Source organism: Ambystoma mexicanum, chromosome 5p (genome assembly GCF_040938575.1).
Source record: "Ambystoma mexicanum isolate Mex_15411 chromosome 5p, UKY_AmexF1_1, whole genome shotgun sequence".
NCBI classification, from domain to species: Eukaryota; Metazoa; Chordata; class Amphibia; order Caudata; family Ambystomatidae; genus Ambystoma; species Ambystoma mexicanum.
The window spans coordinates 1,122,918,719-1,122,990,807 of record NC_090930.1 but is presented as its reverse complement, the minus strand read 5'-3'; positions in this window follow the sequence as shown (position 1 = coordinate 1,122,990,807).

The window sequence follows — 72,089 nt, the reverse complement described above, 5'->3', positions numbered from 1 at the left end:
GGGAGTGTTGATAAGAAACCATACTGTGTTGAATGAAAAGTAGCCAAAGGCTAAGTGGAACTTTGAAAAGCAGAAGGATAGTATTGACAGAGGAGGGTGGAAACCCGATACAGAGGAGTCCGGCACCATGTGGGTGCTCACCCAGGAAATTCTGGACGATTACCCAATGATAAAGACTACCGTAAACAGAAGGCCTTGGAAAGAGGCAAAGAATGATCAAAGTGGTCATACATGGGTCTTGTAAAATCCTCTGTACCATTGAATGTCTCTGACCGACAGGGAATTGTGAAAGCTAAGGGAAGTGAATCCTGCATAATGAAGATTAGTACATGAACTGTGTTTCGTGAAAAGTCAGCGAGAGTGAACCCAGCAGAGGGAAACCGATACCCAAGAATCGGCGAGAGTGAACCTGGCAGAGGGAAGCCGGCAACCAAGGGAAAGACCAAAAGCCTGTTTAAAAAGACACAAAAATGTGTGAAAGCAAGAAGCATTGCATGACAAGGGGAAGGAAAGTGTCCCCCTTGTCATCTGGGGTCAAGCCCAGCTGAGAGAGATCCAGGGGTGGAAAGGTCCCAACCAAAGTTCACCGAGGAAGGAACTGTCTTGTTAATTCGTTGAATATGACTTCTGAGGGGTCTGTGCCCAGAAGAGGGGAACGCTTGGTTGAAGCCATCACCCAAAGTGTTCGTAGAACCAAAGTCTGTGTTTGTTTGTTGAGAGCATCAGGCCTCAAAGGTAAGAGACTTTTATTAAAAAGAGACTTAACCAGCGAATAATCTGATAGCTGATACGGAACTGTTAGCTTGTGCTTCGAAGGCACACGCGTGTGCTGTGCTCCAAAGTCCCACCTTGTCTCGTGCTAAAAACGTGGGTAAGGGAGACCTCAAGGCAATCACATCCTGACTTATTATTTATGAACACTTTTCCTTTATTTGAAAACCCGATCTTTCTGTAATTAGTTGTAAGGAATTGGCAATCGTTTTATTTAGTATAGGGATTTTACGTTGACGAGATGCCACAAGGACTTCCTTATTTTTCATTTGATGGTCGACGCTTGCTCCCATCTTAGATTTAGGTTTAGGTTAGGCATTTTTCCACCCTGCATTTGCAGTTTAATAAACACTCTCGAACTGTGATCAGTTGTGTCTGTCTTTACTGTTGTCACCATGAGTTCCTTACAGTAGGGGGAGATAGGGTAACTGGAAAGAGGATTACAGTAACAATAATGGATTGACATGGGGAATGTAAGGGAAAAGTCATACATACAACTCTTATTCACATACGTGACATCCTCTTGAATGGGTGTCTGCACTGTCTTGTTCATTCAGTTCTCCTGATTCCCAACTCCTGCCTATAACTAGTTAAACACATGAAAGGAACATAGTGAAACAAATATGCATGAGCACAGCACATTGAAATGAAAATCACAGGATGAAATGAAACATGAAATGAGATGATACACATGAATACTCAAGGTTCAAACACTGGTCTGCCTTTGATCTGCTGTACACACTGCACCCTGAGTTTTTTCGTGCAATGGTTTCACACAGCGTTCGTTCTCATAGCGCAAAAGCTTGTAATATCAGCACATGGTTTGCATAAAGGCAACTCAGAAATCACTGTCCTGTTTCCTCACAGAGCGCACTTTAAACACACAAGGATTTCTCACACTCCATGTCTGTGTTATTTATTTATTTTATTTATTCATTTGTCTCTTATTAGGCACTTATACAATTAGCAAAACTGCTTTAAAGCGCCCACAGGGTGGGGACAGGGATAGACAATGAATTACAGCAAGGATAAATAATTGCAATAATAGTACAAACAATTATGAGAATAAGGGAAGGGGAGACAAACTTACTATGCCTTCTGAGTGTTCGAAACGTGCAAGTGCAGAGGGGGCGAAGGGGAGCAATAAGGTGCTTTGATGCTCATGGAGATGTGCCCAGGGTAAGTGCTAAGAGGGGATGAACATAAGTGCGACCACCGATGAGTGGGTGATTCAAGTAAGTTCAGTAGACAGACAGGGGCTGGGATGAGAGATGTGGGGGGGGTCAAGGCCCGAGGACAAATAAGGACCATGCACATCGGTCACGCTGCTGTAAGATTAGTACGGAAGAGAGGGCGAGAAGGAGGAGGTAAAGAGAAAGGTCTTGATGCTTTTTCGGAACTTAAGAAGGTCTTGCTTAAGACGCAGTGTCGGCCAGCCGAGGAAAGTGATCGCCCACCAGCTGTCTTTTTAGCAAAGCACTTAGCACGCAGGGAGTTGATGCCGGAGGAACAGAGGAGTCTAGAATGAGAGTATTTGGTCAGGAAGGGGGGGGGCATGGAAGAAGGCCAGAGTGCAGGGGACCCAATAGGGAGAATCTCTGTTTTGCTGGAATTGAGGCAGAGGTCATTGGTAGTGCACCAGGCCTGGGTGGCAGAGAGGCAGTAAGGGATGAAGGAGGGTGCCAAACAGAAAACACCCCTGCCTGGGGCGCAAGGTTCACTTACCAATAGCCTTCCACTTTAGACAGATATTTACTTGTGTCAAGATAGGTATTTATCTCAGGCTCGGGGAACCTCCTAGCGTCCCCGAGCATGCAGCTGAAGGTGTAATGCACCCAAGCACAGCTTCACAGCTGGAATTGCTGCGAGTGGGAACCGCTTCACTGTTTTCACCGTAGGACTGATTACTAGAGTCTCACCACCGCCCCATGACCCCACGTTCATCAGCTTCACTGCCGCTACCATTGTTCACCACTGCCTGCCCAGGGTCTGAATAACTCCAGCGTCCAACATGCCGCTCCTCATCCCACCTGTGCATCCTGAGGTCAAAACAATCAGAAAGGTGAACAAGCAGACGCAGTGCTTATCTGGATCCAGTGGCATGTGCACGTGTCACATTGCAGCCCGGAATCATGGGAATGGTAGTTTCTCAATCCGCAGCCTCAATGAAGTACAGCGCCAGGACTCATTAGCCTGAAAATTATGACTGAAGCCACACACGGTCAGAGCCCCAGAACCCTTTACACATATACAACTGTGTGAAAGCCCTTGCTTTTTATAAATATAAAATGATGCGGGTAGTTCTGTTTCTGAAAGGGAGGTGTGCTAATCAGAGCCCCTTTCATAAATATTCCATGTCAAAATTGTAGTGCACATATGTGGCCCCCTGCTCTTTAGTGGCATGGGCTATTCAAAGGTCACATGTGGGGTGGTGGTATTCAATAATGCCCAGTATAACAACATGGTTTTAGAATGACTGGAGAATAACAACAGCTATCAGACTCTGAGGCGTGATCCCTCACCTGACATAAAACAAGAAATCCTAGATTTGGAGCAGAGAGGGGATGGATTACGAAGGAAGAAATCTAATATTCGAACCACTCAGAACAAAGAACCTTGCCTAAAATGCATAAGGATGTATCCAAACCCACCAGGCAGACCTATAGTTTTGGGCATGAAGACGTGCTTTCTGCAGCTCCTGCTGGATCCTACATTGATCCGTAGCAAAAGGCTACTTAAATGAAATACTGAGGGGCCAAGAACAAGCACCATAACAGAGGCAACAACGGAGAGCAACTTGTGAAGCGCTCTAAGATCCAGGCAGTGCAGAGAGAAGATTATTCCCCAGCCGCGTGTGACAGAGAAAGTGAGACAAGATGGCGGCTAGCGGCGCAAGATAGCGCAGCAAGCACCCCTGAGAGGAAGTCACGGGTATGGTGGAAGACCCGTGTGTGACGGGGAGTCCTGCTTGCTGGGACTGCTGGTGACTGTCGGAATCCCTGCTACTGCACGGAGAGTCAAAGGGTTCAAGCATAACTAAGAACAGTAAGAGAGGCTGGAGAGGGTCGTGACTGGAAGATGCAGTGATGCGGACCCCACCGAGGCATCGGATCCAGCACTGCCGACCAGCTGAGACCAGACCAGAAAAGAGCAGACATGTCAGACAAGGTATGCAGGAAGGGGGCGAGCTAACGCTAAGGCAGAGATGGATAGAGAAATATGCAAGGGATCACCCCTCCCGATCTCCATCACTCCTTTCCTGGGAAAACTCTTAGAAAAGCTGTCCATCTCCCAGCTTAATCTACATACTGAATCTGTTGGTTGCCTCCATGACCACAGTCTGGCTTCAGAGCTGCCAGAAGCACGGAAACTGCTCTCCTGAAAATGTGTGAAGACTTGCTCTTCAATCTTGATTTTAATCTCCCTTCTGTCCTCATTCTCCTTGATCTATCCTCTGCTTTTGACATGATCAACCATGCCATCCTGCTCATTCGTCTCTGGGACAACCTTAGTATTACTGATCAGGCCCTGGCCTGGTTGACCTCCTTTCTCACCGACCGACCCTCTCAGGTCCAACTGGGGTCTTTCCTCTCTTCCATCTCTCTCTAGTTGTGGTGTTCTCCAGGGGTCTAACCTCTCTCCCTGCTTCCTGCTTCTTCAACCACTACCTGGCATCTTTTGCCCACTGCATCGATATTTTCTGCTCCAATTTTCAATGTTATACAGAAGACACTCAGCTGTCTTTCAGGCTCTCCTCAGCCACCTCTGCTTCTTCTCACCAGACTGTCTGGTCGCAATTCAGGAATGGTGTGCTGCCAATGATCTCTGCCTTAATGCCAGTAAGACTGAGATCCTCCTCATTGGGACACCCGCTCCCTCCTTTCCTCTCTTTCTCTGTCCACCCACTCTGGCTCTCTTCTTGCTCCTTCCTGTGAGGCTAAGAGCCTTGGTGTCATCTTCGACTCCACCCTTTCCTTCTCTCCTCACATCTCTGACGTCTCTAAGAATCTCAAAATATCTGCTGCACCTCCTCAGAGGTATTCTTCCTTTTCTCACCTTCTCCCAAAAGCTCACTGTCTCCAGAGCTCTGGTCCTCTCTAGGCTGGACTATTGCAACAACATCTTTATAAATCTTCCTGCCCCTACACTTCGACCTTTACAACTTATCCAAAACAGGACTGTGAGACTTGTCCTTGGCCTCAAACCTAGGGATCGTTTCTCTCCAGCTCTGAAATCTCTTCACTGGCTCCCAAAGACAGCAAGGATCACCTTAAGGACCCTCTGCATTGTCCAAAAGGCTTTCTGGGGCCTTGGACTGCGCTACCTCCAACTTTCTCTTCCAAAACATCTTCCTTCTCAAGCTCTCCGCTTATCCACTTCCAACTCTCTGAGGGTCAGAAACTTTCCTCAAGCAGAGAGTTGGGGGCAGATCTATCTCCTTGGTTGAGGCCTCCCTCTTTGAACAGCCTCCCTGCCTCTCAAACTTGACTAGAACCACCTCGGGTTCTGGAAGCAACTCAAGACCTTCCTTTTAGCTTCTGCTTTCTCTCTTCCTCTCCCCTGCTGATGCACCTACTGCTCCGCGCACTGGTCATATGGTCACCCTCTGAACTCAGGCCCAGGCTCCTGCATATCCAGTTGCCTTTGCACTGCCTCCGGGCACCCCAGAACTTTAGGGTCTGTCTCTACAACCCTACAGTCCCTTCTCTCTGCACTTATGAGCCACCTGCTGGTTGAACTTGTAAGTTCATTGCACTTCCCCCTTCCCGTCCCCTCTGGCACTTCTCTCCTTACCTCTTCCCCAAACTTGCACAATCTGAATGACACAAGGCCTACTAAGATCGTTATTTTGTTTCCCCCTCCTTGTCTTGTCATGCCTAGAAACCCTTCTGTACAGACAAGTTATAAATGCCACATCATATCATATCATATCATATCAACTTGTTACCTAAGATACGCACAAATAAGGTGGAGGCCGCAAGAAACCACTTATTGTAGCACATCTGCAAAAACATGCCTAACAGAGCCCGGATACAAACACAGAACAGCCTGGGGTTGTGCTAGGGGGGCCAGGCAAAAAGGAGAAGGCACACAGAGGTGGTAAAGGAAGCCGCCTTTATCAGCAACAGGCCGTACAGTAGCCCGGAGAGAGGAATAACGCAGACAATAAGCAAAAAAGTCCCAGATGATGCCGGCATGGAGGCAAAGCAGACATGTGGGCTCATGCAAGTAGACAATAGTGATTAAGATCAAGGATTGGCCATAACACGGAAAGGCCTGAGGGACGGAATGAGATGGGTCAACTCTATGCGCAGGTGGTGCAAACCAGGAGAGGGATAAGTAGACATAGCATGCAGGGGTTAAAATGTCTTCCCAGCTAAGAAGTTTAAGAACACTTAGGGGCACATCAGGTGGATAGATGTATAAGGCAGTTGTGACTAAGGGAGGGGCCTTCACCTCAGATGGCGACCAATGGCAATAAATCAAAAGGTAAACAGACTACCATGGAATCATATTCCAAGGGATAAGATGGCCCGAAAGGAGGAACGTCGATGGAGCCTACTGAAGGTACGACATATTGTCATCCGCAATCGCTACCGTGGGTGGCGGCTCCTTCCACGTTGGAGGCTAACCGGCAGGTAGAGCGGTGTAGTCCCTTCTTTGTGTCTGGTATCGATTCATGGCCAATCACAGCACTGCCGGAAGTTTATCTGCCCTTCAAGCCCGGCAGTCGCGGCGTTTCAACCTATTGCTGGTTCTCGCTCCAGCGGCTCTGGTTCTTGCGCTCCCCCAGCGTTTTGCCCTCTGCTCGCCTCGGCGTGCGGCAGGTCTTCTCTGCTTGCTCGTCCCTTGCCCTTGGGATAAAGTTTCTTCTACTCACCTGTTTGGCCATTTTGTTTTCAGCAGCGGCCTTTCTTTTTCCAGTCTCTTCCTTGCCGATCCCTCGGCACTTCTACGCTTTCTCCTTCTAGTCTCGCCGGTCCTGCGGCGGGCGTTTTTTTTTCTCCTCTTTGCCGCTCTTTTTACTCGCGGCTCTCCAGTTTTCCCTTTTTCTCTGTCTGTTGTTTTTTCTCTCCTGTAATTTCTCTCTTTCTTACCGTGCCTTTAATGTCCTTGGCCCGGTAGTTGCTTTGGCTTCCTTCACCTCTTATTGGTGTCGCATTGGGCTTCCTTCCTGTGTTCAACCCTGTGGACCTCGCATCTGCTTCCAGTCCTACAGATTACTAACTTGGATCTTCACCTACCTCATTGCCAGAAGTATCCTAAGGGTTTTTTGCCACGTGTGGGTTTTTTTCCCTTTTTGTCCGGCCTGTTCCCGGAAAAGGGGCACCAGGACGGCTGTATATTCAGCAGTCACTGTGGCTTCCCACCGAGACAGGCAAGTGCTACCTAAAAAAGAACGGGACTACCTGAGCCGGCAGAATCTACGGAACTCAGGCTACTCTGAAGACTCAGGTGAGGAGAGTGTGGAGGGACGGGAAGACGAAGGGGTTCGACAGCTTATGCAGTCACAGATTGAAACGCCAAGAAAGACCAAGATGTCAGCCGAAGAACAAGTTCAGGAGTTATGGAAGGCTTTTCAGGCCATGTCACTGGAATTACAGGGGGTCAAGACTGAGAATGCCCTTCTAAAACAGATGGTAGCGGTCCGGGAACCCTCACATCCCCCGGAATTGCCTCCTATGGCTCTTTCTTCAGGAAGATTTGATGGCTCACCTAAGAGGGTAAAGGAATTCCTGGAGGCCTGCAATGTGTACTTCACCTTCAGACCGCACACCTTCTCCACGGACCAAGCCAGAGTAGGGTTTATGATTTCAAATATGACGGGGAATGCTTTAGCCTGGGCTACTCCGCTAGTTACAAACAGTAATGCCATCTTACAGGATTTCTCGGGGTTCCAGAACCTACTGAAGCAGACTTTTGAGCGACCTGAACTATCTTTTACTGCAGGAGAGGACCTGCTGGATGCACGACAGGGTGCTCTAGACGTGCTGTCATACATCTCCTCCTTTAAGACATTGGCAGCAGGAGCGGGATGATCCAAACAAGCACAATATGCTGTATTCCGGAGAGGGTTGAGAGATGAGATCAAGGATGAGCTAGCCAGATCTCCACGCTCCCCCACATTTCCAGACTTACTTGCTGCCGCTCTCCACATCGAGTACCGCATCCAAGAGAGAAGGGCAGAACGCCGGAAGCAAAGAGGATCAGGAAATCCCATGAACCCTCCTTCACACTCTCCCTCTGGACGTTTCTCCTCTACTCAGAGCGAAGAACCGATGCAAATCGGAGCTACCAGGGCACCTCTGTCATCAGCGGAGAGACGGCGAAGAAGAGAAAAAGGGTTGTGTGCCTATTGTGGTTCCGATCAACATGTACTGAAGGACTGCTCTGAGGTACCGGAGAGGAAGGCGGGAAACGACTACCCTCGGCGTCAATAGGGACGGGCAGCCGGGGGTACTCAGATCTTTTTCAGCGTCCCTATGTCACACTTTCGGTGTCGGCTTCAGAATCCCAAGAGGATTCCAGACTGATGGTACTATCCGTTACCTTGAATCTAAATGGAAGACTGGTGGAAACATTAGCCTTATTGGATTGTGGAGCGGCAGGGAACTTTGTGGACACTCTGTGGGCTGACAAGATGGGACTCATTCGGATAGTTCGTAAGGTGGGTCAGAAAGTGGAAGGAGTGGACGGTACACCTTTGTCGTCTGGACTAATCACTCATACCACTGAACAACTCTCCATGGTCATCAACCAACACACAGAGGCCCTGCAGTTCCACATTATTAGAGCCGCACATTTCCCCATAATCCTAGGCATTCCTTGGCTGCGCAGGCATAACCCGTATATCAACTGGATGGAAAAAAAGTTTTTGTTCCACGTACTGTTCGGTCAACTGTCTTCCTCCCGATACCAGGGTGGATCAACAGTCGGTTAGGGTTCTCTCCAAGGATCATGTGGGTATTCACGCGCTTCCTAATTTTTGTGCAAAATTCTCTGGGGTATTCCAAGAGAATCTCCACGCTCGGCTACCTCCTCATCGGCCAGAAGACTGCTCAATGGATCTCGAACCTAATGCACTGGTTCCATTTGGGCGCATGTTCTCTCTCTCCCAGGCCGAAAATAAGGTATTAAGAGTCTATCTGGATACCAACTTGGAGAATGGTCTTATTCGACCTTCGAAGTCACCAGCTGGCGCCTCTCTGTTCTTCATCAAGAAAAAAGACACGACTGATCTCAGACCCTGTATCGATTACCGGGGCCTCAATAAGGTTACAATCCGTGATCGGTATCCCATGCCACTCATAACCGACATTATTGAGGCGGTACAAGGGGCTCGAATCTTCACCAAATTGGATCTCAGGAACGCATATCATCTGCTTCGCATCACTGATGGGGACGAATGGAAGACCGCTTTTCGAACTCCATACGGTCTTTCTGAGTACAGAGTGATGCCGTTCGGCTTAGTGAACGCACCGGCTGCATTCCAGAGATTCATGGATAGGCTATTTTCAGATCTGCTGTCGGTCTCGGTTATAATATACCTCGACGACATTCTGATTTTCTCCCCTAACATGGACGAACATATTCAACATGTCACCCAGGTTCTGTCTCGCCTTCAGGAAAACCAGTTGCTGGTCAAGGGCGAGAAGTGCAAATTTGCGGTATCCTCGGTTCACTATCTCGGATTCATTCTTTACGAAGAAGGGGTGGCCATGGACCAAACCAAGGTTGATGCTATTCTTGATTGGCCAGCTCCTACTTCAGTCCGAGAAGTCGAGAGATTCTTGGGATTAGAAAATTACTACCGCAGATTTATCTCAAACTTTTCGGAGGTAGTATACCCGATTACGCGCCTACTCAAGAAGGAAGCTGTTCCGTTTTTTTGGTCTGATGAGGCAGAGAAGAGTTTCGATTTTCTCAAGAGATTGTTCTGTGCTGCCCCCATTCTCCAGCATCCTGATCAATCACAGCCATTTATTTTGGAGACCGACGCTTCTGCGGTAGCTGTAGGGGCGGTATCGCTCCAGACCATCCAAGGAGTGGAACACCCCGTGGCATACATGTCAAAAACTCTTTCTCCTAGCCAGCTCAACTATTCGGTACTGGAGAAAGAACTTCTGGCCATGAAACTTGCCTGTGAAGAGTGGCGCCATCTCCTACTAGGAGCCAGACATCCATTTCTGATTAGGACCGACCATAAGAACCTCAAGGTACTACAAGAATTGGAGTGTTCAAATTCCAGGCAGGCCAGGTGGGCCCATCATTTTGCAGAGTTTGAATTCCAAGTCTCGTATATCCCGGGATCACAGAATAGTCTGGCGGATGCCTTATCGCGCAAAGACTCCACCAAGGAACACCTGGAGATCAAGAGGGAGTCCATGTTCAAACGCAACCAAATCCTGGCCTTTGTTGGTTCTTTTCTTAAAGAGGTGAAAACCGCTCTCATTCAGGAAAAGCGCCAACTACCCCTGCGTATTACCTCTCCTTTTCAACAAAGAGGAGACTGGCTTTTCTACAAACAGAAATTGTACATTCCCAAAGGTTCTCTTCGTACTAGAATCCTGAAGTGGAGTCACGACTCTCGCTCGGCAGGCCATAGAGGGGCCGAGAATACCCTTGAGCTTCTCTCTAGAACGTTTCTTTGGCCAAACGCTAGAAAGGAGACATACGAGTATGTCAAGGCTTGTCCAATTTGTGCCAGAGCCAAATATCGCCTGGGAAAACCTTTGGGTCTGCTCACTCAGGTCGAACTTCCAACGCGCCCCTGGGGTCTTATATCTACCGATTTCATTGTCGATCTGCCGGTCTCGGAATCCTGTACCTGCATCATGGTCACAGTAGACGCCTTTTCTAAGTTGGCACATTTTTCTCCCCTTCCAGGGCTGCCCACTGCGGCTAAGATGGCAGAGGTTTTCTCTCGAGACATTTTCAAGCTACACGGTCTCCCCGATAAGATAATCTCGGATCGGGGACGTCAATATATCTCGAAGTTTTGGACTGCCTTCTGCAACCGTTTGGGCATTGAAAGAGCTCTGTCTTCAGGGTTTCACCCGGAGACCAATGGTCAGACGGAACGCCTGAATGCGACCCTGGAACAATACCTAAGGTGTTATATATCTCAACATCAAGACAACTGGGTCTCGCTGCTTCCCACAGCAGAGTTCTCGTACAACAACACCAGGCATTCCGCCACGGGACTCTCTCCTTTCTTCTGCACTTATGGGGTTCACCCTCGTGCCGTGTTTCCGGAGGTTCCCAGTTACACCAACTCCCCGACGGTGGAAGAGGTATTAGGGAATATTAAGGAAGCCCAGACTTCAGCTATGCGGAGTTTAGAGGTCAGCAGAAGACGGACAAAATCCTGTGCCGATCAACATCGGAAGGAATGTCCAGTACGGAAGCCAGGTGATCAGGTGTGGTTGTCCACCCGGTTTCTTCCCAGATGGACAAGGCCTTCTAAACTGTCTCCTCGTTTTCTGGGACCTTTCACTATTCTCTCTAAAGTCAATCCTGTCACTTTTCGCCTTTGGCTTCCCTCCTCTCTTCGCCGCATTCACCCGGTTTTTCATTCCTCTCTTCTCAAACCTTACTGTCCCGACCTTCACCATAGAACCATTCCCAGATCTATCCTGGCACGGTCCCCAGAGCCTGATGAGTATGAGGTATCTCAGGTCCGTGATTCCAGGTATTATCGCGGACGTCTTGAGTACCTTTTGTCCTGGAAGGGATACCCTGAGTCGGAGGACTCATGGGAACCGGCTTCTCAGGTTCATGCACCAAGGTTGTTGGCTACTTTTCACAGCCGCTATCCAGGGAAGCCTGGGGCGGTTAGGTGGGGAGGGGGTAATACTGTCATCCGCAATCGCTACCGCGGGTGGCGGCTCCTTCTACGTTGGAGGCTAACCGGCAGGTAGAGCGGTGTAGTCCCTTCTTTGTGTCTGGTATCGATTCATGGCCAATCACAGCACTGCCGGAAGTTTATCTGCCCTTCAAGCCCGGCAGTCGCGGCGTTTCAACCTATTGCTGGTTCTCACTCCAGCGGCTCTGGTTCTTGCGCTCCCCCAGCGTTTTGCCCTCTGCTCGCCTCGGCGTGCGGCAGGTCTTCTCTGCTTGCTCGTCCCTTGCCCTTGGGATAAAGTTTCTTCTACTCACCTGTTTGGCCGTTTTGTTTTCAGCAGCGGCCTTTCTTTTTCCAGTCTCTTCCTTGCCGATCCCTCGGCACTTCTACGCTTTCTCCTTCTAGTCTCGCCGCTCCGGCGGCGGGCGTTTTTTTTTCTCCTCTTTGCCGCTCTTTTTACTCGCGGCTCTCCAGTTTTCCCTTTTTCTCTGTCTGTTGTTTTTTCTCTCCTGTAATTTCTCTCTTTCTTACCGTGCCTTTAATGTCCTTGGCCCGGTAGTTGCTTTGGCTTCCTTCACCTCTTATTGGTGTCGCATTGGGCTTCCTTCCTGTGTTCAACCCTGTGGACCTCGCATCTGCTTCCAGTCCTACAGATTACTAACTTGGATCTTCACCTACCTCATTGCCAGAAGTATCCTAGGGGTTTTTTCCCACGTGTGGGTTTTTTTCCCTTTTTGTCCGGCCTGTTCCCGGAAAAGGGGCCCCAGGACGGCTGTATATTCAGCAGCCACTGTGGCTTCTCACCGAGACAGGCAAGTGCTACCTAAAAAAGCACGGGACTACCTAAGCCAGCGGAATCTACGGAACTCAGGCTACTCTGAAGACTCAGGTGAGGAGAGTGTGGAGGGACGGGAAGACGAAGGGGTTCGACAGTTTATGCAGTCACACATACGCACCAGACAGGGGGATCAGCAAATACTAGCCGCAATAGCAGCATTGAAGACAGTGTTGGAGCCCAATATTGATGCAGTGATGGTGTATGTGGGGCTGTTGAGGCAGGACATGTGCTCACTTGCAGAACGTACGGCTCAAATTGAAGTACAAGTGAAGAATAACACCAAGGATGTGACATAAGCAACAACAAATGTCAAAGTACTGAAGCAGAAAGTAAAATTACTAGAAGACGGACTTCATGATGCAGAGGCTGGGCTTGCAGGAATAACATCAGGATCCTGGGCTTGCCGGAAGGCATGGAGGCTGCTTATGCCACCAACTACATTGATAATTTGCTGATGTAAGAAATTGACCCAGGAAAGCTCACACAAGGATTCACGGTGGAGAGTGCACAACAATCCTTAATTAGGAATCCACCGCCGGGTGCTCACCCGAGGCCCATCATAGCCAAATACTGACAGACAGAAGATATTGGCATTCTCGAGAATTGGAGGAAATATATAAAGAGCATCAGCAAAACTGGCAATATACCTGAATTACACCTTTTAAGTGCAGAAACGCTGGGCACAATTTATTCCCACAGAAGAGAGATTGAGAAAAGCAGGGCTGAAATAGATGTTAATTGACCCGGCTAGGCTGAAGATACTACATAACGGCCGAGCGTCGTTTTTTGACAATCCAGAAGAAGCGCAAGATTGGATGGACAAAGCAAGAGTGGCAACACCAGAAATGGACTGAGTAAGACACAAATTTAGTAAGGAAATAAGCCCTCTAGGATCGATCATTTGAAGTTGGTTGCTATACCGATACAGAGACATTAAAGAAATTCTAGGGAGACCCAAGTTAGGGGTAGCGCTTTAAAGCTGATACTGTGACCGAATACAACAGTCACTATTTTGAATAGTGGCTATCAAGCAGGAGTGCATGATTATTCAGTAGGACACAGTCTTCAGAGGAAGGGTGGTACTATACTTTGTAACACCCTAACTCCCCCCTAATTTTTGTTTATGGTACTTGTTATTCGGTACGCACCTGTTAGGCACCAAACACCGGGTCGGCTGACTAGAAAGGGAGGGAGCAGACGCGGGTTTGTCTAGGCATGCGTTGCATAGCTCGTGGTTATGGTTCGGGAAGGGACCAGTGGGAAAAGGGGAGTGAGGGGTTTTGTTAACTGGATCTGGGGTAGAGCCTGACATAGTACTACTAAGTCCCGTCACACAGGGAGGCTCATCTTTGAGAAATAAAAAACTTGCAGTGATACAAAACCAGATAATAACTATACACATATATAATGGTGGGTGGTGTTAATATGAAGACCTGGAATATCTGTGGTCTTAATTACTTTGTGAAACGACTCATAAAAATAACATACCGGCACAGGAACAAGATAGGTATTGCCCTATTACAAGAGACGTACCTCACTAAGACTAGTCAAGATATGCTATCCCAGAAATGGGGGGGGCCTGGTAGTGGGATCCACATATTCGGCATATGCTAGAGGGGTTCTTATTTGGGTGGCCCGACAGTCCCACTGATTATCCTACATACTAAAATGGAAGACGAAGGCAGAATGGGTACTGATCCACAGTACCCTGGAAATAGGGAGATATGTATAGTGAACCCTTGGGGTTCCTATTCTGGGGTGGAGACTTTAATTGTACATTAAACCCCATGATAGACAGATCGGACAACAAGTTTAGAAGGCCAGCACCACCTGCAAAAGTCTTGAATACCCTCCTACAATGACATATGGAGGACACTCAATCCATATGAGAGGGATTGCTCTCACACTCTACTCCATATAAAGTCTATACAAGACTAGATCATCTTTTTACGGGGGTGCAACACATAAGGGAATTTTTCGGATCATGTCCCATTAGGACTGAATAGAGTTATAGCTGCACCTAAACTGGCAATACCAACGTGGAGACTTAGAAGCGAGTCCCTACTAGACATAGCATTTTAGCAACATATGCGCAAGCACAGAGAAGAATTGTTTACTCTTAATGACGGAAGTGTAAAATCAGTAAGCACCTTATGGGAATCATTCAAAGTTGTGAGCAGGGGAGAGATGATTGCCAAATCTGGAGGGGTACGCAAAGCCATCACTTTAGCTGAGGTTGAGAAAAGAAATAGCAGAGGAGAGGATAATTTACAAGAAGAAATAGAGTTAAGTTAAAATTGTCTATTACAACGGGATAGACTGGGCAAATTCAATTATGCAAAGCATTTAGAGAAAATGCATGCAGAAGGGGATAAACCAAGCAAACATTTAGCATGGTTATACAAGAGTGACAGCAGGAACACATCAATACACTCAGTACAGAATGAAGAGGACAGCTTGTGTAACACGCAGGCAGGAGTGAACAGAGGATTCTATGAATATTATAGTGCACTGTACAAGGATACCTGTGAGGGGCAGGATGGAGAACTACAGGAAGCACTGGGCATCATACATTTACCACGATTAGACATAGAAAAGGTGCAGATGCTAGAAGAACCTATAATGGTAGATGAGGTTCTAGCCATAATCAGAACATTGCCCTCTGGTAAAACACCGGGCATAGACGGACTGACGGTGAATTCTATAAGGAATATGCAGATAGTATTGCACTGGTCATGCTAAGAGTGTTCATGGAAGGGTTTGATCCAGAAACGCTCCCTGGAAGTCTGAAAGAAGCAGTAATAAGACCCTTACCTAAGCCCAATAAATAAACAACTGAATCCGGCTCCTAAAGGCCCCTGTCCCTATTGAACCAGGACAATAAAATTCTTACAGCACTATTGGCGAATAAGCTCGGGAGAGTAATAATCGCGCTGATACATCCTGACCAAACGGGATGTTTGCCTGGCATGAACATTTCTTGATTTCTAAGGAGGTTACATCACATTATTAGCAGAACTAAAGACTGGGATGAGCACTGTGCGATGGTCTTGCTATATGCAATGAAGGCATTTGACTCTGTCCATTAGGATTGGCTCTATGCGACAATGGAGAAATGGTGCTTTGGCCCAAAGTACATAACATGGGTGAAACTGATTTACACTAAACCAATGGCTAGAGTCAGAATGGGAAGCATCTTCTCTGACAAATTGGAATGTCGGCACCCCTCTACCTCCAACACAGTTAAAAACCTTGGCTGCACATTGGACTCAGGCCTAACCCTGTCCCACAAGATCAATAATGTATCCAAATCCTATCACTACCACCTCAGGCTCCTCAGTCACATCTTCCCTTATCTCACCTTTCCCAACAGACTGGCTTCAATTATGTCCATTGTCATGTCCAGACTGGACTATGCAAACTCCATGTACCTGGGTGCTCCAGCCTACCAGCTGAACAAACTCCAGAGAGTCAAAGCGCAGCTGCTAAACTCCTCTTTGCGCAGGGACGAAGGGACCACATCACGCCTGCTATTCACACCCTCCCTTAGCTACCTACTGGACGAAGGGCAATGTTCAAAATCCTGTGCATCACCCACCGAGCAGTGCACAAGGCCTGCCTGACATACCTCTATGAGAAGACTATGCCCTACCATCCAACACGCACCCTTAGGTCAAATACGGACATCCTACTAATGATCCTAGCCTCCAATCCAGCCAGACTTGGAGGGTCAGCCTACTCTACTTTGGCACCAACTCTGTGGATTTCACTACCTCCTCATTTTTGACATAACCAGGACTACATGGCCTTCCATAAAGCATTAAAAACATGACTTTTCCCAAACTCGTTATGGGTCGGCCTAAGGTCATAAATCCATCCCCCAATGGCTAAAGTTCTGAGAGAACACAAGAGAAGAGCCACTGAAAATGGATAACCAATTAGTTAATTAATTACTTCACCCCGGAAAAGCAGGGACCGTCAGGGCACGGAAGTCGCACTATAGACTAAAAGGGTTCCGGCCTATGCAGCTGCGGGCTGCATGCACCCAGCTCGACCACCAAAGCATAGACGGTGTTATATGATCAATAGAGGTGACCCCTGCCTACTTAGGAATAATAACCTAGAACCATGCACCGGAGGCACAGAAGTAACTATGCTTGGCTAGACTCTCCAGTGAATCATGCAATAACCCAGGAACCACCCAGCAACTCAGTTTAACATTCCACCAGACACCCAGAAATGGGCCCTCCGGGTCGCACTACAGAACCTCTGGGAAAGGACGGCCCGATTAAGATAACACAACGTACTCACACTGGGCAGTTTACCGCTCTATGAAATTCACTACCACAAGCCACCAGGACAGAAACAGCTGGCACACTGAGGTCTGAAATCATCCCAAGAAGGGGGGGCCACCCACCAATAACCACAGAAACTCATTCCTACCAATATGCTCACTCTCCACTTTTCATTAGCAAACAATAAAATGCAGCTACCACCCTTGACCAATTTGGCCTAGCTGCACACATACCTACATCGCTCATAGAACACCTCAACAGCCTGGTAGAACGCAGCTATATCACACCCAAAAAATCGGCCTAGCGGCTCACATAATCTCTTCCACAAGCCCCACAGCAGCCAGTATTCAGACACTGAGATCACCCTCCTTGCTGCGCACATTCCACTGATCTCTCACATCAACTGCACCGCACCTTACAGTAGAATGCAGCCAAGCCGTGCAAACCACTCTGTCCACACAGATGCCAAGTGCACCCAAGCACTATAGGCAACACTACTCTCTCCACTGATACAGACCACCGTCTCAGAGGGTGTTCAACCCACAGTGCTTTGAGATCAAACCAATGGTAAATAAGGCGATATATAAATGCATCATAACAATAACATACCATATAAAAAAACAACAGATAGGAACATCACACTGCATTTTTCTAGTTTCCACCCAAAGGACCTTAAGGAGAATCTATCTTTCAGGCAGTTTCTGCCCCTTAGACGCAACTCCACTAGAGGACTACTATGAGCATGCAGCGACTTTCAGTACTAATCTTACAAGGCGGGGATATCCCAAGAAACACATCTCCCACTCAATGAAATTAGCTTGGTTCACACCGAGGGAAACTCTCCTGGAGCCTTAAGACCATGGGGATAGAGAAAAGAGGCTCACGTGTGTGACTACATTTAACACAAACTCTTAGAACATCAAGAAAATGATCAGGAAATATTGGCCCATGATGAACACATGCATGCCGAATGTGTCGTTCTGTCTCTTTACCTTCAAGAGATCTCAGAATTTGAAGGACAAATTAGTCCTTTCAAGACCCAAACCAGAAAGGGCCACCCTTTTGAATTGGGAGCAACTCTCCATAAAGGGACATTTCCCATGTGGGAGCTGCAAGGCCTGTAGCTTTACCAAAAAGACACACTCCTTTAAAATCAAGGCCAGACAATGAGAATTGAAGTTCCTCTCGAATAGCAAAACAGCGAAGGTGGTGCACTGCATTCAGGCCCATATTCTCATCTTGGCGCAGTGAAGGTGCTAAACAGCACGATTCACTGCGCCAAAATAGGACGCCCAGGCTCCACTGCTATTCTCAAGTGGGCCTGGGCGTCCTCGTAGAGCACGACAGTGATCTGTGAGGACTGCACCTGTTTTAAGCTGTTACAGGCGCAATCCAATCTCGTCAGCATTTTTGTAAAATAACGACAGATTCGTTATTTTACAAAAAGGCTTCCGAGAACACAGATGTAACACGTTCCTATACACCAAAGTGAACAGCTTCAACATTGCAGGATGTTGAAGCTGCTTACTGTGGTGTATAGGAAAGTGTTCATATACACCATTATGCTGTATATGAACACTTTCATTTAAAGCGAGCAGCATGCAACATTGAAGCTGCTCGCTTTGGTGTAAATTGAAGTGTTCAAATACACCCGTGTGTTGTATATGAACACGTTCATGTACACCAAAGCACGCAGCTTCAACGTTACGTTGAAGCTGCTTGCTTTGGTGTACATATGAAAGTGTCTATATACAACACACGGGTGTATAGGAACACTTTAATTTACACCAAACAAGGCTTCTTATGGCACTCCTCCAGTTTAACGGCACCAAAAGGGTACCGTATTTGTGCGCATGTATAGCGCACATATTAAACTAGTGGAGTGCCACAAAAATAAGCTTCCAAAAAGCCAGTTTCCGAATGTGGGGGTTGCTAGGTTGGTCCCATCCCAGCAACCGCCACAACATATATTCTGAAATTGGCGCATTCCTTCCGACTTAGGAGGAATGCGCCAACTTCAGAATAGGTCTTAAGTACCGAAAAGTTTGATAAGCCTTTTAACGTCCTTTTCGGTACTTAACACCTACATGAGAATAGGGCCCTCAGTGTCCATGTGGACTGCAGTATGCAGGACATACAAGAGTCATCCAAACCCGGATTAACGAGAATCGCTCAACAATCCGATGTACAAACATTTCCGCTCCACTAGTCTCTCACTTTTTGGAATACCAGCACACGGCAGATGATGTACTTTGGTGGCTGTTGGCAATTGTTAAACATGTGACCAACCCACAGAAAATACTCCTACACAAGCAGCAAGGTGGATATACCACAGGAAAAGCCTAGAAGCACGCCTGATTTGAAGAAATGCCTAACCACTGGAGCACCAATTATCAATTTTCCCTACATGTTTTCATAGGCCCCTTCCAGAAACACAGCCTCCGAGAGCATGACATGATTTTCCCAATAGATGGTCCATGTACTGACACACCACACTGTATAAGATGCCATCAGGAAATGTTCCCTTTTCCTAGAGTACTTCCTATAGAGGCGCGTATACATTAGTTCCCTTGAGAGGAGCATGTTTATTTTTAGCACCATATAGGGTACAATGCTTATACAGATAGACAGATACCTCTGACGGTTGATATTGGGTGCTGTGTAGCCCTTTTCAAAGCTTCTAGATGATATATAGCCACACCTGCAGAACAGGATGGATCTCATGTTTAATTAGGCCGCCCCTTTAGAAGAAGACACGTACACTCCCTTTAGTAATAAGGGCTCTTGATAATATACTTTAATTCATCCAGGTACTGATACTAGTCAGGGTCGGACTGGGACAAGAAATAGGCCCAGACACGACACCCCCCGAAAAAGTGGCCCCCAGTGAATCGTGGCAATTCCAGACTTTACATCGTGGCAATTCCAGACTTTACATTAAATGCTACTTATGGGGGTTGGTACTCACTTGTTGACCTCAGAAGGATGAAAGGCCTTGGCAGGATGTGAACCTGCGACATGCAGATCACACCTAGAATGCAGGCGCGAGCACTCAACCCGCTTAGCTACCTTACTTTAGTAAGATAGGCACAAGTAGTTCTTCCCTCCTTATTTCCTTCCTTCTATCCTTCCTTACTTGCTATCTTCCTTCCTTATTTCTTTTATCTTCTTTCTTTTTCCTTTGTTCCTTTCTTCCTCCTCCAATCTCTTCCCTTTATTCTTGCTTCCCCTTCCATCCTGTCCCCTTTCTTTCCTTGGCCTCCTTCTCCCCTCATGTCCTTCCTCTCTTCCATTGTTTCCTTCCTGTCCCTCTACCATCTTTCCTCTCAATTTTCTTTCCCCATCCTTCTAACATCGTTCTTTTTCCTCACTCCTACAGTTCCTCCTCATTACTTTCCTTTCTCCTCTCTGACGCTTTTTTCAGTGTTGCACAACTCATTTGCGCTACCTGCTAAGATTTAAAGGAACCTACCTGTCAGTCACAACACCCCCACCCCCTGCTCTGCACTGCCTCTGCCAGACAGTGGTGCCAGCCCAGCCCCACCAAAGAAAGACAGTCCTAGTCCGAGGCACTGGTGAGTGACAGAGTGATGAGATAACAACTACAACTGTGTATGAAACATGGGCCGGTTTTGAACAAAATGTTATTTGAAGTCAAACGTGGAATATGAGAGTTGGGATTTTCAAAATATTGTATTTAATTTCAAGTAAAGTATGCACCATGAAAATGCAATATATATAGTACTTTCAAATCACAACTACTTAACGACACATGCTCTGTCGGTCAAATGGCCACACCTCAGAAACCTCCCTGGCCCCGTGCACACCACACACAGTCCTTCAATGGGAGGCAACCCAGTTGAGGGCAGGACTCTTGAGCAGGACCCAGGGCCCTCTTCCCAGAATAAATGCACAATAGCGAGTCATCTGCTCAATGCAGAAAGCACTTGAACACAATACTACGAAAAAGATGCCCCTGGGTAGCATCGAGCTCTGGAGCGTCCCTGGGGGCCTCCACATGCCAAGAAAGCAAGGCCTACTTGCCTGCCAGCTCATGGGAGCAAACCTCAGAACACACCTTTTCTAGAGACAGCCAAACCTGCAACAAAAGCACTACCATCCAACCAGCGCCTAGAGACGATTCAATCCACTATGCGTTCAATACACTCAACCCTATATTTGTCAAAGAGAGAAAGAGCAGGCTGGACATGTTTCCAAGCTACCTAGCTCGTGGGTTACTTACTGCACAGGCTAAAGAGGGCTGTGTGGGTCCTATCCTCCTGCGTTCTGGTCTCGTTCGGCTGAGTAGCCGTACAGTAGAGGCTTCTTCTGCCGCTACCTGTGCCCTGACGTTCACCAGGAAACAGGCTTAAACTGGCCTTTAGTGCACTAGGCCCATGGCCGAACCAAAAACACAAAATGCTGGTGTGGCGCAGTTTTTTGGGTGAAAGTGGCCCACTTTTTTGGCCAATGTGGGTTATTTCACTGTGCTGCTAGTAGTTTTGACCAGTGTTGGTGAATACAATTCTTTAAAATGCACAATTTGCATCACATGTTATCAAAAAACTCCCCCTTGGGTACTATTCAACCAGTGTCGCAAAAGGAATGAATAGCCATTTGCAACTGTGGGCCACTTGTTCATTATTGCCCGAGACAATTTTATGGCCCAGTCTGACCCTGCCAGGAAATACAAGTTTTATATAGCACAGTATAACCAAAATTCAAGTTTCAGAGCGCTTGGTAACAGGTGTTACAGGCCGCTTAACTATTACCCACATTTGTGGTATTCGAATTATGACCCAAAGGCATGATTAAGCCCGGAGGGTAGTAAACCCATGTGTTAGTGGCACCCACATCTTCACATAGGTGCTTCAATAATTCCAGGCAGCTAATGATAGGTGTACAGTGTTGAGTTCTAAGTCCGGCTACAAATGACTCCGACAACATCAAGTGAACTGTAAACTATTTACTTGGTTTAGGCTTATTAAATACAGTTCTTAAGTCAGGTAAGTCACGGGTAATATAGGAAACCCACCGGCATCCTCTCTCAGGGCTTTCATCTTTACAACTGTCAACCCTGGAACACTCACTCATGGGTAAACATTCTCTGCTCTGCCTTCCATCTCAACAATTCACTCACTTGCACCAGATGCAGGCAGAGGTCATCACAACATACAGCTCGCCAGACACTCGTACCGACAACATGAAGGCTGGCGATTTCAAAGTTTGGTGCAGAGGCACCATGCCAGCCCGAAAACTGCTACAGGGATCTAACGCACACGACGAAACACACAAGCAGCTATTGTAAACAGCGTCCAGGAACTAATCGACAAAACCAAAGGCAGAGCAAAAACTGTTAGGAAACCCTTCAAATGCACCTGTCAATTGTTCTTCCTTAGTTGCAAAGAAAAATCTCATCCGGTCAACCATTTTAAACTTAGAAGCAGAGCCCAACAATTCCATTGAAAGGCATGCAAGAGATAAAGTTAAAAGAAACTTAGAGCGTAAGTGTGATCCCTTTTCCAGTTTAAAAACATGGTACTCTTGTCGCCATTTGCACTAAACTCCAAAAACAAGCGCTAAAGTGATAATCAACTGGTAGTGAAGCTTGCCGTACCTACACCCTTATTGGCCAAGCAAGCAGTTTATACAGCACGAATTCTAATTCAAGCAACCCCCTCCAACCCCAAACCTGGCCAAAAAAACAACGATTTTTGCAATTTGCTACAGTTTCAATCGAGGCAAAACTTCCAGTATGCTAATAAAAAAGCTTAAACATCAGTGTTAAAGTTATATAGAGGGGTGACACTTTTAGATGTGATCAAATATCTCACACTGCCCAATGACCCCAGTACCTTCTCCTCCAGTCCTTGATTGTATTCCTGGTTATAAAATGTACAATATAAACACATAGAATGATCAGTATTGTGTTATATACAACAGTGCATCCTAGTACACTGGGAAAACAATCCTAAACAAACCTACCATAGCATTCTACGGACCAAGACAAACAAGGTTGACTCATCCTATTCATCACTTTGCCTCATTGTAAAGGCTCTGTTGGAGCGAGGCACTTGCTGTGCGCCATTGCAGCCAGGATGCCCTACCCTACGGCAGTGGTGCCATGCTCCGCACCTCAGTTAGCCCAGCTGGCACAGCACCCAAGGGGAAGGCACATTTTGTAGAGGAGCAGGTAAACGTTTTCTTGCCAGTTCCTGCCCCCTCACCATTATATTGGAACAGCCAAAGAAAAGCCATAGATGGGACCCCTTGTATCCCCCTATACCGCATTGAGTGTTTGAGAGACATTTTGTACTCAGACAGCCATACATAATGTACCCTTGCACTCAAAGTGTGGAAGGATGTCACATGGATGAAAGTTACATAGAAGGATGTTGCCTGACAAAATGTCAGAATGCATCAGTGAATATCGTGATTGGACGTTAAATAAAATCTGATGAGAATAAAGTAATGCCAGAGGTTAAGATTCATTCTAAACCTTCCAGCCATCACCTCTTTTGTTTTGCTATTGTCACCCTGAGTGGGACGGGTATGCCCAGACTTGGGTCCCGTGCCTGCTGGGCCTAGAGACCCAAGCTACTCCTCACTGATGACGCCCAACAAGGCTGAAACATGTCTGGGGATGCTTGTGGTCTCGTGCAGAAGGGATGTGACCTAGCAGTTCGGGCTGGACTACCCCTTTGGGGGTGGGGCCAAGCCTGATTTGTATATGGCCTTTCCCCTTCTGTAATGGCTTGGCAGGTGAGAACGATGGTCTGGAGGGTTGCCCAGAGCAATGCCAGAGGTTAAGATTCATTCTAAACCTTTCAGCCTTCACCTCTTTTGTTTTGCTATTGTCACCCCGAGTGGGACGGGTATGCCCAGACATGGGTCCCGTGCCTGCTGGGCCTAGAGACCCAAGCTACTCCTCACTGATGACGCCCAACAAGGCTGAAACATGTCTGGGGATGCTTGTGGTCTCGTGCAGAAGGGATGTGACCTAGCAGTTCGGGCTGGACTACCCCTTTGGGGGTGGGGCCAAGCCTGATTTGCATATGGGCTTTCCCCTTCTGTAATGGCTTGTCAGGCGAAGAACGATGGTCTGGAAGGTTGCCCACAGCAATGCCAGAGGTTAAGATTCATTCTAAACCTTCCAGCCATCACCTCTTTTGTTTTGCTATTGTCACCCCGAGTGGGACGGGTATGCCCAGACATGGGTCCCGTGCCTGCTGGGCCTAGAGACCCAAGCTACTCCTCACTGATGACGCCCAACAAGGCTGAAACATGTCTGGGGATGCTTGTGGTCTCGTGCAGAAGGGATGTGACCTAGCAGTTCGGGCTGGACTACCCCTTTGGGGGTGGGGCCAAGCCTGATTTGCATATGGGCTTTCCCCTTCTGTAATGGCTTGTCAGGCGAAGAACGATGGTCTGGAAGGTTGCCCACAGCAATGCCAGAGGTTAAGATTCATTCTAAACCTTCCAGCCATCACCTCTTTTGTTTTGAGAATGAAGTAATGTCATGAAGAAGATAGTTGAACGTATGTTGAAATGATATAAATATATTAAGCAACAATGTAACTGAAGCATTAAGAGTAACAGGAGCCTAAAACTAAAGTAATCATGGATCTAAAGAAAATGAAATAACTTACTGAAGGCTGAAATGGACAAAGTCATGGTCTTTTTACACGTGACTCAGAAGTCAAAAACAAAGGCTATTCATTAGAGCCTGAAACTAAGATAGTGGCATGCTCACACTCCCTTGAATGTTCCAGAACAGTGAGCAGCAACAAGGTCAACTTCAAACAAAAACTTTGGCTGATGGTCTACCGATGACGGATGATGGACTAACTGGGAAAATGGGGAGTAGTCTGACAGGATTTAAGCACCTAGGTTTCGTTTCACGTACATGCTGCTAAGGAGTTAAAAGTCATAATGCCAACCAATCAGTGGAATTGGGGGTCAACCTAACATGCAAAGTTGCAGGAGCCAATCCACGGAAGTATTTCTGTTCACTATAATTAGTACTATATGTGCTTAGAGTTAGTTCAAGGCGTGCCCTACAAACAAGGAGTAGCCAATGAAGCACTGATCCTTGTATATTCTATAAGTAGGTATGTTCCATTCACCAATCCCTTCACTCGAAAGGTTTTGTATTTTGCCACATAGAATGATGTCATAGAAGAAACATTTAAGGTATAAGACCTCCATCATGTAATCAAACATGGTTGTGAGTGTGCAAGCATCAGTCCTATATCTGCCAATTGTCACTGCTTTATTAAACTGAGAATAAAGTAGTACTTTGCAATACTCTTTGAGTCAGTCCGATTACTTGGTTTGAGATCTATTCTATTATTGTAATTCCATTTAGCACAAACGATGCTTCAAGGTGCGAGAGCACATTTGGTAGCAGAGGATGTTTACATCCTAGTCCACCTAGGCCAGAACCAGACCCCCGGATGCTCCAGCCACTAGCCAGACGACCTCAGAGTTTCCTGTGGAGAACGGTGCACAGAGCCACATGTGAAGACAATTTGGTTGACAAGCCCCTCTTTGGTGAAATTCCTGTCCGGTCCCTGCAGGCACACCTTGGATGAAAGGCGACTGGTCGGTTGAGGGAGTGTCAATGCCGGTGGACTGAAACTGAGTAACGGATGTAAGTAGAACAAAGAAAGTGGCAAAATAAAGCGGAGGGATTGTGTTGTAAATAAATATGTGTATAAAGTAACAGGAATTGTTGGTGATATTATAAAGAGAAAAAGATACCTTGATTCCTGATCCCAAGAGTAAACATGGGTACCAGAGCCATCTTAAGCATTTTTGGGGCCCTGTCCACAGACATCTTTGGGGCCCCCCATCCACCAAACCAAAGGAATTAAGGGATCAAGAATACTGGTCATGCCCCCACCCTTCGCGCTCACAACCTATAGGTTTATATGCTGTCTCGGCGCATAATAAGCATGTTTACTCCCTTTAAGTCCCCTTACCTCCTTCATTCTTGCTCTAATCAGAATGATAAACAAGTGGCATTTGAAGACCAACATTAGCACTCTACGAAAAGGTTACTGTTCTAGTGTATACAGGATCATTTTGGTCAATAACATCCAGGAAATTATGCAGCCTGTAGTATTAATGCAGGACCATATGTAAAAGGTACATGTAACCCATATTAGACAGAGAACTCACATTAGCTGCCTCACAGAATGCAAAAGTGCTCACACATGGATAGAGGAGACCAATTGAAAGAAAGGAAAAAGCTACACATACCGTAGCATGGATAGTGGATGCAGATTAGAACCTACCAGGAAGGTGTCTTTATCCAGACAGAGATTAGAAGTGGGATATGGTTTTCAAATAGTGTTGCCATTAGATTTCAAAGGAACCAATGCATGTGGTCTGCACTATAAATATGGTCACTATTAAAGTGGAAGCAACCCTATAGCCAGTGAAACCATGAATAAATCTTTTATGAAGATCATACCATTAGAAGGAAATCACTCTGAAGGGCTGACAAGTGTGAAAGTGTTAGGTACTGGTAATATAAGATTAAATGAGATTCCCAGGATCACACATTGGTTAAGGGCGGAAGGGGCGAAGCTGGGATGTGTGCCAACTCTGCAATCTATGCATTTGAGCACTTTCTTTTCCAGTTCTTACCATGAACTAAAACAATCTCATTTCATAAAAACGGACTTGGAAAGTACACAAATCACATGACCAAACATGACCATTTTTTAACAAAATATTATAGAAGAGTGTTATGCAAAATGGGAATGGTTCTATCTTCATTCTCTCCATCATCAAGGGAAGTATATAAGTACCAGCATACCAATCAATGGGATTTAACACATTTAATCTGGGTTTGTCTTTTGTATTTTAAAGCTTTAAATACTTCCAAAACACTGGCTTGTGATATTTTCATGTATAAACTTGCATAAAAACCTTTGACTTTTACCGAAAAGCAAACCGTTTTTTGTGTCAAACAAGCAGACCTTAAAATAAGCTTGCCTAATGCCTGCAACTCTGGTCCGCTCTCTTCTGTCTACCAACCCTTCCACCCAAATGGCCTACATAAGAAGAAAGATCAATTAATGGGCTAAACAAAGGCACACCTCACAGAAGACAGCAAGTATTGTAAGATACATTAGATGATTTGACCAGGATCACTGTATCGTCTGCTGTCAAATCCAGGATGCAAGCATGAACGCTTTCGTTCCATAGTCTTGAATTTGGATACTTATTCACCCCTTGGATTAGCAGTTTATGCCCTCATGGAGGGAAGTGCCTAGGTTTTACAACACCGCGTCTGAACAAACCAATTTCTAGAACTTCACCATTTGGATGATATGTTAGTTTTTATAGCATTCCCTATCTTGTGCAGGTACATTGCTGATACCAGCAGATGTTGTTCTGCAAAACCAAGTACATATGCAGGCAGTTGTATAAACTTCAGACACAGGAAAGGCTCAGTCAACCTTGCTGGAATGTGATATTCTAATTTTGCATATGAACACATATCTCTGCAATGGGAGCTTCACACACTGAGCTAACTTCTGAACCATTGTGACACTCAATTTATCAATATGCATTTCACTGTTTCCTATTGCACATGATCAACATAATTCCCACAGGAAGGAAAGAATGCTACAGAGTTGTGCCATAAGGAACACACAAACTATGTATACCACAGTGAAGACAGAAAGCAATACATGATGAATTGATCAAGGCCGAATGTACTTGTCAAAACAGAAAGGCAATGGGTTTAGAGTCTCAGCAGCACCCCATAAAATATTCTGACGTGTGCTATTTACGAATGATGAATAATGGAATCTTACTTCTTCAGATGAGGCAGCCTTGTGGGGCCCCCCTCCCAGGGCCCCTTTTGTCCGCCCATAAAAACTTCTCTGATGGGTAGAAGGCCCATAGAAGAGTGCGTATCAAACTCTGGAACAGAGTGCAATGGAGATGAGATGCATTTACTAAGATAGTAAAGAAAGGCGTATGCAGTGAAATCATTTTTTAAAGTCCACATGTGTGGAGTTATAAAATTGACAATATACATTTTTTGTTGTGTCTAGACTGGTGAATATAACACTATAGTAAAAAAATTAAAGAGATTAGTGACCAAGTGATTGACGCCAATCAGGAAGGGAACACTTAAAGGAAAATAATATATAGGAAAAGAAGAGACTTTTAACATACTAATAATATAAGAATGATTTAAAAAAGATTAGTAGAAACTGTAAACAAAGGAGGAAACAAAATATCAATGCATAGATTTTTAAAATAAAGTGAGTAATTAAAATATATGCAGACTGGGATTATTAACAGTTTTAATGGTGTCTGTGCCAATTGATCAGTGTGGTATATTTAATAAAATAAAGAATCGAATCCGAAAACAGATAAGTATCGACAATCGAAACCGATCTGTCATCATGGGGGATACACCTCTTTTACATTTATGTAGGACATTACCGAGATACACAGGGAAAATAAGGACATTTAATTCCAAATGTGTCAGAGGCACCACCAATAAGACACTTATGCCGTGGCCTCAGGAGGGATTGCTGTCAAATGATGTACTGCGGCATATGACGACATACTTGCATGCCACATGAACGGGAAAAAAAAGTTGCAGAAAAGATTAGCCATTTTATAGCTTTGGAAAATATACCAGGGTGAGAAGGAAGAGCCATCCTATAGGGAGTGGATTCTCAATCCACATAAATGGGAGGATAAAATGCCTCTGGCTCCCCTTCCCCCTCCAGAAGAGAAAAGTGCAGATACAGAGAAGAGGGCATTTTTCCCATTGAAGGAATTAAAGCAGCAGCGGTGTATGTTAATCCAACGTGTGCCCTCCCCGCTTACAGCAGCAGGGATAATGTGGAAGAGAGAAAGAGCAGAGAACGCAAAGATATTATCAACAAGCGATGAAAGTAAACAGCATGATGAGAGGAAGGACAGACAAGATAGATGAATAGCGATAGAGGAAGGAGTGGGAAACAGAGAGAAATAAAAGATAAGATTAAGGAAATAATGATAGTAAAGAATGAATGGATGGGAGGACAAATATTGCTTAAGCTAGACAATAAGGGCATTGTTGGGGTTTGAGAAAGAGAGGAGAGAGAGGAGCAGGAAAGGAAAGAGAAGGAAGAAGAACGGGCATATAAAGAAGAGAGGGACAAAGAGTGCACACGAAGGGAAGAACGAAGAAGACATGAGCCAAGAAAAGAGAAGTAGAGGCTAGAAGAGAAGAAACAGGAAGACATAGAAGCCCAAAGAATGAAAGTTCATAGGATGCAACGAAGGTGAGAGGAAGATGAATTGAGGAAGATGAGGAGAAGAGAAGAGGAAATGAATAAGAGTAGGGGATTAAAAGCCAATGAAATAGAATATTTATGCCATTGAGGCATAGTGCCAATTGATGCACAAGATCAATTGGAGGAGGAGAGAGGGTCACAAAAGCCACAAGGAATGCTGCCTGGTAGACAGGATACAGAAGACATAGAGCAAAGGCTTGGGAAGCTATATAGGCAAATGAGGGACAGAGGAAGGTACAAATATAGAAGGAACTCTATCAAAGGGAATCAAAGGTAGATGAGGTGAAGTCATAACAGACGAGTATGGAACATTGTCTTTAAATAGATTAGACCTCGACGACGTGGAAGGAGACAATAAGTCATACAAGCTGTGGCATAATGATGTCAGACGAAGAAAGGGAGGAGAACGAAATTGTGCAAAGAGAGTGCGCATGCAGGTATTTAAAATAAGTAAGTGCAGAAAAAGGTATACAATGGTCAGATTTAGAGGACCCTAAATGAAGGACCCAGAATCATCACCCTATGCTGAGCGACCGCCAGCACGATCGTGCAGTAAAGGGGACATATCCCTGCCATTTGTAAGTAGGGTAAGATCATTACCAGGAAGGAAACAAATGGATGAGAGCTCTGCTGTGAAGACAAAGAGTGTAGGTAAATATGATTTTGAATCAGGATTTTTGCAATTCCCGTTATTAGAGAAGCAGGAAGGACGACCACAATATATACCATGGCTGCAGATGTATAAAGATAATTTAAGGTGTAAATTGCTGAGTGCGGGAACATGGATTTATGAATTAGAAAGGATGACATCATGATGGTTTTAGCTATAACATCATATACAAGCTCCAAGAGGGGGGTGGGCTATACTCCACCATATAATGCCGAATCGCAGGAATATTATGCCCATGATCACACGTATGCTCAGACACATGTGCCGCAACCCCAACAAATGCAACTAGCACCACTGGAAATGCAATCACTGCAAGGTCAGTCACAGCAGGAAGCCATACAAACACAACAAGCCAGCTGCAGCAAACACCAATACAGAAAGCTAAGGTACCACAATGGAACATGACTTCAAGAACAAAGCAGGCACCAACACTCAAAATGGGGAGTGTAACTGTGTTAGGAGGAAATCCTGTCACAGGTACATGGATGAATTTATATCCACAATAGGACAGTCCACAGAGTGACTTCATGTGTTCAGTACTATCAGTGCCACCACTGCTCAACCGTCTCTGTGATAACCTGGGTATCACCGGTCAGGCCCTGGCATGGCTGGCTTCTTTCCTCTCTATTTATTTTATTTTATTTTTTACATTTATATAGCGCACAAAGAGCCTTCGGGTATCGTGGCACTGTTACTTGAGGGGCACTTAGTTACAGAGAGGCAGTACAGGTTGAGTATGCATTTGCAGGATTTTCATTTATCATTTATACATTTATACATATATATTTTTTTTAATGCACAGATCATATATACATTTGCAGTTTTATATCATATTTGAGTGTGTAGGCGTGCTGTGCCTCTTGCAGAGGCTGGTTAGGCGAAGAGCCTGGTTTTTAGCGCCTTTCGGAATGCCATGTGATTCCTCTGCACGTAGTGGTGGTGGGAGAGCATTCCATTGAAGGGATGCCAAGTACAAAAAGCTATCACCACCTGCTCTGACTCTTTTGATTGGGGCACAGTGAGCAAGTTGGAGTAAGCCGTTCTAGTGGGTCTCACAGATGTGGATGGGTGAATCCTTTGTGAGAGGTAGGCCGGTGTGGTGAGGTGGATGCACTTATGGGTCGGTGCTAGGGTTTTGAATAAGACACATTCTTTTATAGGGAGCCAGTGGGCTTTTTGCCTGGCAGCAGTGATATATTCCCTTTTGGGAATGCCCATCGCTGTGTCTAGTGCATTATTCTGGATGACTGGCAACTCGTCTAGATTTTTTCCGAAGTGCCCAGGAAGAGAACTTTGCAATAATCTAACCTTGAGCCATGACGGCTCTTGCTATGTTGGTGCAGATCTCCTTAGAGAGGAACGGTCTGGCTGAATTTAGGAGCTTGGCATTATAGGCTGCTGAGGAAGCGATTGCGTTAACTTGCCTGGTTATGGATAGGTTGGAATCAAGGTATACTCTTAGTGTTTTCACTACATCCGATACTGTGATTTTGATAGTCAATGGTGAAGTGACTCAATTGTGTGTCAGGATTCTTGAGTGTGTCGGTGGAGCCTACCAAGTCGTGTCTGAGTTGAGGCACAGTCCATTGGCAGCCATCCAAGTCTGGATGGTGTTGTATACGTTGTTCAGGGTTCTAGAGTCAGTGTCATAGTTGCCTGTGAGTGTGAGTAGAATCTGAGTATCGTCCGCGTAGTTGGTGTAGGAGATACCCAGGGCTTCAAGCATGAGGAAGAGGGGGCGTGTGAATATGTTATAGAGTGTGGGCGAGAGGCAGGAGCCTTGGGGCATGCCGCATAGCATGATGGTAGATGAAGCGGAAGCTATGTCAGAAAATACTTACATGGTCCTTCCTTGTAAAAATGAGGTGATCCAGGCAGTAGCATTGTGGGAGAAATTGGCCATCGTAGTGAGGTGACGGCATAGGATGTTGTGGTCTATGAGGTCAAATGCCGCAGAGAGGTTGAGAAGTAGGAGTTGGGCTGGTTTACCTGAATCTCTGGCATCGTCCATCTGGTTTTTAAGGTACGGTAAGGCAGTTTCTGTCCCATGTCTAGGGCGAAAACCAGATTGTCCTAGCCCTAGGAGCTTGTTTTCCTCAATTAATTGTTGTACCTGTAGGTAGGCTGCTTTGTCAAGTATTTTAAGTAAGAATGGGATGGTGGTAATAGGCTTGTAGTTGTTTGGAGATGTGGGGTAGAGATTTCAGTAGAGGGCGTACCCAGCTTCCTTGAGGCAAGAAGGAACCTTTCCAGTGGCAAAGGAGGTGTTTATGAATGCTGTCAGTCAAGGTGCGATGGTGATGGCACAGTCCTTCATGATAGCAGCTGGGCATATGTCTCGTTTACAGTTGGAAGGCTCCAAGGTTTTCATCAGGTTGATCATGTCTTGTTCCTGTATTGCTTTGAATGAGAATAGGGGGGTCAACTGTTAGTCGGCAGTGTCAGTAGTTGGACTGGTATTGTGGGTAGGCGTTTTGGTGAGTGAATGTTGGGTGGTTTGGATTTTAGTTTGGAGGGTGTTCCGTTTGTTGTGCATGGTGGTTTGGATTTTGTCGCACCATGACTTGTCTTTAATTATTTTCTGTGGGGGGGGGGGCGGTAAGGGTCTCTCATTCTCTGAAAATAGCGAATATCTCTTTAGAATTGGATTTAGCCTCAGAGATCCTGGCTGCAAAAGAGTTGGCTTTGGCGCGAATTATAGCTTTTTTCTACTCTTTAGAGAGTTTGTGGAAGTCAGCGTTGGAGTGTGTAGTTTGCCAGCGGGATAAGGCTGTCCATTTTTTAGAGCAGAGTTCAAGGAGGTCAGAGGTGAACCAGGCGTTGGTGTGGCTGGTAGGTTTGGATTTGTGGGGCTTGAGTGGGGCAATGGAGTTGACAGCTGAAGTCAAATTAGTGTCATATGCTAGCGCAAGGGCCTCTGGGTCAGTTGAGAATGGAGGCCCGAAAGCTGGTACCTGTAGGTAGGGTAGGATACTTTCCTTTGTGATCTAGTGGGAGATTCTGGCGAGTGCGGGTGGTAAAGGAGGAGAGGGGTGCGAGTTGACTCTGGTGGAAGGGATGTTGAACTTGATAATGTGTTGGTCAGACCACAGGGTGGGAGTGTTACCAGTGATTAGGATGGGACAATTGTGTTGGGCTATCAAGTCAATTGTTCTGCCTTGTGTATGTGTGGGGCTAGTGACAGAGTTGTTGAACCCTAAGGTGTCAAGTGAGTGATTTGGCCCCTGGGTCCTTTGAGTCATTGAGGCTTAAATTGAGGTCTACAAGTAGGATGGATTTGGTGGTATTTTTTAAGTTGTCTGATAGGAGTTGCGTGAGGGCTGCCTGGAAGTCCCCTATAGGTCCAGATGTGAGGAAGACGAGATGAACAGTATGGTAGTATAAGGTGATAGATTGAGTTTTAGTTGAAGGTATTCGCTATTTTTGTTCATGTCTATGTCAACCTTCCTGATGGAGAGGGATTCTTTCGCTATGAGAGCTACACCTCCTCCTTTGAATGGGCGGTCTTGCCTGGTGATGGAGTAGCCTGAGGGGAGGGCCAGGGTTAGCGGAGGACTGGAGGCATCGTGTAGCCATGTTTCGGTTACCATAAGGAGGTCCAAGTTGTGGGAGGTGAGGAGGTCATGGATATCTAATGCGTGGGCATTAATGGAGCTAGCATCAACTAGCGCGCATTTAAGGTGGGGTCAATACAGGCAGCATTGGTGGGAGGAGAATGTGGTCTCATGGCATTAGTAACATTGGCAATTGTTTTGGCATTTTCAGGGGTAGGTGCATCAACATCAGTAGCATTCAGTTAATTACAATCAACATTGGTGGTAGAAAAATGTGGCCTCATGCTATTTGTAACATTGGCAATTGTTTTAGCCTTTTCAGGGGTAGGTGCATCATCATCCGTAACTTTCAGTTCATTAGAATCAACATTGGTGATAGAAGAATGTGGCATCATGACATTTAGATACTTGACGGTGGGATTAGTATTATTAGGAAATATATTTCAGACAAAGAAAGGCGGGGCCTTGTCTGGAGAAATTGTCTCATGTGCAGTCGAGGCAGTGCATTCCGGGATCCTTTCATGCTTTGATGAGGCTGTGTGTGCCCTTAGTGCTGGAATATTCCAGTTACGTCTGCTACACATGTGAATGTTGGTTGAGGGCAAGGAAAAAGTTTAGTCGTGGTGCAGATCTCTGGCGAGGGAGTGGTAGTCACAGAGTTCAATGATAGCTTAGCCGGCATGGGCATGGGCCATAACGTGCTGCAGGCGTTGGGTGGGGCATAGAGAAGCGCTTGTAATCGCATATTTCAATGGAACGTGGACGGCGGGTGAGAGGTATGTGGGGAATCATGTGTGTGGGACTCAAGCCGTGTTAGCCTGGTGGCTAGGAAAGTAGAGGAGGGTATAAGAGGAGCAGCGGGCTGCTTACCTTGGCCGTCCGCTACAAAAGGTGGGCAGACGGCAGCATGCGAGCAACTTTGCCTCTCGGCCCTCTCCATCTCCATTTAAAGCAGGAGGGGAGGGGCAGGCAGGTTGGAGCAGAAATTCAGCTCCCGGGACAGCAGCAGTGATTTTCCCGGCCTTCATTGTTGTTGCTGTCTCCATGACAACAACGACGGGCATTTTGGGTGCTTCCTTCGCGATCGACCCTCCCAGGTTCAACTTGGGTCCTTCCTCACCTCTATCTCTATCTCTACCTGTGGTATTCCCCAGGGGTCTAATCTCTCTCCCTGGCTGTCCAACCAATGCCTGGCACTTCTTGTCCACCACATTGTTGCGCTCTGCATCAACTTCCAGTGCTATTCGGATGACACTCAGCTCATTTTCAGGCTACCTTCAGCCACCTCTTCTCCCTCTCCCATCTCTGACTGTCTATCTGCCATCCAGGAATGTTGTGTCACCAATGATCTCTGTATTTATGCCAGTAAGACTGAGATTCTCCTCATTGGCACACCATCTCCCTCCTTTCCTGTCACTCTCTGGCCGGCCTCTCTTGGCCCTCTTCCTACTCCCACCTGTGAGGCTAAAAACCTTGGGGTCATCTTTGACTCCACACTCTCATTCTCTCCTCACATCTATGACATCTCTAAGAAATCACACTATCAGCTGCACCTCCTCAGAGGCATTCTTCCTTTCCTCTCCTTCCCCCAGAAGCTCGCCGTCTCCAGAGCTCTGGTTCTTTCTAGGCTGGACTAATGCAACAGCCTCTTTCTAGATCTGCCTGCTGCTAGTCTCTGCCCTCTGCAACTCTTCCAGAAAAGGACTGCAAGACTTGTCCTTGGCCTCAAGCCTAGGGATTGCATCTCACCAGGACTGAAATCTCTGCACTGGCTCCCAGTGGCTGCAAGGATTAAGTTCATAACCCTCTGTATTGTCCACAAGGCCTTCTGGGGCCTGGGGCCTCAATACCTTCAACTCTCAATTCTTAAATATCTTTCTTCTCAAGCTGTTCGCTCATCCGCCTCCAACTCCCTCAGGGTCAGTTGCTTCTCCAAGCAACGAGTGGTGGTAGATCTCGTTCCTAGGCTGGGGTCTCCCTCTGAAACAGCCTCCCTGCCTTGCTGAAACTTGAGGAGAACCAGCTCCAGTTCCAGAAGCACCTCAAAATCTTTTTCTTATCTTCTGCTTTTTCTCCTCCTCTACCCTGCTGACCTCCTGGCTGAAACTGAATCTGCACTGATTACCTGGCCACCCTCTGATCTTGGGTCCAGGTCCCCTACCCCCACCAGTCGCACACCTGCACTGCCTTCCTGGCAACTCTCTGCACTCGGGGACTGTTTTCTATATCCCTAACAGTCCCACTACCACCTGATATCTGCACTTACCCTTGCACTTGCCACCAGCTGGCCGATGTTTTTACTTATTGCTATTTATTCTTTTTTCCCATGTACTGCACTTTCTGCTCCCCCTTCCTCAATCCCATGCACTTTCGCGATCTGAATAACACCTGGCCTAGTAGGATCATTGTCTCTTGTCTCCACTTTGTTTCCCCTCCCTTGCCTCGTCGCGCCTTGAAACACTTGCGTATAGGCACGTTATAAATGCCATATCATATCATATCCTATCACCAGACCCCCAAGAGGACCCAAGGGTTAAGGTGACAATCGGAGGCAAGACATTTTCATTTTTAGTTGAGACTGGAGCCGCTCATTCCTGTGTCCGTGAGGGAGAAGATCCAATGTCAGGAACTACCATGAATGCTCAAGGGTTCTCTGGGGCGACACATTTAGTTCCTTTTACAGATGAATTACCAATTTCTATAGGAGAACATGACATGTCAATGCTATTATTATACTATAGGCGGATGCCAGTTAATATATTGGGACCTGACTTAATGACGACACTTAACATGACCATATCTTTTACTGACAAAGGAATAGTGTGCTCTACTCAAGGGATACACTATATGAATGTGGGAGAGTTTGTATTAGCCTTTACAGGCCAGAAGGCTTTACAAGGAGTACCTTTGGATCCAGAAGTACTTCTGCATGGAGTGACCATGCAATTATCATAGTTACCCAGGTTGGCAGATAAAATATTGAGACTACCTGATGCATTTTTGTTCAGGTCAGAAATTCCCATGGACGATGAAGAAGGGAAGATCATTCCCTTAGGATTAGTAGCAGCAGTGGTCAGAGAAGAAAGAGTAACGCTTCATGGGACAGATGATGACGGAAGGGGATGAAGAACAGTGATAGCCCTCAGTGAAGGATGCAGGTTGACAGATTTGACAGACAAAGAACTGTTTAGAGATGGCTATTCTGATGATGAACTAGTGTTTTTTTAAATAAGTATTACTTATTGGATTAAAGTGAAGAATATAGAAATATCTCAGAGAATGGCATTAGTAAACAAAAGACTGTCATTTTTTCAGGAAGACCAAGAGCCCATATGATGTAGGTCTATTAAAAGTGATACGGGCAGGTCAAATTAAATTAAAACCAGGGGCTCTTTTACCACAAGCAAAGCAATACCCTATGTCCAGAGATGCAGATGAAGGTATATTTGAGACCTTCTCTGCATTAATGAAGCAAGGCATATTAGTGCCATTAGACACATCATGTAACACGGCAGTGTACACGGTGAAAAAATCAAAGGGGGGGTTGTGGAGATTCATCCAGGACTTTCGCCCTCTAAACCATATAGTAGAAGCTGAGTTTCCTTTGGTTCCAAACCCTGAAACAATATTGTGTAATATCCCCTCCACTACCAAGTATTTCACAGATGTCGATTTAAAAAATGCATTATTTTCGATTGACGTTCATGAAGGCTTACAAGATTTGGCTTCTTTTTCGTATAGAATGATCCACCTGAAACATACTCTTTTGCCTCAGGGGTACTGTGCGTCCCCTTCCATCTTTATCAGAGTCCTCCTGATGGACTTGATTAATGTCTCGAAAGTGCAATAATTCAGTATGTAGATGACGTTTTGGTGTGCAGTGAAACAGAGGAAAGCTGCAGAGAAGACTCAGTTAAATTCATGACCATACTTTCTGAGAAAGGATATAAGGTAGATAAGGAGAATTTACAATATTATCAAGAATAGGTATTGTACACAGCGCAGTTGATCTCTCATGAAGGGAGAAAAGTGAGAACTGAAAGAGCAGAAGCAATCATGAAAACTGCATCACCTAAAACACTGAGGGAAATGCAACAGTTTCTAGGCCTATGCAATTATAGCAGGGCTTGGGTTTTTGATACAGCACATACATTAGACCACTTTTAAAAGAAATTAAAGAAGCACAAGGAGATAAGAGCACAATAACGTGGACAGATGAGATGAATGAAGGGTTTGAGGAATTGAAAAAAGTAATCAGTACAGCCTCTGTGTTGGGGATCCATAATGATAGTGAATAATTGTAATTATTCTCCCATTCAAATGGAGAAGTCATGACAGCATTTCTTACGCAAAAGACGACATAAGGGCACAGACATAAACCACTGGCATATTATAGTGGGATTGTAGATCCAGTAATGAAGGGACACTATCCCTGTGAGCAATCTTTAGCTGCTGCTGCATTTGCAACTGAAAAAGCTTCAAGTATAACGATGGGGCGTTCAGTAACATTATTTGTAGAGCATGCATTATTTGCAATTTTAGAGAAACACAAAAGTACATTGCCTGCACAAAGAGCAAGCATTGGGGTACATAGTGATTATTAACCAACCCGCAGTTCAAATTGTTAGATGTAAGACAGTGAATCCAGCAATGTTTATAGTAGAACCAGTAGGAGTGGATGACTATGTACATGAATGTGAAGCGTATAATGAGAATTATAATGAAATCCCCCAAGTTAGAGAAAATGCTATAACGTGTTTTGATTGATGGTTCTTCAAAAATTGACCAGACGACTTTGGAAAGTCATAAGGGATCATCGGTAGTGAAACTGAATAGAGAAGGTGAATTTGTGGTTGTAACATGAGGTTGCCTTTGAGCTATTCAGCACAGCTTCAGAATTAGTGGCACTCATCGAAAATAATCCCCATGCAGCTCAATCAAAATCAATAGTTCTGCTGAAAGGTTAATGGCCAGAGTGCTTTGGGGACTAAAAATCCTCAAATCAGCCCATACTCCAATTTAGTGGCTATAAAAACCAGCACGGAAACTAGGAGGGACTTCATCCCCTGCCCTCTGCATATAGGATAATGGACTCAGTGCTTTTGCCTCTTGCTTGGTCCTTCCTGCCGTTGTCCCCCTCCTCTGCCAACTTATGTCTGATCCACACACAGCTAAAACTCAACTCCTGCTCTGCCTTACGAAGTCCTCCTTTTCATAATATTTGGGGAAAAGCTTGTAACTCCCCATAATAGCATGCTTATCTAACAGAAGCAAAAAGCTGTTGGGATCATCAGAAGCAAAAAGTTGTTGAGATCATTGGTCCAAACAACGCTGCTAGGATGAGTATCAATGTTCCATATCTTTTCAGAAAAGAAAAAAGTTTGTTTCGGTTAAACGCAAGGCCGCAATACCTTTCACCTACTTATACAAGCTGCTCCACAACTACAATCTTCTGTAGTTATTTCAATATCAGTTTCATTTACCAAAACCAAGACACTTCCCAGAAAAGTCATGAATGCAGTCAGGGGCTTGGTTTACGTGGTGTGCCCGCAAGAACCATAATAAAGATAAAGGTCTGGTGTGAAGCCCGGAAATTCAACGCTATTTTCGGCATTGAACCGTGCATTCAGTTAGAAGGGATGTGACCAAGCAGTTCAGGCTGGACTGCCGCTTTTGGGGTGGGACCAAGCCTGATTTGCATGTGGACTTTCCCCTTCTGTAATGGCTTAGCAGGCAAAGAATGATGGTGTGGAAGGTTGCCCAGAGCAATGCCAGAGGTTTCATATTAATTTGAAACCTTTCAGCCATCAGCTATTTTGTTTTGCTGTAGTCACTCCAAGCGGGATGGGTAGGCCCAGACGTGGGTCCCATGCCTTCTGGGCCTAGAGACGCAAGCTACTTCTCACTGATGGCTCCATGAGATCAAAACATGTTTGGGGATGCTTGCGGTCTCGGGCAGAAGGGATGTGGCCAAGCAGTTCGGGCTGGACTGCCCCTTTTGGGATAGGACCAGGCCTGATTTGCATATTTTCTTTCCCCTTCTGTAATGGCTTGGCAGGTGAAGAATGATGGTCTGGAGGGTTGCCCATAGTAATAATACCAGAGGTTCAGATTAATGTGAAACCTTCCAGCCATCACCTACTTTGTGTTTCTGTCATCATCCTGAGTGCGACGGGTATGCCCAGACATGTGTCCCATGCTTTCTGGGCCTAAGGACCTAAGCTACTCCTCACTGATGAGGCCCAACAAGGCCAAAACAGGTTTGGGGATGCTTGTGGTCTTGTGCAAAAGAGATGTGACCAAGCAGTTTGGGCTGCACTGCTCCTTTTGCGGTGGGGCCAACCCTGATTTGCATATGGTATTACTCTTTCTGTAATGGCTTGGCAGGTGAAGAATGATGGTCTGGAAGGTTGCTCAGAGCAATGCCACAGGTGCAGATTAATTTGTAACCGTCTAACCATCACCTCTTTTGTTTTGCACAAATGCATTTGAAACAGTACTTGCATTTACGTAGCCTAACTATGTACTCACATTCATGTCATATTGCTCAAAATGTTTTGCCCTAAACATGAATAAACATGCTAAAACTGAATATCCATGTCAATTCCACTTTGAATTTCTCCCACACTGAGTCACTCCAACATACATTTTGGTAGTTTGTACATTGTCACCTGGAATTGTGACATTGAATTCCACCAAATTGAGAACTAGCTCTTTGAATTTACTAGATAAACTTTGAAACTTGGAATCTGGCCACCCCTACTTCTACCACTGTAAGCTCTGCTGTTTCAAACTTTGTCACTGTGGAATTTTTGAGATTTCTTAACCATGAGGGTTCATGATCATGAGGCAACTACCATACAGAGGTCTTGTGCCCCATGGAACGTAATTGTTAATGCTGTGAGTTCAACCGCTCTGAACCTCCGAACTATGAATTGCTGAGAATTCCCCAACTAAGAGGATAAGTGACCACAAGACAACCGCTACAGGAAGGTTTCTGCCTCTGGGAACCTAATCTTTATCGCTCTGTGTTCAGCCACTCCAAACTCTACCACTGTGAATTTAGGAGAATTCGGCAACACGAGGGTAATGACCACGAGACAACCACCTCGCTCCCTGAGAACTGAATTTTATTGCTGAGTACAGCCGCTTCAAAATCTACCACTGCAAATTCTGAGAATGTCTGCACCACAAAGTATTTTACCACAAGACAACCATCACAGGAGGGCTTTCGTCCCTGGCACTCTGACACTATGAGGCCTTGACAAATGCATGTCTTCCCCACTGAAGTCATGTAACCACAGTGAGGCACCTCTCCACCTACAAAACCAGCCACATCAGAAATCACAAAAAGGACTCCATGGATGCTAGAGGAAACTCTACTACACTTCCCAGAACAACCACTCACCCCAACACACAGAACCCAGCAATGCAGAAAACATTCACTGAAAGACACTTGTAAGAAACAGTGCAAAACTGGAATCCCCTGCCACTAACACTCCTTTCATAATCAGAGATTGAAAAAACTGTCACATGGACAACCAAATGCCTAACTACAATGACACAAAACAGAGATACCCTCCGCCCAACCTATTGCAACGCCTCAACAAAGGGACAGATGATCTAACCACACTTCCAGAAACATACAGGCTGACTAATTGAGAGTCGAATGGCTAATAAACCCCAGCCTTACTGAGCCACTGCAAAAAGCATCCAAAAAATAACAACGCAAAATGCAGAAAATACATTGCAACCTTCTCAATGTACGATCCATGACAAAGCACAAGACAGACATATATGACCTCGTAAGGGAAGATGGCACTGACACCCTCTTCCTAACAGAAACATGGCTATCAGACAACTGCAAAATAATCACTCATGAAGCCATACTTGACAACTAAAAATGAATGCAAGCTAACTGGGAAAAAAAGAGGAGGTAGAATATAAAAACTACATCAGCTCCACATTCTTACCATCAACAGACATAGAAGACTGAAAATCACTCTTGGTGAACCTCAAAATCAATGCACAATGTAAGGTACTCTTCATTCTTATTTGTAGACCACCCACCTTCAACCCTAACTTCACCACAAAACTCATTGATGCCATGGCCAACTGAGACATAAACCACAACATCATTGTTCTGGAGGATTTCAACATCTGGTTTAAAAGAGAAAATGAAACTGCAACAAACTCCCTCAGCATCCTCCTGGAAACTCTCCATATCAAACAAATGTTGAACAGACCAACTCAGAGAGCTGGACACATGCATGGCACAATTTTTGGCAGAGATGGACACTCGACTGAGACCCCACCAGTACCAATCATCTGGAGTGACCATCACATGATCTCATTGACCATCAAAATACCAAGCAGCACGATACCTACATACATAAAACATTCAGCAACAAACAAAAACAACTGGAAAAGACTTAACATAGACACACTAATACAACTACTAGAAACCACCAAACCCAATACCTCCCAACTAAACAAAATGACACAAGACACTGTTGAAGAGAACTTTTGCACCTGGTTCACAGCTGTGTTAGACCAATTGACACCCTTAAAATCCTTCAAACCCACACCAAAAAAAGTTGCAACAAGATGGTTCACAGAGGAACTAAGAGAACTAAAGAAAACAAATCATAAACTAGAAAAGATGGAAGAAAAACTACAAACCATTTGTACAAAATTAATTACAAACGAAAAATGTAACTATAGAAATTGGCAGTCCTAAAAGCCAAGAAAACACACTATGCTGCAAGAATCCAATTGGCAACAAACCCATGGAAATAAATGAAAAACCCTACTTCATGCAGCAACAACATTGTACCCTTGCAAATGTTATGTAACAGAATCACAGACCACCCAAGAGCAAAAATACACTCAATCCAACAGGTCATAGCTACATCCAGCAGTCCCACAAATAACACCACTCCAGAAACCAGCACCCCAAGAACCAGCACAACATTCAACCAATTTGAACCAATAAGCAAGGAAACTTTCGGCAACCTACTGAAAAAGACCAACATGGCCAGATCTCCCAGCGACCCATGCCCACTGGATATCTACAAAAAGCTTCTCATCCATAAAACATCAGCCCTCTTCACTTGACTACTGATGCTCTATCCCTGAATACTGGCATAGTACCAACATAACACAAAGTAGCCTATATCAAACCTCTGTAAAAAAAAAATAATACAGTGATAACAGATCACCCTGCCAATTACAGGCCTAAATGAAACCTACCCTAACTGGAAAAAATCTTGGAAAACCTGTGTAAAAAGAATTGCTCACCCATGTAGAAAGCAATGGACATTTTGACCAAAGTTGGTTTCAGGCCCATGAGAAAAACTGAATCAGCACTTTTCTCTCCATTTGGGACAATCTAAACATGGACGCAGAGAACAACATCCAATTGGCCTTCATACTACTGGAAATATCAGCTGCCTTCAATACGATGCAACACAGAACATTAATGAGAGATTGGAAGAATATGGCATTCAAAACTGTGCACTACAATGGCTGACTTCTTTCATCACCGACAGAACCATTTACATCAAACACAGAAAACATCACCTTCTGCATACCACAAGGATCAAGCTTCTCTTCATGCCTCTTCAATATTTATATGATCCCACAAATGAGGCTCATTCATATTCATAGTCTGACAGCCTACAACTATGCAGACAACACCAAGCTAATCTTCAAGATAGCCGCTAACTATGATCCTGACAACACCCTTAATACATGTCTCACCAAAACAGAACTAATGAAAACCCCACAAGACTGCAATCTTACACAGACAACTGGCCCCTGAGCATTGGAACTCAGACAGAGATGTCAATAGTGATACAAAAGCTTGGAATTCTCAAGGATAATGATCAAACTTTGGAACCACAAAACAATGCAATAGCAATAAAACATTTCTACCATCTTCGATGAATAAGAGGGGTCCTACATTACCTCAATTTCCCACTGAGAACCCTTGTCATCATGTCCTTCTTATTATCAAGAATAGACTACGCAAATAGTCTCAACCTAGGAATGCCAGAACACCTCACCAAAAAACTACAACCCATTGAAAATACAGCGGCAACAGCAAAACTACTCCTGAGAATTAATAGACAAGAGCACATCACCCCAGCCCTGAGAAGTCTACATTGGCTACAAGTAAATAATTGTATCAATTTCAAAACCCTCTGCATTGCCCATACATCACTACATGGACAAGGAACTGAATTCCTACAGCAAAAATCACTCAATACCAACACAGGAGAGCTTTATGATCTAGCACCAACCTCCAAATAGAAAGAAGACATTACAAGAAAACAAAATTTGGAGGAACCACCTTCTCCTTTCTGGTAGCCAATCTATGGAACTCGATCTTGAAGGAAATCAGAATGGCGGAAGCTTGCCTAAATTTCAGGAAATGGCTGAAAATATGGTTATTCAAGTCACTGAGATAAAAACAGTCCAACAACAACTACACAGCAACCTCCCTCATGAACAGATGACCCCAACCACATCCAATTCCCAAACCCCACCCACAAAGTTATTGAAACTGAATCCATGACTAAAGAAACCAGAAGATAAATGCCCACAAAAGAAACAACAGCACTAATCACATAAAAGAACTTCCTATATCATAACATCCCTTGTGATCTCAGTAGGGTATTGACTGCTTGACTAACAGGATGTACCATTTATACACTACCTTATCCGCTTCACTCCAATAAGAGGATACATAATGCACAGTCACAGGGGAAAAGAGACTACAGGAGTTACACAGGAAAGGGGGTCAAAGTCAACAAACGTAATATTCGCCTTCGGCCAGTGTAGAAATCATTTGAGCCATTTGCTTCTCTTGATTTAAAAACCTACACCTCATTCCTTCGAGTTGGGTGGTCAATAACTAAGAAATGCTCTACTTTTTAGTGGTTGGTTCAAACAATTGGACAATGTTATTTTTCCAGACCATAATCCCAAAGCAGGACAGGCCGCCCAACATCCTAGAGGCATTATAAAGGAGCCTTATAGTCAAAATAAGTGCAATGTTGAAAGGTCGCCATTTTAAACTAATTGAAAGTTTGATTCAGATCAGAACCACAGAAATCTAGTTCAGAAACAGGCATGTCTTAGTCATGCCATTTTATGCGGGATTTGCATAGACTTTAAAAATACAAAAGTACACATTTACAGTAATACTTTACATATCATATTTCATGTTTCATATTCCCCCTCCTTCACCCTACTTCTGCAGGAGTCTGTCCTGATACATTCTGGTTTCACCATCACCTTCTTGTGGCCAATGCTGGATTTGACTTTTATGGACTTCATTGATTCACGGTGCATCACCCTTTCTCATGGTATCCCTGAATCATGCTGTTCCCATCTTCATCATGTATCCTGGCTTCAACATTATGTGTTACTACTGACTTCTGCAATTGTATTCTCTCTCCCCTCTTGCTTTTCCAATCATTTTGACTGCTTACTCTCTGTTCTTTCCTCCTCTCCCTTTTCCTATCTCCTCACCTCCTCCCCTTATTTTCTGCAATGTTCTATGCACTTACTCTATCAGAATTGTCCCAGGACCTAGTATGATTGCAACCTCGTCTGTCTCCTCCCCCTTCCCCTTACTCGTCACCCCCCTCCCAGCACTATATGAAATGTCGTCAGGCCTAGTACGATAGTCGCTTGTTTTGTTCCTCCCCTCCCTTTCTACACCCCTCTCCCTCGTCTTTTGTTTTCTCTGGCTCTACCAGAAATGTTGTCAGACCTAGTACAGTAGTCGCCTGTCTGTTTCCATTTCCTTCCCACTCTCCCCCTCCCTTCCTTATCTATGTCTTAGCTCTTACACTATCTGAAATGTCGTCAGACCGAGTACGAAAGTTAATTTCACATCCTTACTGTTCGTGGCCTGTAAGAATGTCATTGTATTTTCCCTTGTTCCCTCCCTTGCCTTGAAGCGCTTTGAAACACATTGTGTATGGGCGCTATATAAATAAACTATCATATCATATCATATGTAGGCTTATCTGTGTGTAGGGTAAGCGTGAAATACAATCAAGAGTGATAAAGTGAAATCACACCATTGGAGCAAGAAGATCTTTGCTATGATGGCTAAAACACACTTCAAATAAAAGCCTGCAAGACAGGGTGCTCTAAGTATCAGGCATGACCAATATTAGGAATCCCATATCACCATATTTAGTCGCAGAAAAAACAAAATCAAAGAGATAGAGGTTTAACCTGAGACATCTCAACAATGTGAGTGCTGATCAAGGTTATCAGCTCATAGGCTTGTCAGGTATTTCATATGGCGGAGCTCTAGCTTCAAGGGGTGGTTGAGTACTGTATAGGGAACATTTCAATGTAGCAGATTTATCTTTTCAGGGAACACTTGTGTGTGGTGCTTAATTGAGACTGGAAAACAAAAAGAAGGATGTGACAGAGAGGCGAGCAGAAACATGCAATTGGAGCAGTCTTGAAGCGCATCTTTTTTTTTTTTTATTTAACGCTACTACCATTGCGGGAGGGATGCGCTAATTAGTTTTCAGAATCACACATATTCTTGTGTGAGGAGTCAGAAGTGGGATTAAAGCACAAGGCTCCAATTACAGCCATTTTGCAACAAGAAAATATCTTGTGATTTGCAGGATGCTCTAGCACCATTGCTAGATTAACGTATTGGGGAATCTGTCTATAAAGCATTGCTCTAGATTGCCAAAAAAAAACACACTTATGTGAGGTATGGCATTTTAGCCAAATACAGAGGGGGCCTTTTCATTCTGAAGAGGATCAGAAAAATTGAGGTAAATATGTTTACTGCCATCTTTTCAAATATGCATCGCTTTTTGAGAATTTGTAATATAGAGTTTGGTATTGGAGCAGGCATTCTGTGACTGCCCCCGTTTCCTGCTCTGCTATACAATTGTGGGTGCCTTGGCACCAGCATTTATTTTCATGCTCGAGGTAATGCAAAGAATTGATCTGGGAATCCATCTGAAATTTCCGTCTGGTGAACACAGACAGATTCCATAGGCATCCATTGCAAATGCCTGCCGCAATTGTTAATTGTGCGAGGTGTTAACACATTTCCACCAACCTGCTGGCAAAACAATGATTAAAAGCATTTTTGCCTATGTTTTACTCCCCACTTCTCCACGTTGTTTTGAAAATGAGGATTATTGCACGGACAGGACATTTTGCACAAAAGTGCAAACAGGGCCTTTGCCCTCCTTGCAATGTATGTTATGCACCAAAATGTCCCGCAAACCCCTTCATGGGAGGCTTATCAAATATTCAGACAAAGGGCTACAGCACATTTCACAGGTCAGAAAGCACTATTGATTGGATCTGTAGATTGTTTATCACACATCCTATTGACATTTGCTTATCATATTCTGCATGTATCTTGAAGAAAGAAATACTAGGCACTAACTGTCTGCTTTACTTTACTAGCCATCAAATTGTTTGTTTTGCTAAAGTCAACCGGAGTGGGATGGGTATGCCCAGATGTGGGTCCCATATCTGCAGGGCCTGGAGACCCAAGCTACACTTCACTGATGTTGACCAATGAGTCTGAAACATGTCTGGCGTTGCTTGTGGTCTAGTGCAGACGTGTTGTGACCATGGACTACAGTCTGGACTGCCCCTTTAAGGGTGGTACCAAGCCTGATTTGCCTAGGGTCTTTTGCCTTTCTGTTGAGGCTTGGCAGGTGAAGTACGATGGTCTGGAGGGCTGCCCAGAGCAATGCCAGTGGTTCAGCTTAATTCTAAACCTTCCAGCCATCATCTACTTTGTTTTGCTTTGCTTATTAAACAATGGAGTTTAGTCTCTGGGAGGATAGCTCAGGGGTAATGCACTCACCTTGGAAGCAAGACGGCACGGAGCAAAACAGGTTAAATCCTCGGGGCTGCACTTAGAAACTTCTGGGTATTACGCTGTTATATAAATAACCAATTACAATTACAATGAATCCCAGCAATTTGTGAGTAACATAACTAACAGGTAATTGCAGATTTCTGACAAATGTTATCTAAGAAAGAATGTACCTGTAAGTTATAGTGAACTAGAAATATTTCTTATGAACAGAAGTTCATCAATTAGCAGCAGCCCTACAGATACGCAGCGCACCCACCACCTCCCCTTCCCAAAAACAGGCAAATATTCTCAACATATAAATAATAAGGAGTAAAAATACCCCAATAAAAACATGAAACAATAGCCACATAGGATGCTATCCCATGGTTCAACCCACACAGGTCTGCAGTGCTGCTCAGAATAGTAGCAACAGAAGACCCGTGTTAGAGGAATCAATCCAGTACCACCACTGCCAATCCAAACAGGATCCTCAGGGTCAAAGTGCATGCCAATTACCATGAATGACCTCTGCAAAGGAGTACGAATTCCATAATTTTAAAAAAACATGTCCACTCACCAAACAAATACCATATTGAGAACTGGAATAAACCTTACACTCCCCAAAAAATGTTACTTCAGTCACGACATCAAAAAATTAGAAGTCAAATTCTCCCAGTTCAAAGTTCTCTCTGGATTGAAGTGTAGGTGATCTTTCTTTAGGTCACGGGAGGCCATCCATACTGGGGCTTTATGAAAGGAATAGGGCAGCAGCCTGACTTAGAAACGACTGTCACTGCTCTGATAAGTATATGCATGGTGCCCGGTAGCTCATGGGACTCACTGCCTTTGGGTCCTGGTGCTGGTCTCTGCTGTGGCTTTCCTTTTCGGGAGAGTCATAGGAAAGGAAGAAAGGGTGGGTGCACATGGGCAAGGTGACACATATCTAGGGCCTGATTCATGGAATGTTAGCACGGTGCAAAGTGACTTTTCACTGGTGCAAAGTGACTGCTTGCTAACAAACACCCTGCTTCATGGAGCAGTGCAAAGTGTATTCCTGCAGTGCAAAGTGAGCAGTGCAACGTGTATTTTTGCAGTGCAAACTCCCTGATTCATGCAGCAGTGCAACGTGTATTTTTGCAGTGCAAAATCACTTTGCACCAGAGAAAAGTCACTGTGCTCCATGCAAAAATTCCGTGGATCAGGCCACTAGTGTGGGAAGTAAATGCTCTAAACCGAGCGTGGATATGGCAAGCCATTTCAGAGCTATGAGACCTTACAGGGGACCAAGACCCCAGAAACAGCTCACACATTTGCCATATCCTGATTTAAAATTGAAAGTTCTTTATCCATTTTCTTACAACTGAGATGTGACATCAAAACTCGCTGGTAATAAGAACATATTCTGCAGGCTATAATATATGGGATAAAGTCCCCCCTAGCATACACTATAAGGAGACAGCAAGTCACAGAGAAGTTGATTTAAAAGGTCATGCAACTCCGAGGTGAATTGCAGCATCCTTTTCTATATGCTTTAGGGGGTGTATTATTGCTTATATCAACTTCTGTAATGCCTGACCTCTTGCTTAATCTTGCAAAAGATCTTCCATTTCCTGCTCCATATAATCAGTGCAGAATCTATAAGGATTTAAAAAAATCTGTTATGCAGATTCGGATGTGCTGCAGTAAAAAAAAAAAAATGGATCAAAAACACGATTTTCATTGTGCACTTCAAAAAAAGGTAATGCGATGCAGATTCTTGCTCAACACATGTATAACTGACTACAGAGCAGCGGAGATGTAAGTGTCTTATTATAGGTCAGTTGTGATGTCAGAACTCGCCTGTAGTAAGAACATGAAATCCAGGCTTGCAGGCTGCAATGCATGGACGTGTAGTCGCCCATATATCCAGAGAAAACTGCGTGTGTATACAGATTCTGCAGGCTTCAATGGATTAATAGGTTTATGTACTTACACTACTACTTTTTATTTAGTATACAATGTCTGCAACCACGGACACGCTTTTCGGAATTTGTTTTATGTCTGCAACCTACCTGGAGATGTACAGTTTGTATTCCTAAAAAGCAGTCGTTCTGCATGCAGCGCAGGCCAGCGGTGTACGCCACACACGTGTTTATCGTTGTAAAGTATAGCAGCACCAGAGCAATAAATCTTCCCCCGGATCTGGTAAGTATTCGCGGACTGCTGTTTGCTTGCCCGCGAGCATAAATTGTTCGCCAGAGGAGAGAGAGGCATGTGTAACTGACATTTCTCCTCTGCCGCAGTATACCCAGAGGAGCGCGGCGTAAATGAGGCTTAAGCTGCAGTACTTGCACGCTGTGTTTGGGGATTTTGTGAACGCTCAGTTCAGTACGTGCGGAAAATGAATTTTATGATCCTGACCAAAAGGGGTTATTTTAAGCAAACACATGCCCTATGGCACACAAAATATGTATATAAAAAATTCAGCAACCTATGTCATTCTAGTATATCAGAATGTGCTGTGGGGTGTTTTCCTATGCAGCTCATAAATGACACAGGCAAACTGCTGATCCCAAATAAAGAAAACAATTGTTTATTTCTCCTGTAACAATAACAAACAAAATGACTGTTCATTGTTGTATTCAGGTCTAGCAGAAGTACCCGCTCTCCGAACGTGTTCAATAGACAGGCATGATAACCCTGATCCTGTAGGTCACTGTTCTGATTCGCTTATCGCTTGATGTGCTTTGTACTCTGAAGTAAACTGCACTGAGAATGGGCACGTGTGACCAGTGGTCGAAGTTTACGAAAAGAAGTAGCGGAACTATGTTCCCTGCTGGCCTGCACCCACTCCTCACAAACCCCATTATCACGTCCCCTCCCACACACAATATACACCCCCAAACACTTGCACCTGCTGTTTAAGGGAACGTTCAGTGCAGTGCACTGAAAGGGCAAGTTTCAACGGCTTCCTACACTTTAATTTTATAACAAAACTATTCCGGAACAGTTTCTTTTTAAAATAAAAGTATAGGAGCTGTAAAAGGTAATTTTAAAAAGTAGAGGAGCACCGCTCCCGACCGCTCCTGCTCACTTCGGCCACTGCGTGTGACTGGCTAACACACCCTGGAGCAGACGTTGGGGGGAGGTGAGTGTTGGTGTGCTGCTGCATACGGAGACAGCCTGTGCAGTTTGTTGTGGTGCATTACAGTGCAAATATCTTGGAAACCGTGCATCCTAGGGCCTGGACCTCGAGTTTTGTTCCTCGTGTCGGGACCGGTCCTTCTACGACCACATTGACGTTTTGCCGATTTCAGTCAATCATCTCATGTGTGAAGGTGCTGAAATCTGGGGAAAAGGGTGGGGGGTCCAAATGTCTTGTAGCTAATAATGTCCGGTGGGTCCTAACAGGTAACTTTGCAGAATTTGGTGCACATTGGTGAAACGGTGTGGAAATGTATAAGGAAAAAGAAAGGCTTCACCAAGCCACAAACCCACAAACAAATGTTGACTTTTGCTAAAATCCGGGTAAAGAGTGGGGTGTCCAAATGTCATGTAGCCTGTAATGTCTGGAGGGTCCTAACAGGCAACTATGCAAAATGTGGTGCAGATTGGTGAAATAGTGTGGAATTGAATAAGGAACCACGCTTCACCACAAGTCCCGCCACAAACACATTTGGACTTTTATATATATAGATAGATTGTATATCACAACTATAACATGCTTTGTGGTCTGAAAATGTAAATACAATTATACTCTCTATTACTGAGGAAACCCACCCATAGGGCCTCATTACGACCCAGCCGGTCTGGAAAGAATGGTGGCGGTGGCTTTCCAGACCGGCTGATTAAGAGTCCTGCAGGCAGGGGGTGTCACTCCCGCCAGGTCTGACCTGGTGGGATTTACACCACCTGCCTACAGGCGGACATGGAAACACTGGCTCCGTCATAGACTGAACCAGTGTTTCCATTGTCCCCATCCCCATGGAGTCCTACAGAAATCCATGGGAATGGGGACTTACACATTTCTGCCTCTGGAATTCCTGGGTCACTGGGGTCGTAATGCCCCGGTGATTCCGGGAATCACGGAGGCGGAATGGTAATACGGGTCCGGCGGTAACCTGTAATGAGGCCCATAATCTTCTGCACAGAAGTCAAGAATAATATAGTATTCTCACATAACAATTTACAATTTCAGGCTGTCAGGTTCGCTCAGGAGAAGCAAGACAAAGCAGAGCAACACAGGGCCAAATGCAGGTCCTGTGCTTAGATACTGGCCTCTAGTATTACGAACGTTATAAAAGATTAATTAATTAATAAAAGTACAGTTGTGCAGCTTGGATGGGTTGATCTAATAAGAGAGAGTTTTGTGTGATGGCAGATGAACAATGAGATACAATTTCTCTTCTCTCTCCATGTTGCCCTTGATGCACTCTTACTCCCAGTCTTTACCTGCCCGACTCCATGCACGGCTTCCCAACTTTGCAAATAGGTCGATATTCTCATTCTGTTCCAATTGTCGGTTGTTTATGCCTCACGAATAGTGAGTATCACATCCATTTTCCCAAAACACATCACAAATCAGGGTTGGATCAAACTTTATCATCTCTTTCTGTTATTTCATCTGAAATAGTCACTTATAATCTAACAAATATTTCTTTGTGAATTTTCTAAAGATAGAGTTCTTAGACATACATGTTTTTAATTTTCAAGAAAATAGAATTACTTATCGATTCCACTTAATTAGTACTCAACAACTTAATGAAGTACACAACTCCAACTTGGCGTGTCAAATATTTATTTAAGCATTTCTCAAACTGGGATTACTATGTACACTCAGTACATTAATAACACATCCTAAAACCAGAAGAAAAAAAAGCATGAGGATATTTTACCAGTGTCAGCCTATGAGGATAGTTGCTATTTTCTCAAACTTCCTGCCCTAAATTTCAGAAACAACGCCACACTGAAGTATGCCTCCATAGTGTCACATAAATGTGCTGAAAACAGTAGACACATGTGTTAAGTGGAAAGACACATGTTGGCATACTCTGTTTCAGCCTTAACCTGCTGCACCTAGTATTCAGTCCCACTGATCGTTTTCACAATTGCCTTCATCGGGACATACCAAACTAGTATATTCCAATCAATTACAACCCACTGGAATGTGCTGAATCCTGCCTCAGTCCAGGTATATGGCAATCCACAGTTTTACTAAGTTCAGAAAAATGGCACAACTTTAAGCTCCCATTTAAAATTCAATAGTATTTTCTTTGCTTACATAATAAAGCACCCACAATCTGGAACTCTCTCCATTTCAACCTTCACCTCCTAGAGGACCACCTCGCCTTCAGCTTTTCCCTCCTGCAACCTGACTTTCCCCCTCCCATTCATGCCTACACAAAGATAGCTAGGCCAGGTCTCCATACCCGTCCACCCAGGTAAACTGTGGTCCGTGGCTGGAGGTCTCCCGCTTTGCTTCTGTGACCTTCCCCAGGCTTTTCCAAGCGCCCAAAATCTGAAACTCCCACCCTTTCAACTGTTGCCTCCAATAGGACCTTAAAACGTGGCTTTCCCTCCTGCAACCTGACTATCCCCCTCCTGTTCACGCCTACACGAAGATGCCTAGGCCAGGACTCCACACTCACCCACGCAGGTGAATTCTGGTCCATGACTTTGGTGACCTGCCCAGGCAAGCCTGCCTTAGGAGATGGTTGGGGCCTGATGCAAGGGACAACTCCTGGGTCAGTGCCTTGGTCCCTGTCTGGTCTCTGAGTCGAGTCTTGTGAACACAAAACACTCACTCTCGGTGGCTCTACTAGGATGCTCTACCAAGGCTCTCCTACCCAAGTGACCAGCCGGGGATGGGTTAGGTTATCAGAGACAGCTCCCAATCTGCAGCCTGCCCCTTTTTGCCCATAAGGGGTGGCCCCATCCAGGCATCAAAACCAATTGACAGCAACTGCCAGTTAAGAGACAAAGCCCTAACTCTCATTGTCAGTGGTTGCATTCAGCGAAGCAACCGTTAAGGTGTAGGCACTGTGTTCTTTCTAGTTCATTGTCATGGTGCAACCAGTGTATCAACACCAGGTGACTGCAGAATGCAGCCAGCGCTCAAATCTAGCTGAATGAAGAATACAGCCGGTGCATTGATTCTAGGTATATGTGTGAAGTAGTCATCACTTTATTTCAGGTCCTTGCGGAATGCAACTACTATATTAATTTTCAGGTGAACTTAACTTTTAGCCATTGCACTGAATTTAGGTAAACGCAGAATAGTCTTTAAGGAATCTTAGCTAGTTGAATAATCTAACATGGATACTGAATCCAAACAAAATGAACAATGTTAGCCAAGGTTTGAATCTGGAAGAACGTGGAGTGCAGTCAGATGTTGATGCTAATCTTTGCACTGATCCTAGGAGCATGTAGAATTTAACCTCTATTATAGTAAGTTCACTTAAAGGGTCATTCATTGAATTAATGTGCACTGAAAACGGGGGCGCAAGCGTTAAAATTTCAGCGCACGCGCGCGAAAGCCTCGCACGCAGTCGTTTGTCGATTCATGGAAGGCGATGCACATGGCTTACCTGAGATCTGCTCTGAATCCATGTGTGGCGCATACGTCATTGCGACATACCAAAGGCTGTGCGTGAGACGGCCAGTGAAGGCGCACACAGGGCAGCGCACACACCTAAAAAGGGGGCATAACACACAGAATGGGGAACAACATATGAAAATTTGGGCGTTACAGGGGAATTACCGCTGCTAAATCCTTGCAACGCCCACACGCGCGCTAACAACATGTATTCATGGAATCGAACAGGGACAAAAGACGCGCTAATCCGGAAACACGTCCGCCAGGTGAAAGCAGGTGTAAGCGGCCCCGCGCAGCATAAATGTGCATGCAAACAACAAACAAGCTCATACGCTACGATGAATATACCGTTCCTCGCAGCAGTGGTCGAGGGACACTTCTTGCGACCCCCTCCTCAACTGAACCCCCTATGCGCCAGTCGTTCTCCGTGCCATCTTCCTGCCCAAGTATCACCTGGGCCCCCTGTAGAGCTGCCCCAGAGCCAGCGGCCAGGCTGGTAGAGGACACATCCCTGGCACAGTCGGGAGTCGGAGGTCCAGCAGTGGTGGCCACCCCACCAACTGGACCCCAGCAAATGGAGGACGTGCAGGCATCAACAAGCAGGGCAAGTGCACGGCGGCACCTGAGGATTCCATCAGCCTGGATTCTGTTGTGGTGCCAGAGGCAGTTGCATTGGAGGCAGCAGTAGGCTCAGCGGGGAGCCATCATGGCTCGGGGCCATCAACATCCCGGGGACAGACATCGGCTGGCAGGCAGGAGGACCCAGGATTGGGAGTATTTTAAGTGTGGCAGCGGTTGGGCCAGCAAATAGATGCAGAGCGGCGGCGGGCAGAGAGGCATGGCTCACAATGGTCAGGGAGGAGAACTCCATGCACCAGGCTTTGAGGCGGGTCCAGTGCCTTGAGGCCAGGGAACAGGCTCGCCTCCGGAACATTGACATGGAGTTTGATGATGCCCTGGCCTGGGTCATCAAAAAGTGAGCCGTCGGACTAGCCCGCCGCCTTTGTGTATAGTTATTTAGGTTTAGGTTTCAGTTTGTTTTTTTATGATTTGGAGTACACAGACTTTGCTCCCATTTTTGTATATAGTTGTATTATAAATAGGTTTTTCTGTAGGTTTCATTTTTTTTTGGGATCATGGACCCTTCAGACTTTCATTGTAAATAGTTCTAGACATGTACATACTTTCTTTTTTTTGATCCCATGGAGTAATGGTTTTTTATGCTTTTCAGTTTTGTTATAATTTGTATGGACTTTGGCGATGGACCACTTTTAATTTTTCATGTCTTGGATTTTAATTTTTCCTTGGATTTTACTTTCTTTTTCATATTGCATTCATTATTTCATCATGTGCATGTGTGGTTTTCATTTTGTCATTTGGTTTTCTTTTTAATACATTTCATGAATCGTCATTATTGGTGTGGTCTACTCTGATTGATTTTGTGCATGTCTCTATGAGCATGAGCATTGGCTCAGTCATGTGTTGCCACTGTGTGGCCCTGTAGGACATTTATTCATGGGCGTGCTGGTTCTTTTCAGACTCTCATGGCATGGGTAATTTACTAGGGAGTGGGTCCAGTGGATCGTTCGGTGTTTGTACTGGGGCGTGGGGTTGTGGGATTTGGGTTGGCATTAGGGCCATGGGTCTGTATTGTTATGACGTGGTGTTTGGGGGGAAATGTGTCTGGGCCTGCTGGCAGGTGCCCGTCAATGGGGGTGGGGTGGAGGGACATGTGTCGGGGCCTGCTGGCAGGTGCCCATCACTGGTGGGGGGGACATGAGTCGGGGCCTGCTGGCAGGTGCCCGTTAATGGGGGTGGGGTGGACGGACATGTGTCAGGACCTGCTGGCAGGTGCCCTTCAATGGAGGTGGGGCAGAGGGACATGTGTCGGGGCCTGCTGGCAGGTGCCCGTGTAGTGATACACGAAATTGCAACCTTGCCAATCAGGGCTTTAGATGACAGCATTAGCCGCTGAAAGCCAATAGTGTATTCAAAGTATGTGCTAAAAATGCTGACAGTAGTCTGTTGTAGCACTTCCATTATGCAGTAGTGAGCTACAAGGAATATGACAGGCAGGGAGGGCCCCCAGCTATGTAGCTAATAGGTTTTTGGAGTGTTTGGAACATCATGGCACCTATATAGCGCTTAGATAGCCAGTCTTAAGCGCTATAAACACTAAGCTATGAGTGCATGCCTTTTAGAGCTTGCAGATGGGGTTAATACATCCCTGCTTCCCTTAGAATATTCAGCCTCACTAACGTTAGCCCTGGCCCCAAGCTAATCTTCCTTTTCTCTGGGAAGGTACTGATAAGACATTCCTCAGCCAGCGCAGATGGGAACAAGGGAGGGGGTAGGAGCGAGCAGGGAGCATCTCAGAGAGAGCTGGGTTTTTTCCATGAGCCAGTTGCACAGGGAAAGTTCTGGAACTGTGCGTCATGGTGACTGACAGCAAGAAGTTATAAAATATCCATGCACACATGGATCAGGGGGAGATCGCCTGTGGACTTGATTCGTGCAGAAACAGGTGCCCGGCATTGGCTCATACGGTGTCCTTCAGCATTGTCCTCTGAGCGGGGCTTGTTTACAGCTAGCTTATGAGGGCCCAAGGTCTCCCCAGTGCTGATTAAAGGGACGTAAGACTGTGTTTCTCTATGTTTCTCTATATTTCTCTATGTTTCTCTATGTTTATCTAAGTTCCATGTTTCACTATATTTTGCATTGCTCTAAGTGTTATGCTTTGTAATATTCTGTAACTTGAATCCCAAATGTATATGAAATTCACTGCTTAGAATAAATATGCTAATAACACTTTGAGGGTGTCATTTGTCACTTGCATGAGATCACTGCTCAGCACAATAGAACCTGTATTTTGGGCTGAATTGGGTATTTTTGCTCTCAAAGGGCTGGCCCCGAGGAAGATTTTGCCCAATATCAAGACATTTGGTGGCAGCTTTGTGGGATTGTGAAGAGCAGTGCCATGCTGACATGACAAATGGTGTGAGAGAACACAGTGTAGAGTGGGGAGCAGGCTGTCGCATTTCCTTGATGGTCTCACTGCAGCTCTGAGACTTCAAAAGGCAGCAATGTTGTGTCGGCTTGCCGTGGCCGATAGCTTGTGTGGTTAAGACTCCCTTCATGGGATTGGTGCCAGGGAGTACAAGGCAATAAACGAGCGGGAAATGGCTTTGTTTAAAGCACTCCGATGAATGGTTAAGAAAGATGTATGCTCAATTAGAAAAGAATTTTATCATGTGGTTTCCCAAGTTTAAAGTTGTAATTTGGAATGCATAATGAGACGGAGTTCTCATCTCTATTCTGTCATGAGGGCAGGAAAAAAAATAATAATTGCAGGGATTTGACATGCAAATTGTGAATAGTGATTTAACCATTGACTCAGCCCCAGTGTGCTAGCGAGTGGGGGCTGTAATGTTCGGAGGCGAAGGTTCGTCTTTTTTGATGTATGCTTTTGAAGGGTTGGCATTCCTGAATAATGAGGAAGGGGAATGAGCCATGCTTAGGAGAATGAGTAACATCTGTGCTGAGAGCCTAAAGAGTTTTTTTCTTTCTTTTGGCAACTGTAAAATTCCATGTGCTAATGGTGGCAAATTCTGTTTAAAGGAAACACACTAAAATGGTTATATTGCATTTTAGGCTGTGCCATGCTTTTATTGGGTGAGAGACTCACTTAAAAGGAAAGTGAGTGAATGTTATTTGGATTTTCGATTTTTGTGTACTGATTTGAAATTGCAGAACCAGCTTGCAATGGTTGGGGGGAAAAACAATTTATATTTTTCTAAATTGCCCCTGGAGTATTTTTGACTGTCCCCATGCTATGCCATGGATTTGTGCTGTTGCCTCAAAAGTGATGTATGCTTTGAAAATAGTGACCTGTTGACTGTGATACATGGGGAAAAATGTTGTTGACACATTAAACAGCCCACAAGCAATAGAGTGTGGGTTGTTCTTGCAGAAAAAAAACGTGCAGGGAGCTGCACTAAATATGGCATTTTTTTTTTTTAAAATGCACTGAACTGAGTGGTTATAGTTTGGCAATGGTACAACAGAATGAAACATCTGTGTGTGATAAGATAGCACAAAGATTTAATGGGTTGTGAGTTCTCTTGAAAGATCGCACATTACAAGAAAAAAAAGACGCTTTGACATTTTGCAAAATTACATGGAGTAGAAAAGGACAAGAAAAGTGCCGCTTTTGAAAACAAGAGTCTTGCTGTGTGTGCAGAGCTTGTGCCTTGAAGCTGTCTTGGGCGAGGTGCGTGAAGGCAAACAAAAGCAGAAACAGTACAAGAAAGAGTTAATCTGGATGAATTGTCTGAAACGAGTGAAGCCGCCACAGTATAAGAGTTATAGGCAAAAGAGATAAGCTGCGTGCTAATGGCGCTGCCAGGTGCACACGAAAGATAAACATGCCTGCATTCCTGAGGAAGGGGGAGCAAAAACAGAGAGCTGTTCAAAAAGTAAAGAATTTGCCTAGTAAACTGTGGTACGGAGCAAAGGCTTCATGCAGGATGGCAGACGGGCACATCACATCTGAACATTTACCTATGCATCTGTGAATGGGCCAAGAAAAGACAGCTGCCCATTCCAACAGATATTACTGTGCAAACCGCATTCCCATGTGATGTGATGTGAAGTGAAGTAAAGCGCTATTGCTGTGCAAGCTGCATTCCAATGCTCCATGTGATGTGAACTGAAGTAAAGCGCTGTGCACTGGAGAAGAAACCTCTAGGCGCTTTGAGAAGAGAAAATACACATCTGGCAAACTGCAAGCTACATTGCCAGGGGATGGAGTAACTGACAAAGACATTATGGCCTTCCAGATGGAAGCAAAACTGACAAAAGTGCTTAGCCGTTTTGCAAGAGACAACATGCAGAGCGGGGCTTTGAAGTAAAACATGAACACTGCACATTAGCCATGATCCAGAAGCCACACGGCTTAGTGCAAGAATGAATGATTTGTTGAAGCAACAAAAGAAACTGACTCAGACTATCGCACTCAAAGGAGTGGTTCAAAAACAGCAAACGCCCTTTGAAAAAAAAAATGATGACAAGTGAAAAAACCAGAGGCTTGAAAAGACACTGCTAAGAAAAGAAAGATAAATACTGAAAGACTTTACCTTTGAAAAATGGAGTGATGCCAGCAGGGCAACCTAAACCAAGATCATGGGACACTGGAAGCAAGTTGGCGCCTGGCATTGGTGATCGCTTTGGTGAAAAAGAAAAGCATTGTGCGACCTGGGTACTTACTATATGGCTTTGTAAAAGCACAGATCAGTCTGAGGTACCATTGACCAGCTATGATTGCATTGCACAAATGAGTTTGTGATTAGGCAGTTACACCCCGTATGGTTGAGTGTAAATAAGCCCCCAGAAACATGCAGAAAGGTGATAAATAATTGCAGTAGCAATGACAAAGTGTGTAGTTACCTGATGAGACTTTTTGAAGATGGGGGTGGTATTATGGGAAGGGGTGGATAACGCTGATATTGAAGTTTTGATGACATCCTAACATTTCTGTTTATATTTTGCCTAGGCAAAGCACGACAAGACATTTCATAATATAGGAAGATAATGTGCAGTTTGTGGGTGACACTGATCAAAGAAGGGTCAGACGCATTCTCAGAGAAAGCGAGCCACTGCGAACTGAACTGGCACGGTGCAGACTTGGCTAATCATCAAGTATTTGATGCTACACATTTAAATGACATGTTTTGCCCTTTCTTGTTTAAAGGACTATGGACAATGAATTGTGGACTGTAACATCAGGCACCACATACAGCTGTGTGACACAGCAATTGAATGCTAACACATTGAAAAATGGTTTTTAAATGCACTGTTGAGATGAATCTGAAAAAACCAAATGGTTTTACTCTTCCAACTGAATGGCTTTAACCAGAGATGTTTTGTTTTTTGAAAAAAAAAAAAATATTCTACATTGCACGTAGGCAGGAGAATGATTTATGAACTGTTGGGGCAGCAGAATTATGCAAGCAGGAGCGTAATTTATTTTGAGATAAGATGGGTGCGCACATCAAAGTCACCTGTGCGTAGGTTAAGATTCTTAATTGAAGTAATGCTGCCAAGTGTATGAGCTATAATTTGAAATGGTAATCTTTGAAACACTGGATACTTTTACAGCCAGCTTAAGGCAGGTAAATGAAACCATGACTGACTTGATGTTTGATTTTATGACACAGAGTGTGACACGGTTTTTTGTTAAACCAACCAGTTTCATGTTTTTGTGGGGACAGCTGTCTCCAGCACACTAATGCAAAGAGTCACCTTTTGATTGTAAACATTTGGAATAATTCTTTGGAAAAGCGCTGCAAATGAGTATCCACATGGAATTGCTAGAGTACTGGCCTGGCACATTGTCAGGCATCTTTTGTCACTGAATGGATACCATTTGTTTAATTTGTCTAATGTGATGTTTTTCTGACCAAGAACTGCAGCGAGTGTTCTCGCCAAGATTTAATGAACTATAACTTGACTAAATGAATTTTTTCCATGGTGTGATGAAACAGCCACTGCCGGATAGTAGTATGGTGTTTGTGGCTAAAGTTAATATTGTATATGATAGATATCCCACTTGAAGAAGGGTATCCTCCAAGTCACAGAAGGTAGACACTGTGAACCTGTTAGATTTTCCAGTGGTAAGACAACATGTAAATTGTAGACTGGTAATGCACACCTTCATTATTACAGTGCTACACTTAGACATAGATTTATCATGAGGCAATGTTTCCTTAGTACTACCAAGCTGCTACAAATGGAGTCCATTTCTATGGCCCATCACTAGAGTGCGTGTAGCTAGGGAGCTAGATTCATTAATTGCAGGAGCTTTATATGCTTGTGACATAGAAACTGTGCACTATAAGCTAGCCACTATGGGTTCTGATGCCAGCTCTGCTATAGAACTTCTGGCCTAGTGGGGCCCATTGATATGCCCAGCACTGCTACAAGTATTGACAGCCAATTGAAGATAACAGAATTTTAGACATGAAGACATTTTTGTCTGCCATAGGGCAGGTCAACAAGACTGCTAAATACACACAATGCATTGTATGGCAAACATTGTTAAATCAGCAGGTGTTGGCTTTTTACTGGGTGGGGGCGACCATCCTCCACACACTGGCACGCAGAGCTACAGTTACCAGCATACATATGGATTGAATTGCTTGCTTTTGATTGCATGAATAACACATGCCATGCTTTGATGTAAATTAGTAGAATTGTTTTTATTTAGACAACCTGGTGCCCATGGGTTCACCTTGTTCACGAAATTAGATGGTTTCTGGTTGGGTTCCACCTACCTGGGGGAAGTGTCTAGTCACACAGCCCATAGTCACGCTTGAATGCCCTGGGATCAGGGGGAGGGTAGGCCCTTAGAGTGAAAGGCTGCCAGGTTTTAGAATTGGTAACCATACATAAATGCAATAGTGCATTGTAGATTAGACTACACTGGATTGCCTTGACATTTTAACTGCATGCTGCTTTTTAACTGACAATCAGTTATACAAAATTGATTTAGGTATTTTTGTGTAGGCCAGGTTTTGGCTAGAGTAAATGTCCATGTTCACTTGGCGTAGGTATTTTTGTGTAGGCCAGGTTCTGGCAAGGGTATATGTCACTGTTCACTTTGTGTACATTTTTGTTTAGGTAGTGTTTTACCTTGCATGCCACGCTAACTAACCGCTAGAAGATAGTTTGCTTAAACCTCTTGCAAAGCCCCAAGGTCTTTATCGCTGCACTAAATACTATATTGATAGGTATTAGTCAGCATTTTGTCGCACACACGTTGAATAGGGGTGGAATGTAGTGATACACGAAATTGCAACCTTGCCAATCAGGGCTTTAGATGACAGCATTAGCCGCTGAAAGCCAATAGTGTATTCAAAGTATGTGCTAAAAATGCTGACAGTAGTCTGTTGTAGCACTTCCATTATGCAGTAGTGAGCTACAAGGAATATGACAGGCAGGGAGGGCCCCCAGCTATGTAGCTAATAGGTTTTTGGAGTGTTTGGAACATCATGGCACCTATATAGCGCTTAGATAGCCAGTCTTAAGCGCTATAAACACTAAGCTATGAGTGCATGCCTTTTAGAGCTTGCAGATGGGGTTAATACATCCCTGCTTCCCTTAGAATATTCAGCCTCACTAACGTTAGCCCTGGCCCCAAGCTAATCTTCCTTTTCTCTGGGAAGGTACTGATAAGACATTCCTCAGCCAGCGCAGATAGGAACAAGGGAGGGGGTAGGAGCGAGCAGGGAGCATCTCAGAGAGAGCTGGGTTTTTTCCATGAGCCAGTTGCACAGGGAAAGTTCTGGAACTGTGCGTCATGGTGACTGACAGCAAGAAGTTATAAAATATCCATGCACACATGGATCAGGGGGAGATCGCCTGTGGACTTGATTCGTGCAGAAACAGGTGCCCGGCATTGGCTCATACGGTGTCCTTCAGCATTGTCCTCTGAGCGGGGCTTGTTTACAGCTAGCTTATGAGGGCCCAAGGTCTCCCCAGTGCTGATTAAAGGGACGTAAGACTGTGTTTCTCTATGTTTCTCTATATTTCTCTATGTTTCTCTATGTTTATCTAAGTTCCATGTTTCACTATATTTTGCATTGCTCTAAGTGTTATGCTTTGTAATATTCTGTAACTTGAATCCCAAATGTATATGAAATTCACTGCTTAGAATAAATATGCTAATAACACTTTGAGGGTGTCATTTGTCACTTGCATGAGATCACTGCTCAGCACAATAGAACCTGTATTTTGGGCTGAATTGGGTATTTTTGCTCTCAAAGGGCTGGCCCCGAGGAAGATTTTGCCCAATATCAAGACAGCCCGTCACTGGTGGGGGACATGAGTCTGGGCCTGCTGGCAGGTGCCTGTCACTGGTGGGGGGACATGAGTTGGGACCTGCTGGCAGGTGCCGTCAATGGGGGTGGGGTGGAGGGACATGTGTTGGGGCCTGCTGGCAGGTGCCCGTCACTGGTGGGGGGACTTGTGTTGGGGCTCACAAGTGCATGGTGCCATGTGGCCTGCCTGCAGGGCATGGTCAGGGTTTTCAGGGGACCCCCATGTGGTGTGGGGTGCCTGCGGAGCATGGTCAGGGGTGATGGGCTGCCTGCGGGCATGGTCAGGGGTGTAGGGGGGGCCCTCTGGTGTGGGTTGCCTGTGGGACATGGGGAGGGCACACCCAAGAGGGGCCGCACTGCCAATTCGCGTGTAAAGTTCACTCGCGTACCCCGGAATACACGTACCCCTCTCCTGCCACCAAAATCTTGTGTAAAGCTCACTCGCGTACCACAGAATACACGTACCCCACTCCCGCTAGCAAAATCACATATAAAGTGCACTTGCGTACCCCAGAATACATGTACCCCACTCCCGCCAGTGAAATCGCATGTAAAGCTCACTCGCATAAACCGGAATACACATGCTACGCTCCCGCCAGCAAAATCGCGTGGACACCTCACTCGCTTACCAAGGAATACACATAGCCCGTCCCGCCAGCGAAATCACGTGTAAAGCTCACTCGCGTTCCCCGGAATACACGTACCCCGCTTGCACCAGTGAAATCACGTGGACCGCCCATTCGCGTACCCCGGAATACACATACCCCGCCCGCGCCAGTGAAATCGCGTGAACAGCTCACTCGCGTACGCCGGTATACACGTACCCCGCTCCCACCAGCGAAATTGCATGTAAAGCTCACTCGCGTACCCCAAAATACACGTACCCCGCTCCCACCAGAGAAATCACGTGTAAAGCTCACTCGCGTACCCTAGGAAACACGTAGCCCGCTCCTGCCAGCAAAATCGCGTGGACAGCTCACTCCCTAACCCCAGAAAACACGTACCCCGCCAGCGAAATCACGTGTAACGCTCACTCGCATACCCCGGAATACACATACCGCGCTTGCAGCAGTGAAATCGCGTGGACAGCTCACTCACATACCCCGGAATACAAGTACCCCGCTCCCGCCAGCGAAATCGCGTGTAAAGCTCACTCACATACCCCGAAATACACGTACCCCGCTCCCGCCAGCGAAATCACGTGTAAAGCTCACTCGTGTACCCCGGAATACACGTACCCCACTCCCACCAGCGAAATCGCATGGACAGCTCACTCGCTTACCCTGGAATACATGTACCCCACTCCCGCCAGCGAAATCACATGTAAAGCTCACTCGCGTACCCAGGAATACACGTACCCTGCTCGTGCCAGTGAAATTGGCTGGACAGCTCACTCACGTACCCCGGAATATATATACCCTTCTCTGGCCAGCAAAATCGTGTGTAAAGCTCACTCGCGTACCCCAAAATACACATACCCCGCTCCCGCCAGCGAAATCACGTGCAAATCTCACTTGCGTACCCCGGAATACACGTACCCCGCTAGCGCCAGCGAAATGGCGTGGATAGCTCACTCACGTACCCCGGAATACATGGACCCCGCTCCCGCCAGCGAAATCGCGTGTACAGCTCACTCGTGTACCCCGAAATACGGCTGAAAATGGTTTGGGAAATCCATGAATACGTGGTGCGCCAGAATGCTGTTTAGTGCACATGGCTGGCGCACGCTGGCGTACACTCCCTCTCTGCGCTGCCCATGTGCGCTACTTCTGCGCTGAATTCTATGAATTACCCCCTTGGAGTTTAACCATCATAGTTTATCCTGCTCACTGTTTAGAATGTAGACAATGCATTCAACCCCTCAATCTCCATGCATAGGAAAACTAGCCGAAGGCATGGCCGCAGACGTGCACGCACCTGCAATCATACACCACATGAAGACACTTAGTACAACACCTCTGCCATAAGAATGCAGCTATCGTTCACAATAAAAATGTGTAAGTAGATGCACACATATTTCTCTTCGCTCACGCATACCCCTCTAGACCACTTATCACCACGCATCCACATGCCAGCTCGACATGGGTGGCTTGTAGGGACTTGGCCACCTCTCATATCATCGTACTGGCCAATATGCACACACGCATACTAGCACCTCCGCAAATGTCTTCCCATATCCTCACTGTGGTTTCCCCCGAGCGCGTTCAACCTACAGCACATTGTGACCATACTAATGGTGAATGGCACTATTCAAATGGCGCTTACATTACATTACAAAGTGCTCCTGTTCTACTGCAGGTCCAATAAATGATCCACAAATGGAAAATTAACTAGCAGGTTTTGGTAATGTTCTTCTTTGTGACCACCTCCAAGAACCCCCTACAGTTTTAGAGATAGTCACCATAATTCATGTATGTTCAGGTTCAGGAATGTCGCCATGCAGAAATCACACTGGATAAATGCCAGGATCTGCAGTGGAGCAGGTCTCCACTAGATGTTTAGAAAATGTCAAGAGATGTTTTGAGGCCAAGCGCCCTTTTATTAAACGTGCGTTTGAACCAACAAGGTCTGCAGTGTTGTACGTTCATCATCACTATAAAAAAAAATGTTTTTTTGAGATGTGCCCTTCTTAGCTCTGTATGGGTAACAGGTTTTATTGTTTGCATCTGATCACTTTTCTTTTGATACACATGTTCCCATAATAAGAACGTTATAGTGAAACCTATAAAGATCAATCACACATTATCACTCTATTCAAATAATATTTGTCTTCAACATGATTTGTCCAATTTAAGTGGACCAACTACGCCTACTTCACACTTATGACCAAGGCTCCACATTTGTTTATTTTTTTTTCTAAAGAGAATTGCAAATACGTAGATAAATGCAAACCTCTGCTCATTCACCAAACAGCAAATTATTGGAATTATCGTGAGGCACTTCTTCTTCATGAGAAACAGAGTCGTCCTTCGATTTAAAGTGGACGTTACTTCAGACCGACAATTGTATGTATCACTATTTTTTCATCACCTGAAATGACCTTCTCATTGATATATCTTGCCACTCTCTTAACCCCAATTTACCTCCAATACGTCGCTGTTAAAGCCATGCAAAGCGCTAGGTTCCCAGGCACATAAACGTTCAGGTGCATGTCAGCCCTGCAGTGAGAGTGGACCAGGACTTTGAAAGCTTTCCGGGGAACCCCTCAATCAACTGAGACTTGGGGGCTATCGGTTTGATTAATCCCCCCAATGTTATTCTCAGAGTATAAACACTTCAGAGCATAGTGTGTTTTTATTTATGCCCTATTAATACCCGGCAGGGACATGGCTTTGGCCTCCCAGCTCCTGAGGAGAGTCAAAATGGGGGCTTTACCATATGTTATCACATGGTAAAGCCCCCGCTCAGAGCCTTCTTCTGAGCTGGAGGCTGCCATCTTCCCCCCGCTGTATTATCAGGTAAGTGCTCCCTTGTGCCCCCATCTCCCCACCCCACCCACCTTTTCCACACATTTAGCCTCCCGTGCCACCCCCACCCCACTTACATTGCACTGCTGTCCCTCGCCAGCGGTGGAAACAGTAGTGTTCCCGGAGCATCCCTGAACCGCGAATAGCCACCATGGAAAGGGAGAAGGGACTATGAGTAGTTCACTTCTCCCCGATCCATGGAGGCCATCTAATTTTGTAGTTTTCTTTTTTAAAGTTGAGAAAAAGCAAACACGTTGTTTCTCAATTTACAAAAAAAAAACACTATTGGTACCCCGGTACAACGTGCCTGGTTACTAATAGTAATATTACCTTTGCAGAGGGCATTAATGGGGCAGGTAATGTCCCCGGCTATCGTTAAAGCCCTCACTTCGCTCAGGCTCCTAGCTGGCCCAGGGAATTATCTGGACTGGTGATGCCCCCCGGCTTGGGTAATATTACTTGATTATTTTAGGGAGATGAATTTCCTGGTTTTGCATGCAAAAAGGTCATGTGAAAAACGGTTTCACTGTTGACAGCTGCTTTTTTTTATTCTAAATGTTTTGTAGTTTATGCTGTAACCACCTCCCACAGTTGTGCAAGATATAAACATGGGGTGCCATTCTAGATAACAAAATAGCTCACCTCTACATGACCAATAGCCCTTTATTTTGCTTTGCTCAGCTATTCTTCCCAGTTGAGGAAGCCCTTCTCAGTGAACCTCTCCTCCCCCACAGTTGTTGCTGGACAGGTGACAGCAGCACCTTCAGTAAAATCCTGCACACCTTAAACTCCCATTCCCAACACCTTCACACAGCTCCAGTATTCAAGCTGTGAAGGATATTTTTAACTCTATTGCATTTCATGTAGACAGCGGTAACGCCCCTTCAGAGTCTGAAACAGCACTCACATGGTGAACTATTCCCACAGCATAGTGGCACTTCAACCAGAAACAGAATAGGTAATGTGCATAACCCAACGTCTGCTGATGTGAAAATCGACTTGAAGCTCTTGATAAACACTATTGGTTCAAGTATGAAAACAATAATTGGCAAGGCTCAATAGGCTAACAGCAGGTTCACCGAATGCAGAACAATCGGCAGCCCAGCCCGCGCCACAAAAACAGCTTAAAATCATCAACATACCACTGTTGGAACATAGGTTGCCTGCCATGTAAAGGTAAATACATCACAGGGTACATGATTGTGCTGTGCGGTGTCTCTATCCTGACATCTCCCGTTTGCAAACTATAACATTTTTGTATGTGGTACACTAATGTGGAGTGTTCTTACCATTTTTGAGGGTATCATTCGTTGTCTATTGTCTATGGAAACGTTTGAAATGGAGATACAGTTCTGTGCATTGGGGATTCCTATTTGCGAGGGTCCACGACATGAACCTGCTGTTTGCATTCGTTAGCACCTCTGCTGCCCCTACCAGTGTGGGACATCATCGTGGAAGAGTGATTGACAGTGGAAAAAACAGTAAATATTCTCCAATATTTCAAACACATAAGACACCTTTACGAGGGAATCTGAGGGAGGTTCCTGAGCTTGTGGTGAAGTGGTCCTGCAAGTGATTGGGCAGCGTTTGCTTCTGACCTATGTATTTTGTGTGTGAAGAATTTGCATTTAGGAACACTTTCAGATGTGTTTTGTATGTGTTTAAATAAATCAATAAATGTGAATACGTAAAAAGTAAATATTCTCCCAGTCAGATGTCCACATTCTGTGAGAAATGTTTGTTAATTTTCGAACACCCTCAGCAACTGTTTTAAAAACGTATTTCAGCCAGACAAAAAGGCATCTCTGTCTCTTCACCTGAGGAACAGTATTCTGTCCTTTGCCTAGTCATTTTCTCAGCTGAATCGCACACAGGTCTGCAAGTATCAACACTTTGCTGTGGAGCTATCAGCAGCATGCCGTGCTACCATTGTTCACACCCTACACCATGCCAGCAACCATCACCACTTAGTTAGACAAGTCTCTGACTCATTGAATTCCACCCAACACAATCAGCCTCATCACGAGTTTGGCAGTAACCCTTAAATCCGGCGGTCGCGCTATTACCGCCAGATTTAAGGGTCTGCCAAATCAGGGCTTCAGCGGATTTCTCCCCAGCTCCGAGCAGGGGGGGAAATCCGCCGAAAATTCACGCTATTACAACCGGCGGGAAATCCGCCGGCGGTAAGAGCGCGAAAATTCCCCATTGAGCCCAATGGGGCATTCCCGAATGGGCTCAGTGGGGAATGGGGAATTCCATTACCGCCAAACCCGTGATCCGGCGCTAATGGCGCCAAGGGGGATAATACCACCGGCATTACCGCCCAACTCGTGATGAGGCCCAATGTGTCTAAAGCATTAAAATTCCACAAAACCTCGACCGGATTGAGCACCTATCTAACTAATACACACTGTTTTATTATGGAAGAAAGAAATAGAGAACTTTGGGCATGATTCACAGACGTGTTTTATTATGGTGCAGTCACATTGGAAAACACTCTGTTAATCAGGAACTTTGAATATTAAATTCAAGCAACTCTAAGAAAAATATGCAAAAAGACCAGAGCAAGTCAGAAGGGCAAACATACCAGGACAGTATTCAAATCCCTCTCCAGACCAAGTCAGTCCTATGTTCAAATTGAGGGTTTTACAATTCGGGGACACCAGGCTTTTTCCCTGATCTTCCTTGGCACCAACACATTTAAAACAGCACAATGATCACAGCGATTTTGGATAGACCTAGAACCGCCTGACTTCTCTCAATAGAAAATTCTTCTTTCATTTCATAATTTTTTTATTTTACATCAAAAATCATTTTAAAAAATCACACAAGACAATATACACTACAATATTTTAACATTTAAATAGACACTCCAGTAAAGTGGTAAACATTACATGTATTCCTTATTGTACATTTATCACGGCTATTCGTCCACAACTATAACCCTTCCCTCTGGACAAGGGATTGACTTAATCTATTGTGCCTTATCACTTGACTCATTATGCAGCGTATATGCATTTACACTGCTTTTTTCAGAATATGTCGACACAGATGTGTTTCAGCCTCACAAGCTTATAGAGAATACTCTAATTCCCACGGCCTTCATCAGGACAGAGGTCTCTACTTTCATCTCCCACGTGTGGGTTCCTGTGCTAAAATAATCTACAACATAAATAACAAACAAGGTAGGTCTGCCCAAATTAGTTTTTGCCATATTCAGTATGTCGAAAGCCTATTTTAGCGCCATAAATGGCAAGTATAAAGAGTGCTTTCTCACCTAGTATTTTGCACAACTAAGTCTAATTTTCATTGGGTTTACTTCACGTTCAACTGTATTCCATCTACAAAACAAATAGTACAAAAACTAAATATGTCTGTACCTTAGAGCATACATCTTCATGAATTACATCTTAATAGATGCAAGGAGATAGGTACATCTTCGTACACTATTGTACGACCAATGTGTGCATCTTGCTTCAAATCTGTGTTCCCAGTGCAGCTTTTTATCTGTGAAATAATTTCAAACAGATTCCTTTTTACCCTCATTGGTTGAATGCAGTGAATTACCAGTGCTGCATTCACTAAAGTGCTATTGGGCCTCATTACGACTCAGGCGGTAAGGGGTTTACGGCGGCGTAAACAGCGCCGACCCTTACCGCCTGATTCCGAGGTCCCTTAGCGCCATGGAAGTTTTAACACCTGCTTTTAGCAGGTGTTAAAATCCATGGCGCTAAGGGACCTTGATGTTAATTACGCCACCGTAATTTACGGTGGCGTAATTAACGACTTCCCCACTCCCATTATGCCCTATGGGGCAAAAATGGGAATGGGGAAGGGTAAATGGGGATTGGGGACTTACCGCCCCGCCAACCTCGGAATGGGGCGGTAAGTCCGCCAACCACCATGGCGTAAACATAGTTTACGCCATGGTGGTAAAGGTACGACCCAGGCGGTAACTTACCGCCTGGGTCGTAATGAGGCCCATTGTATCTTGTGTACCAGAAAACGAATTTCCCCATGTAAGCCCCTCTGCATTAATCTTCATAGACCTGGACTCCCGTGTTTTGAAAACATGAAAGAGTGCTTTACTGCCACATGGTGTTTTCTCCTTGAACCATTAGGTCCTTTTTAAATGATGAAGAGCGTCCTTACATGAATGGGGGTGCAGAATAGCTCTCACACCAATAACTAGACCGACTCAGGAAGTTGGCAAACAATAACTGTTTTATTTTCAATTGTCTAAAACAGGAAGTACAACAGACATCAACGGACGTCTCATAGAACAATCTCGACGCATCACATGAAAAAAACATCTTTTCATACCAACACTTGTCATAAGTGACATCATACTACATGGAAAACTAAGAAAACTTACTTGGAATTGTGATAGGTCAACAGGGAGTCTCTATTGTCAGCTGGACAATTTATGCCCACCCCTTGTGCAAGTCATCCTCTATGTTTGTTAGACACACGACACATCATTGGCTCTTAAACTATAGGGCTCTTCAATACATGACCCTCTGTAATTGGTTGGCACACTTGTACCCTTCTGGAACATTTGACTCGCTGACAGGAGATCACATTTGAGCTCCTATCCTCACATTTAATGTTATTAAATGAATGAAACTTGGCATTTACTGTGTTTCCATTGCACCTTAACAGGAGCTTGCCTTGCTTCTCATGTTCATTGTATCTCCTTGAATAGATCACCAGTTATTGGCTGCCCCATCCCTTGACATTGGGCCAGACAGCCTTCTCGATCCTTCCTTGATTTCCAGCTGCTTTTCTACTGCGCCACACCTTCAGTCATTCTCTTTCACAGGGTCCTTGCTTACCAAAGTTGTGATGTCAAACACCCAGACTCTATACATATATACATATAGGCGGCACCGCCTGCAGTATATCCACTACGTATAGCCAGCCTTCATAATTACTTAATCTGCTTGCATTACAGCATCTGTACAGTTATGAAACAACTTATATTTTCTTCAGTGTTCTTCACACGTGCTATCTTCATTTTGCACATGAAATGTTTACTCGATTCTTTATTTCATCATCAGTTTTCATAAGGTCTATGCATTCTCTTCTATGATTATCCTTCTTAGTGCATCACTCTCATTTCTTGTGATGTTAGCAACCTCTGGCATTCATTGCTTCACACTTCTTCAGGGAACTCTTTTAAGAGACTGTCATCTCTCCTCAGGTACATCATATAGGGCTTTCTCAAGGGATACCTCGTTTCAAGAATTCTTTGTGGGATAGGTACCATTACTGGTGGTGTGCATGTCCCAATTTCCAGCTTCCTACATATAGGCAAAATAGGGACGGGATTTCCGGTAGAGGTATTTGGCTCCTCCTATATAGCCTCTTGCACAGATCTACGTTAATCAGTTACTACATGGTGGACTCAGAAGACCTGTGATACCATTCATAGAATATCAGACAACCTGCTAACTGATTCCCAATTCTGTGCAGCTATAATGCTAGGGGTGGTGTTCCACACCCACGGGGCATTTTGAGGCCATAGCATGGGCACAATTTATTTTGTTCTAGAGCTGCTAAGTGTAAACCAAGTTGTTTTGGTTCACGAAAATCCCAAAGGAGGAATTATGTTAATAGACATACCACAGTTTATGTATTCTTCTCCACAGTCCTCTCAATGTTCATCTCATCCTCTACTGTGACTCCAACTGTGCGGTCACTCTCCCTAGAGTATCACAGGGGTGCAGACCCACTCCTGTTTTGTTTAATTTATTTCTGTCTGATAACAGGGAGCCTGGAAAAGTCCTATAACTTCCTGCCAAAACTGGGTGTCACTTAAGCTGTATATCTTCCCTACGCCGACGATTTAGCTATTAATCGCAACTACATAAGTAGGTCTCTGTAGAAGTGCTACTGCAGTGACAGACTATGCAAAACAAAATGATCTGTTGATTAACTTTAGCAAATCTAAATGTATGAGGTTTAGAAAAGATGCGTTTATCATTTCAACAACCGAGGGCAACATGAAT